The sequence below is a fragment of the Ochotona princeps genome, chromosome 3, assembly GCF_030435755.1.
Source record: "Ochotona princeps isolate mOchPri1 chromosome 3, mOchPri1.hap1, whole genome shotgun sequence".
NCBI classification, from domain to species: Eukaryota; Metazoa; Chordata; class Mammalia; order Lagomorpha; family Ochotonidae; genus Ochotona; species Ochotona princeps.
In genome coordinates this window covers 6,401,083-6,473,171 of record NC_080834.1, presented here as the reverse complement: position 1 = coordinate 6,473,171, position 72,089 = coordinate 6,401,083, and the positions used below count along the sequence as shown (strand labels likewise).

At 39.1% G+C, this 72,089-nt stretch overlaps 1 non-coding gene and 1 pseudogene across 1 annotated transcript; one reads left to right on the top strand and one right to left on the bottom strand.

Annotated features, from left to right (window-relative positions):
- The first annotated feature begins 48,961 nt into the window (after positions 1-48,961).
- On the top strand, positions 48,962-49,667 carry LOC101518429 (60S ribosomal protein L7-like; annotated as a pseudogene).
- Positions 49,668-59,954: 10,287 nt separating this feature from the next.
- LOC118758960 (U6 spliceosomal RNA) lies at positions 59,955-60,056 on the bottom strand. The gene has a single exon (XR_004995903.2). It is a non-coding gene; the product is annotated as a U6 spliceosomal RNA (small nuclear RNA).
- Between the last annotated feature and the right edge of the window lie 12,033 nt (positions 60,057-72,089).

The window sequence follows — 72,089 nt, the reverse complement described above, 5'->3', positions numbered from 1 at the left end:
GTGCTGTTTGGGCACGGTGGTCCTGGCTGGTATGGCCCGCCTCACCTCAGCATTTGCCAGTGGGTGCTGTAACCTGGCCCAGCCTGACCTAGCCACAGTTCCAGCTCATGCTGGTGGAGGCTATAGCCTAGTTAAGTCCAGCCAGCCCACAGTCCCAGCCCTAATGTGAACCAGCTGGTATTGCTGACTGACCTGGCATAACCCACGCCCCATTCTGGTTTGTGGGTTGCCCAGTGGGTGATGTGAACTGGCCCATCCTTGCTTGCCCCCGACAGGAGACAAAAATGAGCCTGTTGGTACCATTACCTGGCCTGGTCTGGGCTGTTCCTTTTCTTGGTTCTCACACTCACCTATAGGGACTGTGTCCCAATAGAGAAGTTGCCAAGCTCCTCCATCAGAATCTCTCCCAGTGCCAGATCTCATGCACACTGGTGTGTCCATAGGCCAGCCCTACTTAGCCCACCTCCTGTCATAGCAGGTATGGTGGCCTTTCCTGACCAGCTTGAAGTAAACAGCAACAGGACATTCACATATGGTACCCCATAGCATTATGGGGTACTTCTTTTGAAAGGGACACATAAAGGTATCGAGGTAGGTATTAGCCTATGTGTGTGAGTGGGCCTGAAGAAGGTGGGATAGTTGAATGAGGAAATGTGGGAATAAACTTTGGAAACTGACCAACATTTGCATAAATAAGTCTTGCTCTTGTTTGATAGCCTTCCTGTGAGGTGGGGGAAGGGGTCTAGGCTTTTCCTTTGGAGACCCTGGAGGAATATTTGGCACCCTGTAGCAAGGGGCCAAGTTCTAGGAGGAATTTCAGGGATTCGATACCCAGGAATACCTCCATATCGCCATATCCAAGAAAGGGCATGGTGAAGAGGAGCTATGGTACCCTATACGCAGATCCATAAAAACCTCAGTTCCGTGGGGACTAGGCTCTCAGTCCCTCACTAAGCTGCTTGTCTGGTCTGTTGGGTGCACTTTCTTTGTTAAAACTTTGCTAGCATGCTTGGCACTAGCAGAAGAAAAGTGAAAAATAAAAGTATAAGCTATAACGCTTTTTAAATTACTTTCCATATTTGTTTCAAGCAGTCTTCTAAAAACTGCCTTTTCATTTGTGAAACTGAAGGTATTCTGAAGAATCTCTGTGGCAAGACACCTCTGGATATTTGTATGTATAATAAAATAATATGACTCCAGAGTAGTGTTAGATTTCTATTTTTTCTGGACCTACAACTTATCCTTCTCACTGTTCACTCCCTTTGTCTAACTCTGACCTTGTAAAGCCCTCATGCATGCAGCTCCTTTATGCTTCTGACCATTTACAACTTTGTTGTTTTCAGGGAGTAGTTGATGCTGCGCAAATTAGATCGCAGTATTTTAAAAAGAAAACAAGCTCATTGATACGTCTTCATATACCTGGACCAGCTTTTCTATTCAGCACTATGTCAACACTTTGCAAATGTTTCATAGAAGGAAGAAATATGGATTCAAAACACTAGACTCAGCGTGGAGTAAAAATTACAGTTGTGTCGACTCCAATTCTTAGATCCTCCATAAAACATCAAAGTATTTTACTTTCTTTTCTGACTTGTTTCCCAAATGCAAGGAATATTTACTTGATGGTCCAGAGCAACACTGACCTTGGGGCTGGAGTTACTGGTAGGCCTTTTCAGCCAAGCTATTAAAAAGAGGGAAGGACACAGTTAAGGCCATTGCCAAAATCCATATAAATTTCAGTGGGAATCTGTGAGCAGATTGGACTCCTCCCAAGACAGGCAGACACTGAGCTGGGAACAAGAAAACTTGGTCTTAACATGACCTTGGCTCTACTAGCAACTCTGTGACCTTGGCCAAGTCCCTTCCTTTTCTGGGCCAGATTCCTCAGCCTTGAAATGTTACATGGGCTCACAGCTCTTGTAACCAACAGAAGTGATTTACTCATTTGCATAACACACCTCCCTCCATTCCTCCCTTTCCCTCTCTGTTCCCTCCACCCCCCCTTTGCCTGCCATCCTTCCCTCCCTCCCCCTTCCCCTCTCCCTCCCTCTCTCCCTCCCCTTTCCCTCCCTCTCTCCCTCCCATCCTTCTTTCCTTTTTTGTCTTCCTCCTTCCTTCCCTCCCTCCCTCCCTCTTTCTTTCCTTTCTTCATTCTTCCCCTGTGCCCTTCCTTCCATTTTTCTGCCTCCTAACCTTCCTTCTTCCTTCCTTCCTTCCTTCCTTCCTTCCTTCCTTCCTTCCTTCCTTCCTCCTTCCTTCCTTCCTTCCTTTTTCCCTTCTTTCCAGCATTTAGTCAAATACCTTTAACCAATGAAAAAGCTGGTTATTTTATATGTCATCTGTTTCCAGCTTTCCAGGAGAAATAAGACTGGCAATGGAAAGCCTGTGATAGAACTAGCTGGAACTAGACAGTGGCACTGCCCCTTTTACCTTGTGTGCCAGCTCTCTTCATTGCCACCGTGCCCACAGGCCACTCTGCAGCACTCATGCCCCTGACCTCAGTAAGCACTTAGGTTTGTAGGTTTGTGACATATGCATTTTAGCTTTGAACTCTCGCAGATCCCTCCTTTCATCTCAACAAGTCTGTAATTCTCAATGGACAAACTGAAAATTATGCTTTATTTATATTGCCGTGTCAGCAGCCTGGCAAATAAGCTGGAAAACCTTCGTACAAGACCAGACTTAATTAACCATGCTTCTTTCCTTCCCTAGATTTTCCTTGTAGGTGGCAGACTTCCTACACCACACATCCATCCACATCTTCCTTTGAAGGCACAGGCTTTCCCTTTTAATCATGATATCCTCATTCCCAGATGGTGCACTTTAAAAGAAAAATTGGGTCTCTGCCTTCCTTTGATACTGGTTCCTCTCAAATGGACAAAAGTGTAACTTTCAAATTTGAACTGCCATATCTTGCAAATTTAACCATGAGCTGAAATAAATCCTAAAATTATTGCTTAATCTTCCAGACAAAAAAAAGGAACAGAATTAGGCTCCCTCCTCCACTGCATCTTCTTTCTTCATTTATTCCTCTACTTGTCTGCTCCCCCAGCTTCCACTTCAGCGCACGGCCTTCTCTTCTCCATCTTCCTTCCTCTCAATGCTGAGGTTATTCTTCCTTCTCCGTGCCGTGTCTCCTCCCCGTGCCTTGCTCCTCTTCTGCCCATTTTGCCCTCTCATCTCCCTAAGCGGAGAGCAAAAAAGGCAATTATAGATGACCTGCCTCCAAAAATATTTCTTTCAAGTTTCAACATGCTAGGATTATTTAAGGTAGTATAGTATGTTTCTCACCGGATAACATACCCTGGAACATTTGAAATCTAATTGAATTAGAGTTTTGAACAGTATGATTGAAGGTGAGAGTTCTTTGTAATCCTTTTTCAAATATGCCTTAGGGAAGAAATCTGCACACATATGAAATAAAGCCTGCTTCAGGAGGTGGGGTTAGCATGTAAGACTTCAGACCTCCTTCGTGAGACATCCTCGTTTGGAGACTGTCTAAGGCTGCTACCCTGATTACTTGCATTCACTTTTGAATAATGATTCTTCGAAGCATTGTGAAGATTTGGCCATTTCTTCTTAAGTGAACTGTCAATTTTTTGGTGTTCTTTCTTAATGCATAACACTTATGCAGTAGGAAAAAAAACACATTTTGGGTGTCACGAAGAAGAATGTGATATGAAGTTTTCTTAGCTTATTTCTGTCTTGATCGTATTATAGACTGATTGTAGGGTGAAAGTATTGTTCTCACCGGACGGCATTGATCTCCACAGGTGCTGCCAGAGGCCCCACCTTGCTGGACACGGCAGGAGAAGACAGCCTATTTTGTTGCAGAATAGCTTTGGGTCCCTGGGAAGCAATTACTCAGGGACAAAGTAATGATTTTTGGAGCAGCCAGTTTTAGATTTGGAGTTAACCCTTCCGTGTTTCTCTCACATATCTGTCCACCGAAAACAAAGCCCCAAACAAACAAGACATCACATGGGGAGCTGTGTTTCTTAATCAGAAATGTATTCTTTCATTGGCTCCTTTCCTGACAAGTGCAAATCTAATTACATAGGTTTATAATACTAACTTACAGAGTGAGATGAATTTACCAGGTTTCCTAACTAGTCCAATGTAATTATTTGTGTCCATTCATGTGACATACTTAACAAACCATGCTTTATCATTCATTAAAACTCAACTTTTGAGATGGATTGTCAGCCCATTGATTGAGCTGCTCACAGCCCACACTGGAACACCTGAGTTCAAGTTCCAGTTCTGTTTCCTGACCCAGTCTCCTGTTAATGTATATTCAGGCAGGCAGTAAGTGATGGCCTGTGTGATCCAGGTCCTGCCACCGGATTAGAAGGCCCTTCTTACGTTGCCCTTGGATTTAGCTAAGTCCTTCTGCCCAGTCCTTACTGTTCTGGCATTTGAGAAGTGTAGTAAGAGATGCGAGATATGTCTTTCCTTCCCTCATTTATATTATGTAAAATAAATTCATAAATATATGAATTAACATGTATTTCAAACCATCTCACAAGTTGGCTGGCATTCTTTTTTTTCTTGAATATTATCTATCAAAGAAGGTTAATACTAAATATTTTGAATGTATTTATGATAAATCTGCATGCATCTTAACTGGTATTTTAACTTTTATCACTTTTACTTGAGGGTGCTGTTAGGCTTTCCTAAACGCATATGAAAAGAACACAAGAACACACGGTTCACATATGGAGGGTCATAGTGATTTGGAAGCTAAGGAGTAGTAACTCAAACTCAGCTTTGTATATTCCATGCCAGGAGTTACATATCCTGGCACATTAAGAACCTACTGGAAAAAGGGATTTGAAATGATTCCAATAGTGATACTGCATTAAAAAATATCTTTCATTTATTTAAAAGCAAGAATTACAGAGAAAAATGGAGAGATAGCAAGAGCTCCTCCATCCATTGGCTTATTCCCTAAATGGCCACAAGGGCAGGAGCATGGCTGTTCCAAAGCCAGGAGCCAACAGTTTCTTTTGACCATTCCTTAGGGTACAAGAGCCCAAGGACTTGTCTCATTCTCTGTTGGTTTCCAACGAGGAGTTTGGCTGGGGTGGAGCAGCCAGGACTCTAACTGTGTGGGATGCCAGTATTGCAGGGCACAGCTTTATGCACTATGCTATAGCCCCAGCCCCCTCTTTTTTTCTGGTACAGTATTTGTGAACGAGCCGGGCTAATCCTGTTTAATAATCAGTCACTATTGAAGCTATAGTTTTGCACCAACGTGTGGAACTGTGCTAAGGCTTTGTATCATTATGCCATAAACTATAATAATAATACTATTTTACAGAAGAAGAAACAAGGCGCAGAGAGGTTAATAAAACTTTATACCTAACTTACGTGTAATATGCTTTGCTGATTACGGGATATTCATTTCCTATGCTTTAATGAAGGCAACTGTTATTGATTCACTCTTTTTCCCACAAGTCTGCAAACACAGAATAAAATTCCTTAACAGGCTCATTTCAGCTTTTTTTCAAAAAAGGAAAGTGAAGTTCTGAAATGCTTCTCCTTTATTTTTTTTTTTGTTCTAAGAAAAAGATTAGCCAATTTTCTTTTTGCCTGATCTAATCTGACAAGCACCATTCTGAAAGTCAGCCGTTACTCGACTCTGCGTGACCAGTTGCTTTTCCCTTGCACGAGCCAGTCAAGGAACTCAAGTAAACGTACCGTCATTCTGCGGGTGCCGAATTGGCATCTTGGCTTTGAGACTGACAATGATTTTGATTCTTCTCTTAATTTCTTAGATGTTTCCCCTTTCTAACCTTACCATGCATCGCAGAAATCTATCAGCTTTTGTACATTTTGAAGTTAATTATCCAATGCAAAATGACCTTGGGTTGCCCCTTGAAGAATGGGCCAGATTCAATGCAAAAACTGCTGACTTGACCAGGCATTGGCAGTTTTGCTGTAAACATTGTCCAGTTGCAAGACAATTATGTAGTTTAAAGTGAATAACTCCATTCAGGGAAAAATTTATCAATGGGAGTCGTTCAAGTCAGAAATGTCCAATTTTCAGATGCTGGTGACAATTGTGTGTACTCTTATTCAGAGTTTGGAGAGCTAACTGTATCTTTCAAAACCTGTTTCATAGGAGCAGAGATTTGCTATCTTGTTTTTAAATATTGAAAATACTTTATGATGACTTTTAGTCCATAGGAGGGCAATGTTGAGCTGCAGGAAAATCCTTCCGGTAGTACTGAAAAAGAACATATAGAACTTGTTAATTTATCATTTAACGAACTGCAGGATATCGAAGCACAGCACAAGACAGTTATGTAATAATGTTGCACATTGAATAATGACTGACTTCATGGTTGTTACACTAATAGCTAAATTTGTAAACTGATGTTCATTATCCTTGTCATTCAAAGCCAAATCATGTCTATCTTTTTGGAGAAGGCTACATTCTTCTTCTTCTAGTTACCTTTTTTCTTTTTAGTTGCAGAAGGCAAAATTGTATAACTTCTTTTTTATGGAATTGTGACTTTTTTACATTTTTGGGGGGATGATTTTAGGGTCAAGGGCTAGAGGAAAGTGGGTGAGACCTTTGTTTCTACCTTCTGTTTTTTTCCTTCCTGTATCTGGGAGAAGGGGAGAAATAAGGGGAGCCTCCACGTACAACCTCCCAACCATGCCAAGGTCACCAATGTGGGGCACTGCTCAAGTGGTTTTAGTAGTTCAACAATTCTGAATTGCTGTTGATCCCACCACTCCAATTACGATGAAATCTCTCCAGAATACACTGGCTGAAATAGTCCACCATAGAAACTCCATTTGCCCAGATATTCCTTGTTCCATGATTGTGCCTAGCTCGGCCCATCCTTACCTCAACTCTTAGGCTAACCAGCAGGACTTGTAATTGCACAGGTCCCTTTGGGCTCCCCAGTTTGTGGGTCACCAGGGCAGGAATGGCGGGAGGTTGCTGCTCCCCAGTTGGTGGGTCATCATGGTTATGACTAAAAAACTGAGTAAATTCTTTACAAATAGAATATTCCTTTAAAAAAAAATATCTTTGTATTTGGAAGTCTGAGTTAAACTCACACACACACAGGTTGAATGTGGGGTGAAATAGAGAAGAAAGAGGGGGAAGAAGGGGAGAGAGCTCCCACATCTGCTCTCTCACTCTCCGTGTGACTGCAGCACCCTTGGTTGGGCCAGGCCCAGACTGGTGCCTTTGTGGGTTGCTGGAGTCACAGCAGTGTCCCTATCTGAAATGTTGCAGTACTAGAATATTCTTTAACATTTCTGTACGTTGTCTGCTAATGGTGGTACTGCTTCAAGAGATATGAATCGCCATTCAATGAACCACAGTCATAATATTTAATAAGTAAAAAATGGAAAGTTCATAGCTCTGTAGGAATATAAACTAGAGCTAAAAACAAATCATAATGTGCCCATTTCATTCCTACAGACTTTCTTTACTGTATTAGATACTACAAACCAGAGCAAACATCTGATGTTTGTCTTTTTGGAATTATCTGATTTGACTAGTCATAATAGTTTCCAATTGCATTTTTTTTTTTTTTTTTTTTGCTGAGTACTATTCTACAGTGTATGTGGAACAGTTGGAACAGTGTGTTTGGTACAGTGTATACCACATATTTTTCATCCAGTTTTCAGTTGATGGACATCTGGCTTGATTCTAACTCTCAACCATTGTGCAATCAACCTGGGGTAACAGTAGCTCTTTTATATTCAGATTTTATTTCCCTGAGGTAAACTCTAAGGAGTGGAATTTCTGAGTCATGTGGTAGATCTATTTTCATGTTTCTGAACAATCTACATGGTGACTTCTGTGATGGTTGTAATAGCTACAATCTCAACAACAGCGTATTAGAGTGCAATACCACCAGCCCCTCCAACACACATGCTCACCAACACTTACTATTTTTGAATTAAATAAATTATATTTACTTTAATTTGAATTTTTGAATTATATAACCTGTATTTTATACAAATGACAGCCATTTTATCTGGAGAGAATTATAATCTCGTTGTCATTTTTATTTGCATTTTCCTGAGCTTAAGTTGAGCATAAGTATTTTCATATGTGGTTTTAGGAATTTGTGTCTTACCTTTTGAAAAGTTTCTGTTGATGTCCTTTGCCAGTTTTTTAAACTGGATTGCTGTTTCTTTGCTAATTTCCTTGAACTCATTATGCATCCTTTTAATGAACCCTTTATCAGTGACATGGTTTGCAAATATTTTTTCCAGTTGTTTCAGTTGTCTTCATTTTGTGGAGGGTTTATTTTTCACTGCAGAAGCTTCTTAGCTGGATGTTTTCCATTTGCTTATTTTTATTTTTATTGCCTGTGCTGCTGGGGGCTTGTGCAAAAAGTCTTTGCTTATGATAATGTCATGCAGAATTCCTGTGATGATTTCTTCTAGGAAATTGATGGTATCAGGTAGTGCATTTTTATTCTTGGTCAATTGTAAGCTGATTTCTGTATAAAATGTTTATTTCATTTTCTCAACACCATTTGTTAAAGAGACTGTCCTCTTTCCAGGGACCGATTTGAACTCATTTGACAGATTAGTTTGCTGTTACTGTGTGGCTTTATATCCAGGATTTCTATTCAGTTCTATTGATCTACGTGTCTCCTTTTGTGACAGTACTACGTTGTTTTGATTACACCTGCCCTCTATGTATGTGTAAAAATCTGACATTGTGATGTTCTGGTTTTGTTCTTGCTGTATAAGATGTATAAGATAGTTTTTACTGTTCAGGTCTTTATTGTTTCTGTATGAATTTTAACATCGGTTTTCTCTATGTGAGAAGAATTTCCGTAATATTTTGATTGAGATCATATTAAATCTGTGAATTTCTTGGGTAACATGGACACTTTGATGCTGTTTTATTTTTCCAAACAACAAGAATGGGATAATTTTCCTATTTTTGTGTTTCCCAATTCCTGCTTTAATGTTTTATAGTTACAATCTGTTTCAAAATCCCGACGAATTTGTGACTGTATTTAAAATGCTTGGAATTATTAGGGAGGGTATTGACAGTACAAGTGCTTTGCTTTCTCAGTCATGGCATTGCTTGTGCATGCAGACGCTATTGCGTTTTGCTTGTTGATTTTATATCCTGAAACTTTACCAAATGCTTGGATGAGCTCTGACAGTCTTGATGGAGCCTCTCCGTTCTTCTATACACACGATCATATCATCTGTAAACACAGATAATTTCCTTCCTCCATTCTCCCTATGTCTGTTGCTTTTTCTTTCCTTAGGACTCTGGCTAAAACTTGTCAAGCACTACATTGAATAGCAATTGCTAACGTGGGCATCCTTGTCCAGTCCTAGATCTGCTAGAAATGTTTTAGTTTTTTCTCATTTAATATGATGCTGGCTTTGGGTTTATGTTGCCTTGACTGTTAGAAGGAATGTCCCTTTTATGCACAATGTGCTCAATGTTTTTGTTTTGTTTTGTTTTGTTTTTGTTTTTTTTTTTTGCTAATATGAAAGGATGTTGTATTCTCTACTTCTATTCAGATGATCATTTGTTTTTCATTCTTCAATTTGTTAATCTGGTATATTTATTTATTTGTGTGTATTGAACCGTCCCTGAAAACCCAAGTCTTGGTCCAGGTAGATGACTTTCTGACGTGCTGTTGGACTTGAATAGCTAGTTTCTTGTTTAGAATCTTTGCATTAACATTCACCAAGGTATTGGCCTGTAGTTATCTTTGTAGTAGTTTTTCCTGGTTTTGAAATCAGTGGGATGTTGGCTCTCCTTTTAGTTGTTTTGAATAGCATAAGGATTGGAATTATTTTTTTCTTTTAAGGTTTGGTCAAATTCAGCAGGGACGCATCTAATCCTGGCTTTTTTCTTTGGGAAGGTCTTTTTTTTTTTTTTTTTTTTTTTTTTTTTTTTTTTTTTTTTTACTGATTCAACCTCCATCTTGACTTTCTGGTCTATATAGGTTTTCTATGCCATCATGACTCAATTTTGCTATCCTTTTGTAATAAATTCCTGAAGATTATTTTTAGGTTTTTTTGGTAACATCTCCCTCTTCATCTCTGAATTTATTAATTTTGGTCTTTTCATTTATTATTTTGATTTCTTTCAATTTTGCTTATTTTTCCAAAAAATGCTCTTTGTTTTACTGATCTTTTGTCTCTGTGTTTTTGCTGCCAATTTTGTTTACTATTTCTTCTTTTAAAAAAGATTTATTTATTTTTATTTGAAAGACAGATATACAGAGAGAAGGAGAGACAAAGAGGAAGATCTTCTGTTTGCTGGTTCACTCCCCAAGTGGCTGCAATGGCTGGAGCTGAATCAAACTGAAGCCATGAGCTGGGGATGGCTCCAGGGTTTCCCACACAAGGTCCCAAAGCATTGGGCTGTCCTTGAATGGAGCTGGATGGGACTTGGAGCAGCTGAGACATGAGTTGGCACTTATATAGGATCCTGGCATGTGCAAAGAATTTAGTCACTGTGCCAGGGGCCCTGCTTATTACTTCTGTAAATCTATTTATTTCCTCCTATTACTTTTGGATTTGGTTTGTCCTTGTTTTTCTAGGTTGTTGATCTGCCATATTAAACTGTTTATGTGATGATTGGCCTATCTCTTGATGTACGTGCTAAATGCCACTCACTTTCCTCTTTCGCAGGCTTGGCCAGGCCAAAGGGAGGAAAGAGGAGATTCCTCCGGTCTCCCCCATTGGTGAGCTACTTCTCTCTGCTTTTCACAGACCACTGGCAAGAAGCAGCTTTGAAGTGGAACATCTGGGCAGGAATGAGAACCTGTACTGTGTGTGTGTGTGTGTGTGTGTGTGTGTGTGCTATTTTCACCCACTAACCAACCAAACAACGCTACATTTTCTCCTTCACATTGCTTTTGCTGAATACCATAAGTTTTGACATGTTGTGTTGTCATCTTCAGTAGTTCCTAAAAGTGTTTAAGGTACTCTTTTGATATGACCCACTGTTCATTCAGAGCACGTTGTTCAACCTCCACGCATTTGCATTGCTTTGTAGAGCTCTTTACTTATTAAACCCTGGCTTCATCCATTAGTAATCAGAAGATCTTTTCTGATCATATCTGTTAGGACTTGTTTGTGTTTCCTGTGCTTGCATGTGTATTTTTCCAAAACAGGGAAGTTCTTTGTTATTATTTCCCTTACTAGGTTTTGTAATCCATTTCATACTTCCATACATTCAGGAATTGCTAAAAATGTGTTTGTTTGACCATTTTGGCTCCATAAATCTTGGATATCATTCACACTTTTTCTAATTTATACATTTATTCTCTCTCTCCCTCTCTCTTTTCCTTCCTTCCTTCCTTCTTTCCTTTCTTCTTCTTTCTTTTAGTTATTTCCTGGAAATTGTTTCTCATGTCACACCGCAGTGTTATGATTTTGCACTGTAATTTTATTTGATATACTGATTTGTAGCATTTCAATTTTATGGTCCATTAATATTTCTGTCTCCTGACAAAATTTTCTTTCTTGTCATGTATGCATTTCTTTAAGTCATGTTTTTCTTCTTTGTGTTTTTGAGTATTATGATCATTTTTGAATTCCTTTTTTCTGGCATTTCACCAATCTGTTTGTTTTCATATTATGGTATTAAAATGTCATCATGTTTCATTAGAGGCATCATAATATCCCTTTTGCTCATGTTTCTTATATTTCAACATTGTCTTGGTGGACTGAATCATAGAAAACCCACAGTGCTTTGATGGCCTAATCCACAGGGGCAAATGAAATACACAAAGGATTAGTACATGCCTAAGTGTGAGGATTAACCCTGAGGATCTGGCACCAAAGTGATTGCCCGAATACTTACCCACCTGTTATTGCACACCCTGTTTTACACTCACAGATCTCCCACAGTTTCAAGAAGTAGGAAATCCACTCTCAGGCCCACAAACCTCTTAAGTCCAGGGAAAGAGCAGTGATATTGCTAGAGCCTGGTGTCAAATTGACAGAGACTGATGGATATTTCGCCTTGCAAAGTCAAGTTAGGGTGTCTTGGTAGAGCGGGGAGGAAGAGTTGGTACCTCATTCCCTGCCTAACCTGCAGACCAGACTCAAGGTCAGTGAGGTCACAGAACTATCCCAGAATTCCCCAGCCACAGGTGGGTGGCAGCAACTGCTATGCAACTTGTGAAGATGAGCTTTTCTCCCCGCTGGCGATGCTTGTCTCCTTCAGTGGCCAACTGCAGGAGTTGCTGGCAATGTCCTTTTTGCCACTCCACTGCTCTTGCTGATCCATAGCATGCTTTTTTGGTACAAATTCTACTGCAAACCTCTGTCCAACTGTCTCCTGGGAATGCAGTTCCTTACCTTTTTTCTCTGTTATGCCCCATGGTCATAGTCAGCACATCTTCTCCTGATTCAACTGCATTGGATCTCTTTTTGTTTTCTTTTCGTAACAATTTTTTTCAAACACATTTTTATTGGAGTTGGCATTTGTTTATTGGTTAAGATACTCTTTAAACATCCACCTGTAATATTCTTGTTCCTGAGTTTAATTTCCAGCTGCCTGTGCTGACTTCAGCTTCCTGATGCTGTGCGCTCCAGGTGAGAGCAGGGATGACTGGTGAATGAACCCCTGGCCACGACATGGGAGATTTGGATTGAGTTTCCCACTCCCTGCCTTCAACAGGCCTGGTTTTTGTGAGAGATTGGGGAGTTAATTGGTAGATGTGATCTCTGTCTGTCTGTTTCTTTCTCTGCCTCTTATAAAAAAAAAACTTAAAAAAATCAGCCAATTTTGTCATTAATTTATTTGGAACATATTCTTAGGTTTATTCTTAGGAAATTATTGAATATGCTTTCTCCTCTTTTTTACTAATGATTTTTTAGGATAATATTGCTTCTGCCACAAAGTTGTTATTTTTGTCATGAGCTAAAATACCATAAATATCTGAGCCATTCTTTCTATGATTTTCACTGGTGATTCTGTTTTACCAAACTGTAAAACCTTCTCACGACATCCCTCATTTCCCTTGTTCTTGTGCGCCATCTGCCAAAGGAGAGCAACACTGGCAAGCCCATAATGTATTATTAGAAAAGAGATTAAAATAGGTGCAAGGCAAATGGTGCAAGTTTATTGAAGAGACATTTGCCTGACCATGTTGATTGCTATTCTCAATAGCCAGAAATGGAAACCAGGTAAGGGTTCATAAAATAATGGATGGGTTAAAAAAATGTGAAACTTATACACACTGGGGTATTGTTCAACCACAGGAAAGAATAAAATCTTGTCTGTGTAAAAAGGGAGGGCATTATGTTAAGTGAAATCAGTCATGATGGAAAGATGATGCCACATGATCTCATTCTTCCGTCGAGCCATAAACATTGATCCCATATAAGTTGATAATAGAACAGATTATCAGAGGCAGAGAAGAGTGGCAGGGAGGCAGGGTTAGGGAAGGGGTTATTTATTTGGTATTATGCTGTAACTTGACAGAAGTACTAATCTTATGGCTATAGAGTGACTACAGATAATGAAACTTTGTAAATATATTTAAAAAGCTAGGAAAAATAATTTTGAATATTTTAATCATGAAGACATGATTTACATTTGATGATATAAATACCTATTTGCTTGGCTGCACATTACAAACTCTATGCATTACAACAGCATATGGTTCTCCTTAAAAATGCATAGTTTCTGTGTCAGTTAAAAATTTAAAAATAAGTTTGAAAAATTCTAAAGAAAGATAAAATCATTGCTACACATTGTTAGAGATCTTTGATCTCAGAAAGCTTGTTTTAAGTGAGTACTGAGCTCAATTAATTGATTTACACATCTAGTCTTCCGGCTCATTTCCATTTGGTTCTTATTCATGTTTCTTTTCTTCATCCATTTTAGAGATATTACTTTAATTCCAATGTGAAAATTTTTAATGGTTTTACTGATATGTAATTCACATGATACAAAATTGGTTCATTTAAAGCATACAACTAAAAATTTCTTAGTATATTTACAGAGCTGTGTAACTATAACAGAACTCTGCTTTTGGAAGAATTTCAGTTTCCGCCAAGTTAACACCTGTAGCCATATCAGTCTTGTCCAGACAGCTCGACCCAGGTGGTACTCTGGGAAACCACCCACTTTCAAACTACTTTCCTGATTTGCTTATTTATAATATTTCATAGAATGATAATTCCTCTGACATTACATATTTAACTTACCACTCTTCTCTCCAATTCTCTGCCAATTAATGCAATGTCAGATTCATTCATAACTTAGGAGGTTATTCTATCACTGAATATTGTTCTGATCTATGGATATACCATATTTTGCTTATCCATTTATTAATTCATAGCATTTTGGTGGGTTAATATGAATTTATTTGTGGGTTTATTATGAATCATGTCGCCATGCACATGCACATTTGTGTATATGCATTTTTGTGGACATATTCATGTATTTTCAGTTTTCTGAGTATATGCCTCAGGGTAGAATTGATGCATGTTTGGTAATTTCTCAGAAGCTGCCGAAGTATTTTCTAAAGCAATTTCAACAATTTTCCCCACTAACCAGAAGCCTATGGAAAATGGAAGTAATAGAGAAGCTTAGTTTGTTATAAAAGCATCTGAGGGTAGGTGTTTAAAAGGAAGGCATCATAATCTCGCGTCAGTTCATGAGCTTGATTTCCGGCTCTGGGTGATGACATCAGTTTCTCATAGAATAAAACTTGAGAGGCAGGAAAGCTGGCTCAAGGAGTTGAATCTCTGCCACCCACATGGCAGACCTGGATCGAGATTCCATCTCCAGCCTTTGACCCAAGCTCGATACCAACTGTTGCAGTTATTTTAGATGAGAACAAACATATGGGGGCCCTTTGGTAGTCTGTTTTTCTCTCAATGATTTTTTAATTTGAAGTCCACGCACAAGAAGTATTCAAAACAGGCCATGGGAATGAATATTGTGAAAAAACTATTTCAATTTCAAAATTAGTTTGCACCAAAGTTAGCAAAATTTTAATTCCATTTCCATAAATAATTTGAATTACCCCTCTATATAGGTAATATTCCATGTGCTCACCAACATTTATCATTTTACTAAGAAAAACCATAGCAACCCTAGTGAGTGGGAACCGCTTTGTTACCGTGGCATGAGTTTGCATATCTCTAATGAACACTCACGTTGAATACATGTCATGTGCTTGCTGGCCATTTGTACGTGTTAGTTATCAAGGCACCTGTTCAGATCTTAACTCATTTCAAAATGCATTTTTCCTTCTCACTGATGATTTATAAGAATGTATAGGAATTCTTGCATACATTCTTACTACTGGAGTGTGTTCAAACATATACCTGCAACTATTTACTTCCATTTTGTGAATTGGTTTTTCAATTCCCCAATATCATCCTTGAATTCAAATCATTATGTAATTATATTAAAGGTAGAATTAGAGAGAGGTCTATTCATTGATTTGCTCCCCAAGTGACCACAGCTGTTGGGGTTGAGATATGCCGAAACCTCATGGCTGGAACTCCATCAGTCTCCCGAGAGGGTGCAGGTGCTCAGTCACTCAGGCCAGCTTCGGATGCTGTCCAGGTACATTCCCGGGAAGCTAAATGGCAAATGCAGCAGCTAAAGCTTGAAGCAGTTCTCCTATGCTGTGCCGGCAGTATAGGGACATTGTAGGTAGCAGCTTCAGCCACTAAACAATGACAGTGGTCTGATGATCTGGTTAAGTTCACATGTTTGTAGTTTTGTCCCTGTGTTTTAAAATCTTGCAAGAGAAATTATCTCATCAGAGGTCACAGAGATTAACACTTTGAAGAGATTTTTATGATTTTAGTACTTAAACTGATGTGGCTATGTCATTTTTAGTTAATTTTTGTACAGAATAGTAGGTGGAAGTATAACTCCTTTGCTTTGCACGTGGCTACCACGCTGTTCTTTCTCTGCCTTTGGCTTGTTACTGTCGTGGAAAATAAATTGCCCAAAGTATAAAGAAAGAAGTTTATTTTCACTCTTAGGTTAGTCAATGAATTTATATAACTGTGTTTATGGTTTTATGTTTTACCGTTTTCCTTATTAAAGGTGTGAGGTGAGTGTAGAGTCGGGAAACATGTTTTTTTAGCATCCTCTAAGGTTGTTATTCTTTCTTAAGGTTGTTTTGGCTCTTTGGGATTGCTTGTAGTTCCATATTTATTTAAGGATCAATGTTAATTTTTCAACATTAAAACCAGCTGGGATTTAAAAAATATTGTGGCTAAGACTATAGGACATAAAATATATCACCTTAATCCTTTTAAGTGTAGAGTTTGATAGAGTAAGAAACAACCAAACCATTATAAAACACAACTTTTAGTGTTGTGGATCTAAAACCTTGTTCCCATTTTGCAAGAACTTCCTTTCTGCTGCCCCCACCAGCTCTTGATAATCACCATTCTACTTTTGGTTTCTATAAGTTTGTCAGCTTCAGATCTGAAGTCATGCAATACCAGTCTCCTTTTGTTTCCAGTAAACAACTTTGGGTCTTCTGAGTAGACCACATTTCTCTGAGAGTGATGTTTTGAAAGCACTCCAATGCTGTCCTGCCTGCTGGACTGTTGATTTACTAAGTTGCTGTTAAACTGGGGAATTAGATGCGAATAAAACGCATTAAAGTGTCACTAAGCTTGCTTTTTTCCTGCTCTTTTTCTTAAATAACTCCAGATTATGACAAGTCTTCGGCTCATTTTCAGATTTCTGGCAAAGTCGATTTTCATTATTCCATTATTGCTTTTATGGAAGAGACCATTTTCAGAAGTCCACTCTGTTAGTCTACCTCATTTTTAAATATATATTTTTTCTAATATAAATTTCATTATGTAATTTTCCTTGTCTGTAACACAGCAGTCAATATGGAAAACTTAAAGATAAAATCCCTTCAAAAGTGATCCTGGGTATTTAATGTGATCAGGATGGTTGCTTTGAAAAAGCTTGAATCTTCTGTTCTATATTACCAATTCACAAAATATTTTTCTGTTATTCTTCATCTATGACTGCATAATAATCTTCACAGCTTCTAGCACTCCTGGACCCAAGTGTATGTATGTGGATTAATACATGCGGCATCTGAGAATATCCACTGGGGAGGTCGGCCCACTAGTGGCATTCCTTGAGTTTTGACATTTTGAATAATTTTTCCAAGTTTGGTTACCAACCAGCAGAAACAAGAAATTGGGTATCTTACATTTCTCTATTATAGAAAATGTTCAGATCTAGTACATTATTTGAAGTATTTTTTATTTTATTATATTTTTTTAAGATTTATTTATTTTTATTATAAAGTCAGATATACAGAGAGGAGAGATACAGAGGAAGATCTTCCGTCTGATGATTCACTCCCCAAGTGACCTCAATGGCCTGTGCTGTGCTGATCCGAAGCCGGGAACCTGGAACTTCTTCCGGGTCTCCCACGCGTTTGCATGGTCCCAAAACCTTGGGCCGTCCTCGACTGCTTTCCCAGGCCACAAGAAGGGAGCTGGATGGGAAGTTGCACCGCCGGGATTAGAACCGGCGCCCATATGGGATCCCGGGGCGTTCAAGGCGAGAACTTTAGCCGCTAGGCCACGCTGCCAGGCCCTGAAGTATTTTTTAAACAATAAATATCAAAACTTCATACACACTCATGAAGTTAAAAATTATCTTCATTTCTGCAGATTAGTGTGTCCAAAACATCTGTTTAACAGAATAAAAAAATCAAATACATATCTATTTAAACATGCTATACATATATTATATGCAACAATGTCTTGAAGATTGTTATATTCATGTAATAGCTTCAAATATACAAAGGATTTATAATATATAATTTTAAAATTATTTGGTTTAGAAATTGTGTCATGATATTCAATAAATATATTACTAATTACACAGTTAAGGCCAATGTGAACTTTCTAAAGCACTCCCTGTGTTTTTCTATCATTTTTCCTTTTTTGCCAGGATTTGATTTGTTCATAGTTTTAGAGAACTGAACTCATCCAATTTAATCTTGATTAATAGTATTTTAAAATGTTGAAAATTTGGAGACTTTTCAAGAGTCCTTGAGAAGAAGTTCAACTGCTGCTTAGTTGAAAGGCTTGAGAATTAAGGTTGACTTTTTCCAGTAGCTTTTGATAATAGCTGGATTTATTTTCCAGTATCACGTCTGGCACATTATTGGAAAGCCTGACACAGGTTAAATTTACAAATGCTACCAGAGTGTTTCTCAAATATATATATGTATATACATACACACAATTTCTACATATAGTTTCTCAAATATATATGTATAAACATACACACTATATATATGTGTGAGTGTGTGTGTGTATATATACATATATATATGTATATATATATACACACACATTCTACCGTTTTAGGATTCCAAGATTTCTTTAGTAACCTCTAGGTCAGCTCAGGATAGGAATTAAGAAAAATAGAGGTTGCAAGACTGAACTGGCCTGGACAGAGAAAAATTTGAGAATAAACATGAAGTTTCTGTCATTGCATGCAAAGCAAACACACAGTGCTCAGTCTATTTTTCCAGACTTTCTCAACTGAACCGCAAACTTTTCTGGCCTTCAAGTTTATACTTTAGCACTTCCAGTCAAAGTACAGCGTATTTATTTTGAAAGCAGGAAAATGTGCTTCAGACTGTAGGAAAAAGACAGCAATTTAAATGGACTGAGTTTCACTACCAATTCAGGTACTTTCCTATTCTTACTCGAAATAGTCACCAGCTTGATGACTAAAAAAGATGAGCAGTTTCTGGGACATATTTATTTGCAGGAACGGTTATATAGGGCAGAGAAGAATAAGTTTTAGCAATAAAGACTACTGTCACTAACGAACTGAGTATTTCCTAGTGGAAAATTCTCCATCATTCTAGCATAAATGCATGGTATGTGTATAAAAATTTCATTTACATTTTTACCATTTTGATTGTAAACTTATATTGTATAAGTGTGCTGGTCAACCAGCTCTCTGGGAGAATAATAGCGAATTGGTTTATCAGTTTCAATGTTCTGGGTACAGGTTTGATAGATCAGTATCTCCATTAGAACTACAATACTACAACATAGTCATGTTAAAGTACACGACTCGTTGTGTGGTGCCAGTACGAGTGGGCTACCAACTGCTTCTCTGGTTTTTCTTGCATACTAGCTTTTTACTTTAGAACTCAATATTTTAACAATCTTTTTCTTGTGTGGGTCTCTGAAAGAACTTGGCACTTACCTAGATCCAGCAGCCTGAAACTAGAGGACCTGTAACCCTAGAGGTTTTGACAAGGCTGGTAATCAGAATTTGAAGTCCAGGGTGCAATTACCAGAGTGATTGCATGACAACAGGGATTTCACGATGTTTGTCTACGTCCACATCTTATGGATAAACAGTTTTCCTGCTATTCTCTACTATATGAAATCTTTGTGAATACATGCTTGCGAAATATTGATCTGCAAAAATAAAATATATAGAACTTCATGGCAGAGGACAATCCTCTACAAACTAGTGTTACCAGATAATGATGGTAACCTCTCAACTTCAGTCTATCCCTCTGGGATTGTTTATCAGTGGTTTCTTACATGGTTTTTGTGTTTCTGCCTACATTTGGAAATCTGCTTCCAAATTGTTCACAGATTGCAAAATCACTAATTGGTAATGTTCCTTTTCTGGTTCATTGACTCCCACATTCCCTGGCAATTGTTCGTATCAGTAAGTATCTAAAGTTACTGTGTTAAACAAATGTAATTCTTTTTTTTTGTTTGTTTTTAATTTGGGAGGTTATTTTAATCCGTGTTGTAACACCAGTGACTCCTGGTATGAAAGCAGGATAAATTATTGAATTCAAATCTGGAATTACACACATCTAACTAGAGGAACAGACGAAATTAAAGCTCTTAGATAATGCAACGAAAAAAGACATGCTTAGGAACTTAATTGTATGTCTTTGTTAGAGACATGTTCACCATATATATTCATAGTTGTGTGTATACCCAGGATATAAAATGATTTCTAAGATCAGCAAGTACATTAAATGTAACATTGGAAGCTATGTTTTACTTTCTGAATGTCCTTAGGAATGTTTACAGGTCTACACCCATGTAAGGGGTTCTCAGTGTGCAAAGAACACGTAGTTACAATAACTCCTGCATCATGAAGTGTCACAGAGCCTACAGGTGAACAGCAGGTATATGGGGGGAGAGGTACAGAGCTCCTTTACATTGGATGGGGAGTGATGCTCCTCGGGCACCTCCATGGCTTCAGCAACAGAGGAATCTTGTCCTTCAGTCTTGTAGAGGCTCCATTACAAAGGTGTGTTTGACCACATCACTAGCCATTGGCCATCAACTCAACTCTGTTGTTTTCTTGCAAGTCAGGTGTGGAACTGCAAGGTATAGAGGCTCTCTTGGGTCCTCTAGCCATCAGGAATCTCTAGTAAGCAAAATGGCATCATTCACTTTAGAGATTCCAAGTATTTTAAGGGCTGTTTGCAAGGAGACAAAGACAAAAGTTGAAAATGTCTTTCTGATTACTAATCCCAATACCACACGTTCACTGTGGGTAGCAACCGTAGTTACAACAAACTGAACCATGACTGACCTCTGAATACGTGAACACAACTGCAGGCCCCAAGGAAGGGAAGGCATGCTCATTTTTTATTATAGTAGTCATGTACCTCAGCCTACGCTGCCTTACACAGCAACAATGAGGATGCACACTAAATTTAAGGAGAAACTCACTCAGGAGGAAAACAATATAGTCATTGTTACAGATGGTACATGTATCCAAACCACCTCAGAGTTTAAGCAATCCAATATATATCTAATAATATATTATATAAACTTAGTAATATAGTAAAGACTCTAATTAAATGTTGGATGAGGTGCAAGATCAGATATGCACTTCCAGCAGGAAGATGGAAAAGGAGACAATGAAATGAGATGAAAATGCTGGTTGAAAGACATTCAGTGACAGGGATGAAGAATGCATTTTGAGGCTTCATTAAGTCGACTGAATTGAGACATGGAAAGAATCACTTCACTTGAAGATATACCAAGAGAAAATACTCTCAGTGAAATACAGACAGAGCAAGTCTTCAAGTTGTATGGCAGGAGGGCATTTTATCTCTACATTTATGAAAATCCATAGTTTTAATTTAGCAAAAGCTAAAACATTTTTTAAAATTAAACAATTGTTTAATTAAAAGGGAAATGAATCGTGATTCCTAGAAGTTTTGCTTTCTAATTATCATTATTTGAACATATTAAAATGTACTGTAACTATAGGAGAGACAGAGACAGAGAATTCCCATCTGATGGTTTGCTTCTCAAATGCTGGCAGAAGCTGAAGCTTGGCCAGGTTGGGAATGAGGAACACAGTAGATGTGAGTAGTAAGGCGCTTGGCACCTGAGCCATCACTGCGGCTGCCGGGGTAAATATCTGTACCAACAGAAAAGTGAAATTGGGAGCTGGAGCCAGTACCGAGCCCAGGCACTCCGTTACAAGATGCCAGTGTCTCATCTGGTGTCATAACTGTTGGGCCAGATACCTTTCCATGCCTAGAATTCTTAAATCAGTAGTTTTTCCCCCCCCGGGAATGGCATCCTCACATTAACCAGATTACTCTAATATGCAAATAATATGGAAAGACTCTGCTAAAGTTTTCATAGAGTAGTAGTTTTATTAGTTGTTCCAGCATTTGTTCCAAAAATTTTACTGTTCTTAGGGGAAAAATGAGATGATTTAAAATATTAATGCCTGTCTGCACTTATCTGCATTCAGATTTAACTTGTAATAGTTGATGTAGCTTTTGTGACATTCATTTTACATATATAGATATATGTGTGTGTGTGTGTGTGTGAGTGTGAGAGAGAGAGAGAGAGAGAGAGAGAGAGAGAGAGAGAGAGAAATTTAACCTTCATCAGAATCATCTTATTGATCTCTTAAAACTCAGATTGTTGGCCTCCATGGCCAGGGATTTGATTCCATAGCTCAGGACTGGTGGATGAGCATTTGTCTTTTTAACAAGATGCCAGATGATGCTCTTACTGTTGATCCTTTTATAGCTAATGGTGTTACAATTGTGCTTCTCGTGCATAATTCTTTGGGGTCAAATGATTCTGATTTGTTGATAGTGCGTAAGATTTTATCGTGTTCTTAGGTGATACTAACAGACTGAAAACAGCACCTGGCCTGGCCTGGGTTCCCCAATTCCTGCATGGATTATGCAGTTGCAGCACACTAGCAGAAGCCTATGGTGATCTCTGTGGACATTTAAAGTCCCTAGATCTTGATGATTGTTCCTTTACAAACTGACTCCTAACAGTCAGAAAGCTAAACTTTGATCTGTCTCTCCGAGGATTGACATACTTGTGTAGGGGTATGACAATTCGTTAATTCATAGTGTGATACAAAAGAAAGATCTGAACATTGCAGCCAAAAAATTCCTTTGTAATATGGAAAAAGCAAAAGAAACTCATCAGTTAGGCGATAGATTGAATGAGAAAAAAGCACAAAGAAATTAATTTTACAATGTGCTTCTCAGATAAAGCTAGCTAATTCAGTGTCACTCAATGAAGTACAACCTTGCAAAACTGCCAGAAAAAAATCATAATGTATGAATTCTCTTGTCAAGAGACTAGACAAATCTGCCAAGATTGCTCTCCTCCATTATGAAAACCAATATTTTGGCCACCAACAATCTCTGTTTTGCAATGTGTTACTTGCTCTAAATGTGTTACGTTATGTGGCAAAAGGGAAATGCAGATGAGGTGCAGACAATCAGCTGACCTTGTGATTGGGAGGATGATTCATAGTGATGTAAATGGGTCCAATTTAACCAAATTGATGTTTTTAAAACAGCAAAGATAGCTAGAGAGTAGCATAAGCAAAAGATTAAGGTACAAAGATAGAGTGTGTAGATTCAAACTGCCATTGCTGAATATGGAGATGAAAAAAGAACCTCACAATTGAAAAAATGTGGGAAGGTTCCTGAAGAATTTGAATTCCCATTAGCTCAAATCCATTCTGAAGTGGGCACTTTGGTTATAGAATCACAGTCTGCCCAAACACCAAATTTAGCCTGAGTTAATCTGTCCCAGATCTACAAGGCATAAGATAATAACTTCGTGTTGTTTGGTTAAGGATTTTGTCATTAATATATGTTGCCAACAATGGAAAATGAATGCATCCAACTTTTCCACTCCATGTTGCCAGACATCTCTGTGTAAGTTGATCAACCTCCTCCATTCTGAAGCATACTAGTATCATATTATGGTTGTTGCATATTTGTGCCCTATTCCATCACAAGTTGAATCAAAAGTATAATACCCAGCTAGGAATTGTTCTTTTGTCTTCAAATTCCTAGTATGTGTCAGGCTTAGGTACTAACCACAGCTTTGAAGATTTAAAACTTGAACATCTGAGACAGGATTGTGACTGCGGTATAATGAGTAAAGCCACGCAGTCTGTAATGCTGCCATCATATTTGATACTGATTAGAATTTCAGCTGCTCCATTTCTGCTCCATCTGCCTGCTAAGAAGTATGTGAAAGCGAGGGAGGCTGGTCCGAGATTTGGACTACTGCATCCACATATGAGAGGATTAAACGGTGCTTGGTTCTCCTAGCGTTAGCCTGGCCCCAATATGATTAATATAGCCATCTGGGGAGTGAACCGGTGGATAGAAAACCTCTCTGTCTCCTAGCCTTACACCTATAACTCTGCCTTTCAAATAAACATATAAAACACATCTTCAAAGAAATTGAACAAATATGTATGGTTGGATTTCTGTTCAGGAGTTTTATACCTATTGATTCAACAAATCATGGTTTGAAACCATTCAAGAGGGTCTGGTGCAATGGCTCAATAGGCTAATCCTCACATTGCAAGGACAGGGATCCCATATGAATGCCACTTAATGTCCTTCCTGCCCCACTTCCCAGCCAGTTTGATGCTTGTGGACCGGAATGCAGCAGAGGATAACTCCAAGCCTTGGGAACCTGCACTTCTGTGAGAGACCTACAGGAAGCTCCTGGCTCCTGGCTTCGGATTGGCTCAGCTCTAGCCACCTGGGGAGTGAATCATCAAGTAAGCCTGGCTCTTTAAGAAAAGAAAACATTCAGGAAATAACTGCATCTGTACTGAATATGCACTGACACTCTCTTGCTATTTCCCTAAGTATTACAATCTAAACACTATGTAGCATTATATTGTATTGGTCATTCTAAGACACCTAGAGATGATTAAAGCGTATGAGAAGACATGTGCAGGTCATGTACTCTATCATTTTAAATAACTGTCTTGAACATCTGTGGGTTTTGGTATGCACCGGTTCCTGGAGCCCATCTCCCACACATACAGAGAGCTGACTGTATTTAATATGCTGATCCTGCCACATATACACATGCACCTGAAAGGTAAACTTGTTCAGACTGAACATCTAAAGATGAACAAATTTAGAATAAAAGAGATAAAAAATGTAATCTTAAGCATAAATATAAAATGTAAACAAACTCTTCTTTAATAAGGGGCATTTGTCTAGATTTCTTTTCTTCTTCTATTTTTAAAGATTTAGTTAATTTTTGTGGGAAATTCAGATATACAGAGAAGAGCAGAGAAAGAAAGGAAGATCTTCCATCTGATGATTCACATCCCAAGTGGCCGCAATGGTCAGTGCTGAGCTGGCCCGAAACCAGGAGCCCACAGCCTCGAGGGTGCAGGGTCCCAAGGCCTTGGGCCGTCCTCAACTGCTTTCCCAGGCCACAAGCAGGGAGCTGGATGGGAAGTGGGGACACTGGGATTGTAACCGGTGCCCATATGGGATCCTGGAATGCGTGTGCAAGGACTTTAATGACTAGGCTATTATGCTTGGCCCTAGATTTCTTTTCTTAATAATATTTTCTCAGAGGCATTTTATCTTCTCTGCAATATCTTCCCCAATTCCCTCCAAAGGAAAGCTATTTCATTGATTGTTTCCTATACTATATTCAAACTTATGAAGGCAGGGAACACTTCCTTTTTGGTTATTATTATATCACCCTTATGCATGATGCATAGTGATTGAATGGGCAAATGTTAAATTTAAAATATGCACAGCAAATATATGTGTATACATACATACAACTGGATGCACTGAGGTGACAAGATGGCCTAAAAATAGCCACAAATAATTGATCCTGATGTTTCTCCCAAATAATAGAATTTGTGATAGTTAATTTTGTAAGTCACCTTTTTCTGCACCACAGAATAGCCAGATATTTGGTTAAACATTTCCTAAAAATTTATGTTAAGATCCATTTTTGATCCACATTTGAACTGGACTGAGTAACAAATGTCTTCCTCCACAATGTAGGAAGTTATCAAGGCGCACATTGGTGGTTTCCTCCACAGACTGATACAGAATTGGGTAGCTCAGCATCACAGAGCTCTCAATGGTACAAAACTCCCAGAGTCAATAAAAATATAATTTCAACAATGTTTGTGGTAAAGTTCTTCTTATAGCATAGTAAAGCCAAAAGTAAATGGAAGAGTGCATATTCTTAGTGCTTAAAATTAATTTTTAAATTTCTCATGACGTAAGTAGAAAAGAAAAAAAATGTCCTGTGGATCTTTATGCATTTTAAAATCCAAACGCACCTTTATGTGCTAAACAAAAAGAACAGATAAGAGCTTTGTTCAATATTCTTTGACCGGCCCTGAACTTCTATAATGAGGTACTTACTATGAAGCAGAAATTTTAGCTCCTTTCTTTTGATGGAGAAATTACTGTGAGATTGTCAGTGCTTTGGAATCATGAAGACATAGAGTGAGGTCAACATCAAAGATACAAAGGCCAAGTTCTCTTGAAAAAGTGTTTGAAGGCTTTTGAAGGTATTAGTAGGGGTCTTGCGTTGTTATAAAAATGTCTTAAACAGATTAATTTATAAAGAACAGAAACTTAACCTCTCACATCATGGTGGCTGGGAAGTTAAAGACAAAGGTGCTAACATTAGGTGTCCTGTGAGAAGGACACAGGGATGGGGGAATGATGCCTACTCACATTTGGATGGTAAGGTGACCAAACACCAGAGGAGGAGCAGGAAGACTCTCATTTATGAAGGTTTTCACCACATTCATGAAGAAGTCCCTCTTGCCCGAGTCACCACTTAAAACATCCCCTCCTAAGATTCTAACATATAAAATTTGAAGAGGTATATGGATACTACAATATTATAGCACAGAAATGTCTATGCTATTGGGTCAGGTCCACTAGAAAAATTGGTTTACGTATTTTGCAGGCACTGCCAAGTATTGTTTATCGAGAAGTCGAAAGTATTTCTGTTAATGTACACATTATAACAATGTATATGATGGTGCAGAATTTTATTTTACTTACTATCCTTTCTAAATAAATACAACTATGATAATTGAATCCCACATAGTAAGTTTTAAACTCTCTGAACCGTCTACAGAGTTTTTTTGGGACACAATTAAATGTGTTGTATATCTCTTCAAATCTCATTGAATGTTATTTTGGAAACAAAGTAGTAGCCTATATTTCGGTCAGAAATTTTGATAATGGATTCTCTACCTCAATACATAATTGAATTATCCACATTTTTTAAAAATGAGCATTTATTTATGTATTTATTTTAAAAGGCGCATTTGAAGAGAGAAAGAGACACAGAAAGGTCTATCTGTTGTTTCACTCCACGAATCACTGCACAGCGGATCTGAAGCCGGGAGCCAGGAACCTCTTCCAGAACTCCTACATAGTACAGGGTGCTAAGGCTTAGGACCGTCCTGTACTGCTTTCCTAGGTTACCATCAGGGAGTTGGATAGGGAGTGGGGCAATTGGACCATGAACTGACCATGAACTGACCATGAACTGACCATGCATGAATGCAGGTGCTTACACAGGATTATCCGCCCCAGTCATAGTACTGCATCCCTACATTTTTTTAACCTATCAAACCTACTTTCAACCCTGAGATCCACATTTCTTTGGTTTCCATAAATCCCAGATATTGTTATTATTAACATATTTTCCACTCACAGATTCAGATGCCTCAGTTTGAGTACCTTGTAATCTTAAAAGTTATTGTATATTAACTTGGATTTCTACTATGTAGGTTCTTGAGACTGGAGTGCAAATGGAATATAAATTGCTGGGTGTCAAATGAGTTCCCTGTTGACCCAATGATGCTGCTCTGTGGACCACATCTAAGAAGCATGTAGCTAGGTTAAGTGATTCCACTGAAGACAATGTCTATCATCTGATGTTTCAATACTTTCTTGAAAGCACCCCTAAAGCAATACTACAATTTTACATACCATATTCAAGTATCAATAAGTAAATGCTCCGAAAGTGGTATAAAAGATGAGCCTGAGAGAATCACTCTGTTTTATGTGTATGGTAATTGGTACACAGCTAAGATTTTTGTATTTTGCTTCCTTTTTCAGCTCACAGGTCATCGAAATAGTATGATCTGCATATCTTAACAAGCCCTTTAAGCTCTTTTATTCCAATTCATGACTCTTGTATTCTAAGATGCTACAGAACAGAGGTTTTTCCTCAAGGTTTCACTGGTTTCTTATACGTACTTGACGATGTAGCGAACAAAGCACATTTGTTTTACAGGATAAACTCAAGATAATACAATGTAAATCTAAGTATCAATAAATCATACATATAAGTGATAAACTATGTATCATACAAAAATGGATAATCTACAAAAGAGGCCAGTGTTGTTCAGGAGGTTAAGGTGCTACTGGCACACTAGTGTGAGATTTAAGTTCTGGCTACCCTGCTTCCTAAGCTCCCTGCTAAGGCTGCATGGAAATCACACGCAGATGGTCTGGGCACTGGGACCCATGCCACCCGCACTGCAGAGCTGAATGGTATTCTGATTTTGTTGTGTCCCATCTCTGGCTATTTTGACCCTTTGGGAAATAAACTGCTCAATATCATCTCTCTCTCTTTCCCTCTTTCTCTAAATTTTTTTCACATAAATCTTTTTTTTTTAAAAAAAGCTTTATTTTTATTGGAAAGTCGGATTTACAGAGAGAAGGACATACAGAAACATCTTCCATCTGCTGGTTCATTCCCCAAGTGACCACAATGGCTGGAGCTGGGTACACAAGGCTCTGCAGGGAAACAGTTAATATAATGATAACACACAGCCTCTCCCCTTTGCTCCCACCAACAAACTTGCAATTCCTCCTCCACCCCCAATACAAAGGTACTTCAGCATTCATGGAAAAATGAATCAAGAGACTTCAGTGAAAAATATTGCAACTCATACCTGATTATAGTACACATTTTCCACAGATTTTTGAGAACTCCTCTACAGGGTTTTCAAAATTATTTGCATTGAAATGGGCTTCCTTTTAAATTCCCTTTAAATTCCATTTTCCACTAATTCTTCAAAGAAGTGTGTGTAAAGAAATGCATTCTATGGAACAGGCTGACACAATCATCTTGATGAGGCCCAGATCTGCAGTCAGCATGTTGGGGACCCAGGAGAGCGGATGGTATAGTTCTGTTTAAGCCGGCAGAAGGCTTGAGACTCACAGAAAGCTGATGTTTCCATTTGAGCTCCAAGGTAGAAAGAACCTGACGTTTCAGCTTAGAGCAGTTGACAGCAGTTCCATCTTGTCAGAAGGATGGTCAGCACTTGTGCTGCACCGAGGCCCCCAACAGACAGGAGGGGGGTGTTTTCGGGGAAAAGGCACTTTTCTTTATCCAATCCGAGATGATGGGCAGCCTGTTCTAGTCAAGTTGATATGTAAGCTAACCATTACAGTAATAATTCCTACTGGGGAAAATAAAAGTCCTTGAACTATTTCCCATCTGCCCAATTCTTGAGACTGAGCATGCTTGTACATGGAGGAGGATGCGTTTTCTAGCTTGTGTATTCTTGAGCTTGGAGAAAGTGTGTAACATCAGCCAGTGTGGCAGCAACAAATGCTCTGTGAGGAGGCAATGATACATCAGGCCTGGATCATGTATCATATCATTGCCTACATGCTGGCTTTGAAGAAACACAAGTTTCAGTTGAGGACGATTCTCCTTCTCCTTAATTTCCTATGTTATGAGACCATTTTTTTTTTTTTTGTCTTTTATTCAGCAGTAAAAACCCTCTTCAGGGCCCATAGAATCTGAGTGTATAACCAGCTGAACCGGAGCCAGCAGTTACCCAGAAACAATCTTGCAATACCTTTCACTATAAATGAACTACTAATGTTTCCCGGGAGCAGATTTTGCAGATGTAAGATTGTTTCAGCAGAGTGAATGACAGTATCTGAGTGATAATAACTTGGAGAGAATGATGCTTTACCACGCAGTGGCAGCCCCCATCTGGTTCTGGGTTCCTTCAGTCTGATTCAAGCAAGAAGAAAACAGGTGTAGCTTCAATTTTAATATGTAACAGCTTGCAGATTAGGAATTATATTTTCCGTTGCAAGTATGTAGAATGCTTCACGGTGAATATCTTTAACACGTCAAAGACTATGGGGCGAGTGTCAGAACTTTAATGGAAACACCATTGGTGATTAGATATTTTTCTCCTGAATACAAAGAATTCAAAGAGTAGTAATGGAAAACACTTGTATACCTGGATAGTTATGCCTGCCCTTGATTTTGTGTGAAATGGAATTCTTGGCTTCAGGGGCAGTATCGCATTGTGAGAAGCTCAGCAGGGCCAGGTATTACCTGAGGACTTGAAAATCACCAGAAAGGAAAACCAAGAAAATCAAACAGCAGCTAAACTAATGGAAGGCTGGTAGGGCAGACAACAGAACTGCAGCATAATGGAAATTAAGGAACTCCCTCGACTGATATATCATGCATGGAAAAAAGTGCTTGAAATATTAGTGAGAAACTCCTGATAAGTGACAGAAAAGGACCAGCAAGTAAATAATAATTACAATTGTGGTAATGATAGTAATATCAAATAGCTGTTTCGAACTCATGTAACGGGCCTGGTGCAGCATCCTAGTGACTGAGATCCTTGCCTTGCATGTGCCAAGATCCCATGTGGACACCGGTTAACGTTGGCAGCCTTGCTACTCATCCAGCTCTCTGCTTGTGGCCTGGGAAAGCAGTCGAGGACAGCTCAAAACCTTGGGACCCTAAACCTGCGTGGGAGACCCGGAAGAAGCTCCTGGCTCCTGGCTTTGGATTGGCTCAGCTCAGGCCATTATAGCCACTTGAGGAGTGCATCAACTTAAGGAAGATCTTCTTTGTCTCTCCTCCTCTCTGTACATCTGACTTTCCAATAAAAAGAAATAAATATTTAAAAGAATAACTCATGCAATGAGTATTGCTCTAAATGTTTTGTCTGTTATCTTATTCTTCCGAAACATTCTGCGTCATAGATGTTAATATTTTTGTTTTGCCAGCTAGGAAACTGATGCAAAGGAAGGCTAAACAATTTCCCCAGGGCGAACTACATAGGTAGGAACTGCCCAACACTTAATCTGTATGTCTGTGTGATTTGATCTATACTTACTAAGAGGTACATGAAAAGAACTCATTTCCAATATTCTCTGTATTGAACATATGCTTGATAGCCTACAGTGTGACGTAAAAATCCTCGAAGACATCTAGTAGGTATTTTCTGCTGTTTCTGCTTTTACTGTTTATATTTATATTTTCTACTGTTTCCGTGTATTCAGTTTCTTTGACTAGTCAAAAGAGATGCATTAGACTGACTATTCTATCCTTTATTGAAGTCATTTTAGATTTTACATGTTTCTAAACTCTAAGGCATAATGGGGAATGACAGATGACTCCAGTCCGTGTTTTTCCAATCATTACAGTAAACCTGACCTATTTAAAGTTCCCTGGTAAGTTCTCCCTCCTTTTGCAGTAAGACTTCTTTTACTAAATTGGATTAGATTTGTTTGTGGAAGCAGTGATAATGTTAGTATTCAGCCCAATGGTCATAAAAATGCTTTTTGTTAACCTTGGACAGGAAGTCTGTTGAGTGTAAAATGTGCCTGAAAATATTTGTGATTTATTTGAAGCACCTGCACACTCTTCTTCTTCACTCCCTCGCATTCTTATGCTTTTTGGTGTAATGTTGAAAGGTTTTTGGAATTCAAGAGTTGGGTTTTGCTCTTAGGAGAATGTAGGCTTTTTTTTCTTTGAACTTATTTTAATTTTCAGGGTGACACATTGGATTAAAAGTCACAGTGCAATTTAATATCTAGACAATATTATCAGGGAACAACTTCACTAGTAGATCTGTCATAGGACTACAGATATTAAATAAAATTATATTACCTATCATCATAATTCTGGAGACTTCAAGGTAAAAATAGATGAAGTGGTTGAGATGTAGTGGTTATGAGCACATTAGAATGGCAAGCTTTATGCTTTTTACTACAAAAGCTAACAGAAAAAGGCATTAAGAAGGAATTCAAACTCAGAGATCAGTGTTGCCTGCCTTTTGGCCACCTCCCATTGATTTGGTCTTTGGACTATCGACTCTACAGTCCAACTGTCCCTGGGGGCTGGCGGCTTCACATGACTATGCTGGGACAATAGCAGGGTTTCTTTTCCTGACCTTAGCATGGACAGAAGACATTAGTTAGCTAATTTCTGTTTCCCCATCACTTTAAAATCAAACCATTATTTTAAGTTGGGAGTGACAGAATCTCTTGACTCCTTTTCTTCGGCGCTTTCAGTTCTGGTGTGCTGACAGGGGGAACAGAAAGCAATTTTGATTCCCTGACAGCGGGATGAAGCCTACTGACAAGGTGGGAACCACTAGCGATGAGAAATGGCCTTGCTGGAAATAGCAGCAAAAAATAGTTGGGTGTTACTATTTACAGCATTGCTCTTACATAGTTTCTGAAAGGCTGTACCCATTGAAAAATATAATCTCTGGAATTCTATTTGTTTATTTTCAATATTTCAATACTGAAAATATTTCAATCTGTTTCACTATTTTCAGTATTGGAACAATATTGTGAGTTTGGTATTCTAATTTTATTCATTGCATTGATGGAAAAATTGACCCCCAGTATACCTGAACAAGTTTAAAAGAAACTGAATTAGTCAGTTAACAGTGTAGCAGTAAGGTCTATATCTTAACACAGTTGTCTACAGTCTTTGCTATTGTGCTGTGATATAACTCAAGCATATAGGTTGCAAGCAAGTTGTTGAAGGATGACTAGACTAAGAAAATTAAACAAGAAGAATCCCAGTAACCTGAATATAAATATGACTTTCCACTGGTTAGCCCTTAAGAAGAATTCAACCAATATGTTCTGAATTAAATTAATGAAGAGTTTATATACATGGAGTGCAATAGACTTAACAATGTCCACTCAAAAAGAAGTCATAGGTGCTTAAATATTTCTCATCAAATATCCTCAATAATACTAGACTTCAGGGTTTTACACACATATTTTTCCTATTGTCTCCATCTCTTTTGGGCACATATTGCTTTAAAGTCTGGCAAAGCTTTGATGAATTTGCTTTGACTAACTAAATTTTAGCAAACATTTGGGAAGAAAAAATGTTTTAGCCCTGGTGTCCAATCCAGGTGGTGCCTTCCCTGCCATCCCCATGTGGGCAGGGGAAGTGTACACAAAGACGCCACAAGCCAGGCACAGCTTCTGGTGCCCAGTAGCCATCTAGGGAACAAAGGCCTTGGGCAGTTGCTTGAAACCCAAGCTGACTTCAAACAAATGAGAAAGGAGCTTTGATTGCACTGCTTACTGAGATGTTAAGGTTGCTTGTTACCACTCCAGGATTCCACTCTTCTATATAACATAACACTGGGAATGCAACTGTGCAAAAATTATTACAGAATGATTGTACATTCCTTTTGTCCTGAGGGGTTTCAAAAACCTCATGGAAAAACCAGATGGAAATGTAAATACATCCTTGTGCAAAATGACTTTTACATTAAATATGCAAGGTTTCTTCAAAAAGTTCATAATGAATACCTACTATGAGAAAACTATTCATGGATTTCCACATTTTTTGGCACCCAGGTAAACTTATTTTGAATTTGATTTTTCCATGAGTTTTTTAAACTTACCCCACTGTTTTGCTTAAATCATCACTACACATAATTTTCACACAGATTTTACAAAAATATAAGCTTTTGTTTTTGTAAACTTATGATCTATTGATTTAAAAAGTTAATTTTTTATTAATTACATTGTATTATGTGACACAGTTTCATAGGTTCTGGGATTCCCCCAACCCCTCCTCATACCCTCCCGTGGTGGATTCCTCCAGTTTGTTGCAGTATTACAGTTCAAATTCAGTTGAGATTCTTTCATTGAAAGTATATACCAAGCACAGAGTCCAGCATTTAATTGTCCAGATATATTCAACGGTTTCTTGGGGAGATTATCTCTGGTTTGAAGGTAGAGCTGGCAGAATATCATCCTGATCAATTAAAAGCCCCAACACAACATCAACGACTAGGGAGAGGAGCTTTCTCTGGTCTTTACGTAGTTCCAACTTTGGATCCCCATCCTCTCTGGCAATGACCATCAGGGTCGTTCCGGAGGAACCCCCAAACAAACACCCAAACAAACAAATTAATTTTTATTGTTATAAGTAAAGCTCAGTGGGTTTTTTCCTCAGGTGAAGCCAAAATTGTAGTGGGCTTGATGGGCTCAGTTATTTGCCAGGCAGAAAGAGCGTGTACGGGAAAGGGAAAGAGTAAAAGCAAAAGCAGGAACAAGAGGAAGAGACAGAGATTGATCTTCCATACCTTGGTTCACTCTCACATTCCTGCAACAGCCCTGGCTGAGCCAGACCACAACACTCAATCCTTGTTTCTTACCTGTGGCAGGGATCGTCAACTGCTGGCTGCCATGGTGTACCACATCATGAAGACAGAACTGGAACAGCTGGAGCTGGATTTTAAGTCCAGACAGTCAGAGATGGCTTGCGAGTGTCCCAGTAAGCAGCAGAACATGAAACAACATGCCTGCCCAACTTAGCTTTTTTTTTTTTTTTTTTAATAGCCAATGCTGTGTATTTCCTCAGTGTCTCATTCTTTTCTTGACGAACAGCTCTAACAATGTGTTCCTAACACAGAAGAAAGCTTGTGTTTCGAAAATTCTTTTCAAATCAACAGCTTGTTACATTAGCACAAATATCTTGTAAGGAGTATCTTTTTTTTTCCTTCTCAGAGAGAAAGAAGATGGATCTTTCATATGCAGTGTGGGAGATTTTTAAGAAGCTCCTGGCTTTGGATCAGCTCAGCTCTGGCTGTTGCAGCCACTTGGGAAGTGAACCAGTGGATGGAAGCTCTTTCTGCTCTCCTTCTGTCTATAAATATGACGTTCCAAACAAAAATTAAAAAAATTAAAGTGTGTAGGTAATTAGAAAATAGATTATGCACTTCATTCGTTTTAGTTCCAGAAGTCAGCAAGGTCACATGGGAAATAGTTACCCAAATGTCATTCGTATACATAGCTAGAATTTTATGGGTTAGGAACAGGAAACTGATAAATGAAGTGATGTTGAATGAAGAGAAATGGGTGGGTACATATATAATACTCTCCAGGATCTGACCTTCGACAAGGTCCATGTCCATGATGTGGAAAGGAGTCCCAGGAGCTGGAGGGGATTGGGATGTTCACATGAGACAATTACCTTTCCTGCTACTGAGGTCTGTGTTTGCAGGAATATTCACTGCATATTGCTGGGGACATTTAAGGCATTTAATGCATATCCATTGACTAGATGAAATGATAGCTACTGTTCTTGCTGGGTTCATATGGATTTTAAGCTGTTGGGGTTCAATTATTCACAGAAATCTTTAAGATTCTTTACTTATTTCATGTTAATATTTATTTTACTCAAGGTATTTTCCAGTTGCTCTGGAGGAAATGTTTGCAAAGTCAAAGGTACACATCTTTGTTCACTGCTTCTAGTTTGTAAGAATAGCTGGAAAGACAGATTTTTCTCTAAAGATTCTTTGGAAGGTAAACACAAAGACAACGTGTGCACATGCTTAGCTGTGTCTGATTGGACGGGGCAGACTACGTCATGGGCTGTAGCTACCTTAGAGTTCCCAAGAGAAAAGGGTGGTGATGTGCATCGAAGAGGGGCTGATCAGTAAGAGGGGGAGGTGCTTAGTGCATCTCCAGAAATGTCCCGTTCTCTGGTACCTCAATGATTTGAAGTTTTATCTTTGTGTAACTGTAATATCACAGCATATTTTACTCATTGTAGGAAAGAAAAATGATTTCAAAATTTGCATACTACTTTGGAAGTCAATCAACTGCTCTGTAAGCAAAGAGATAAAGTGAGAAAGTAATTAAGAAATTTCCTTTCCAAATTATGAGAAAACGCTTTGCACATATTTCTTCTGTAAGAAAAGAAATAAGATTATTTCATGCATATCCTACCTTGTTCCAGAAAGTACAAAGGCAATTTAAAATTACTTTAAATTTAGACTGAATTTAAAGAATCCTTTCTACCACATCTTCAGTATTAGCTATTGTAGGCTATTAATGCTATTATTGATGGTTGCCAATGTAACAGACAAATTTTGGAATTTTTTTTTTTAGAATGGAAGCCTGGGGTTCCAATTGCTCCACATGATCCATTGAGTTAGGACTCTAAACAGTACTCTGTTAAATATGACTATTGCATTTAATTTGAATAATACTATTCATACTTTATAGTATGTGGTATTCTACATTTGGAGTAGAAGAAGTGATACTTACCTGGAAGGGGAGATACCATGATCACGAAGTAAAAGAAGTGAAATAAATATCAAATAGACTTAACAAATTCTATGAATCATGCAGTTGAAATGAGGACAGCCAAATGGAATGAACTATTTAGAGTATTATATAGGTCTTTTTCATTAAGAATATCTTGTGTACTAAATCTACCAGTGTCTATTCACTTAATAATCTTTATTATCTATATTCATATATGCATATATAAATATATGTTGCACATATGCTCCTGAAATTATTGAAAAACAAAATATTCAAACCAATAAGTGCAAATTGTGACATTTTAAAAAAGATTTATTTATTTTTATTGGAAAGTCAGATATAGAGAGAAGAGGAGAGACAGAAAGGAAAATCTTCCATCTGTTGATTAATTCCCCGAGTGGCTGCAACAGCTGGAGCTGAGCCGATCTGAAGACAGGAGCCAGGAGTCTCTTCCAGATCTCCCATGCGGGTGCAGGGTACCAAGGCTTTGAGTCGTCCTCGCCTGCTTTCCCAGGCCACAAGCAGAAAGCTGGATGGGAAGGTTGGTGGACAAGATTAGAACTGGTGCCCATATGATATCCTGGTGTGTTCAAGGTGAGAACTTCAGCTGCTAGGCAACCACACCGGGCCCGTGGCTTGTTTTTATATGCCTCTTTTTCTCTCCTCTCCTCTCCTCTCCTCTCCTCTCCTCTCCTCTCCTCTCCTCTCCTCTCCTCTCCTCTCCTCTCCTCTCCTCTCTTTTCCTCTCCTTCCCTCCCCTCTCCTCTGCCCTCCTCTTCCCTCCCCTCCCCTCCCCTCCCTTCCCCTCCTCTCCTCTTCTCTCCTCTCCTCTCCCCTCCTCTCCTCTCCTCTTTTCTTCTTTTCCCTCCCTCTCTATTTCATCCTTGTTCTTTTCTGTCCATTTGTCTCCATCCCTCACTCTCCCCTCCCTCCCTCCCTCCTTCTCTCCCATCATCCTTTATTTTCTTCTTTCCTTCCTTTCCTTTTTATTAATTTAAATGCCAAAGAGAGAAAGAGAGAGAGAGAGAGAGAGAGTGTGTGTGTGTGTGAGAGAGAGAGAGAGAGAGAAAGAGAAAGAAAGAAAGTAAATATGCTCACATGTGTCAGTTCATTTTCCAAGTCTTGTAACAATCGGGGCTGGAATGGGCTAAAACACTGAGCTGGGAATTGACTCATGGCTGTCACATTTGCGGCAGGGACTCAGTAACTCAGGTCATGGTGCCTCCCGGGATTTGAGTCAAAGGACAACTGGAGCATGGAACAGAATCATTGCCCAAACTCAGGTACTTTGCCATGGTATGCAAGCATCCCAAGTGGTGTCTTAATTTATAGGCCAACTGCTTGCTGGCCTTCCACACCTGTCATTTTTTCCCGTTAGTTTATCACATACACTCAATACATTTTTGACAAATTGGACAATTCAGAATATTTATAGAATATACATCGATAGCACTATGAGCACTACAAAATTTTCCAAAAATTACACCCTAATCAGAAATACTTACACAAATGTTAATCAAATATAAAAAAAGGTTATAATAAAAAGCCACGTCCAATTAGAGCTAGAAAGAGCAACACTAGCTGTCAGGAAGAAAGCTGACAGGTGCCTGAGAGGACGCCATGTGGAGACAGGAGGAATTGCATCCCAGCTGCAGAAGGGGAGGAGGGAGGAGCAAATATGGGAAAACAACTGTCATCTTCTGTAAGCAACAGATCAGGTTCCAGGAGTCTCTGAGAAGCTGGATGGGAGGCAGATCTGAAAGCACTGTTGGGCTTTGTAAGGTGGGTATAATTGGTACTTTTCAAAAAAGTGGGTGTTTGGTGGCTCCAGTTCAGTGAATCAAGACTATTTATTTAAGAGAATGTATTAGTAAGTTAGTTTTAGAGTCAGAGTACTTATATTATAACTACTAAAACACAAGTCTCATTCTCATGTTAATGTGATTATAACATAAATACAACAGGTTCAATGTGGTTCATAAATACAATTATAACAATGTAATACTTGCCTTCGTCCTTCATTCTTCCCTCCCTCCATTTCTTCTTTCTTTTTCCCTCTCTTTTTCTATTTTCTTTCTTTATTTTTCTTTCTTTCATGACATATATTTATTTTTCATTGTAGTCAGACGCTTACTGTTGAATTGAGTAAAGAATTCACTAAAAAAATAATAAAGAGAATCTAGTTCAATGGGAACATGGGAAAGGACTACAAATGATAATCAAATAAAAGAGTATTTCCCTAATATACGGTAAATTTAAAATAATGAGTGTTTTGGAGGATGAAACCTAGTGTGACGTTCAGGACACACTGAACAAGTGGAAAATGGAGGCAGGTAAAGCAAGGAGGATGGGTTGGTCATGGACTCGGTGGGGCAGTAGTTAGACTTACAGCACCAGCCACTGGGTGTTGTGAATGCACAAAGAGAATTGACAGCATGTGGCACACAGAGATCACCAAGGAAGCATGAGTGAGACATGATCCTGTGTTTCTTGTCGCCCTGTTTATTGTCTTTAAGGGCTTTTCAGAAATAGTGCAGAACAGTGCACATGATAAAACAATGATTATTCAAAGCTATGAACTCAAAGCAGCCATGACAAACACAATGTAAACAGCATCATTTTGACTTCAGTTTAAGCAAGCCTTCTTTGAGGGTAGGATTCATCTTCACACATATGAGCAAGAGTTATGACAAAAGTTATGTTATTGTTCTATGTTCACAAGAGCACATTTATTTCAGGAAGTTTGCTTTTAGAAGTGAAAGATTTATGAAGACACATGTCTATTTTATCCAGAGAAAACATCTGTTCCACTTTAGAAAATTAAAGACGGCAAGAACAAACAGCTCCAACGTCTCATTTCCCAAGAAACCAAGCCTGTGACAAAGGCTAACTTTTGATTCCTGAAACCAATCAGTTCACGGAATGTCAGTTTTGAACTTAAAAAGATACAGTTGCCAAAAATAGCAGATAAAAAGAAAGATGACACCAAAGGAGTGTTTTCTGCAACCACTTCTCATTTCATTTTCATTGAGAAAGCTTATGCATTTTAAAGGGAACCATTTGATGTTAAGATGTCTATCAATTAATTCAATTAATTTAATTTGCTGTGACATGATAAATTAACTGAGAAAAGTGTTAAATGTTCACATCAATTCAGCACCACCAGAAAAGTAAATATATATCTATATTTTAAGCAAAATTGGCTTGAATAATGTAATCAGATAATAGTGCATTTGGGTAATAAATGTCATTTTATTCAAATCATTCATGGTGGAACTAAAGCAGGTTTGTCCCAAACTTTTGTTAGTTTCCCATTTTTTTCTGTTGCCTATTGCTAGATTTTAAACCCTCAGAATACTGAAGACAGGCAGGCTAATTGTTTTAGGGTAAGGGTGCTGAGAGTCTATAAGCATGTCAGTCCTGCTCTGTGTATTAAAGCAATATTGGCAACATTGTTCCAGAGTAGTACAAACAGGCTTCTACAGACCAGCCCTTTCAGGATTCAGATCTTAGCTTTGGGCCACTCTTCTGTTGGCTCTGCTTTTCCATCACATCACCCTGTTTTCACTGGGGGAGGGGGTGATGTTTTCTTCATGTATCCAGGAATATGACTGTGAAGAGTACTAGTGTATATTGTTCTTACAGATTCCAATTGGAAGAGAAGAGAGCTCATTTCTGAAATACTCCAGAAAAAAAAAGTCCTAGGAGGTTTCTGATAAGTTTACTTAGTGTTGGGAGAATGTTGGTTTGAGTCAGGTTTGAGAAATGGAGATGGGAGGATTAGAGACATCCTTGTCTTTCCAATAGAAAGGGAGGAAGTAGCGTGTGTCAGTCCTTTTTTATTGTTTTTCCCCATGGCTATAGCACAGTACCTAAGGATGGGCAGTGAAAAATAAGACATATATGGCTCACATTTTGGGAGCTTGAAAGTCCAAGAACCACAGCACTGGTTGGGATAAGGGCCCAGCTGCTCAATTTACATCATGGTGGGAGGAAGGCAAGAAAGACTCATTGCACCTGTGACAGGAAGCCAGTGTGAAGTGAAGGGAGGGATAAGGCTCTCCTCCACTAAGAAATATTTTTCTCTTGAGAACTGACTAGGGTCTCAAAAGAGCCAGATGGATTCTTTCTTGAAGGCAGCCTTTGTTTTTTTTTTTTTTCCCAGACTCTCACCTTAATTCTTTTTTTTTCATGAAACAGTTCCATAGGCATAGGGATCCCCCTCAATCCCTCTATTTCCCCAGCCCCCACTGTTTTCCCCTATATTATTATAATAGTATAGTCCTTTAACCAGTCACAAGTCCATCACTTTGTTATTTAAGTGTATCATGATGTTGTAGGTATAGACAATGGTCTATACCGATGGTCCAGCATCCTATTGCCAAGATATACTTAACAGTTTCATTGGGAATCCTCCTTTTATTTAGGAGTAGAGATGCATAGTGTGACATATCTTCACTTCCTTTACTTCCTTTTACACTAGTCTCCGTTTTATATATATAGATTACACCCAACTCCAATGAGATTGGTCTGTATTCCTAATTCATGCAGGTATGGGGAGAAAGGTACCTTACTCCACTGTTGCTGGAAGCGTAGGTTAGTGCACTGCTATGGAAGTCAGTATGGAAAGTGCTAAGATAACTGAGAAGTGATCTAGTGTGTGAACTAGCTATCTAATTCCTGGGAATACATACAAAGGAAGTGAAAGGCAGCACTCCTTATGGCCTCATTTCTTCGGAAGCTCATAGCTCTAAAATGGTCCCCTTTACCTTCTTACACCAGCAAAGTGAGGACTACACTCCACACACAGAGACACTTGCTGGAATGCTGGGATCCTTCCCATGGAGCTAATACACAAACAATGCATATGCACAGAGTTTATATTTATTTCCCAAAGGAAAGAGGATTCCTAATAGGAAAATAATTGGGAAACATTTTTACAGGCAGTTTACACTTCTTAGTGTGTTAGTAAAATGAATACATTGGATGTTTTTGGTCTCTACCTATTATATATATATGTTTATATATATCATTTGTATTATGTATATAAATATATATACATATAGCTGAAATATTCTTTAACTTCCCCAAGTAAAATCCTTCTATTCTGTGGAGTACTTTACATATGTATGTCCTGAGGAAAAGTGGATGGAGTGAATTATTGTAAGACACTATATTCATTAGATCTCATTATTTAATCATATTACATAAAAATTTCATATCCCTGAATACTTGTATATCTTCTAGCTTTAGCAGCAAATTAAAGAAGATTGAACTTATGTCTTACCTTAAGCAATGGGGTTCACTTTTTCTGTTTGGGACATATACTGACAGTGAAAATAAGAATGCCAACAACGCGTGCACTCCCTAAGTGAAGGCTGTTTGAAATCTCTTTATTCAAGTTACCTCCAATTTAACAGAAATACTGTGTCAGCTCAAGATAAAACACCTGAATGCACCCTGAACATCTCACATTTGTGCTAACATTGAGAAAAATCAGTTTGGTTTTTTTTTTTCAAGTAAGGGAGCATTTGACTACAGCGCTTCCCCGGGTATTGCATCCAGCTTGTGCAGCGGGCCGGCTCTGCGGAAGAGTTGGACGGTTCCAGCAGCTTCGGTCTTCTGCCCCAGGTCTGCATGTGCATTTTTGGTTGAATTGCCACAAGAGAAATCTGGAACTGATCATGGAAACAGGGAATCAATGGCGTGGGCTCAAGTTTCCATTTGAATCCCACAATTGAATTTTCTGTTTAATTCAAATTTCTTAAGAAATAATTCACACTTATTGTCAATTGTTTCAAAAGCCAATATTTTTGGCAGTTTGACATAACTCTGAAGGTTATGATAGAGAAAGGTAATTCATTGTGAAGATGAATGCATTCAAAGACATGAGAAAGACAGAGTTGGCATTTCAATTTCTGCCTGCATTTGTGCTTATGTGTGTGGTATAACTATATAAGATATACTGTCGATGTTTGAGCAGTTTGGTATTATATCAAAAACATTCCGAATGCATTATTTCAAGAAAGCAAAATTTGTTTCTGCCGAAGACTAAGTGTACACTAATATGGATAATATTTTGAAGTTAATAACAGTAGATAAATAACAACGTATGATATTTTAATATAAGTTACATTATCAGAATGTTTCTTTTTTTGTTAATATTTTCTACTTCTCCATTGTTCAGATTTTGTGTGAGGTGTCTAAATTGATCAATATTTTTCCTTTGCCAAGAAGAGAGTGCCTGCATGTTTTAAGTGACATTTGTTAACTCATTGCTGATAAAAATTAGAATTTTCCTGGGACTCAGTAATTTTGGTCCATCCGATATCCACATATCACTGCTGGTAGGCACTATGCTTTTATCTTAAATCTCCAAGTGTTTATTTATTTATGTTAAAATATTTCTTCTAGTTTATTTTTATATTTATAAAAATAAGATTTTTTGTATTTTCATACATTTTAAAGAACATAGCAGTGGTTCCCAAGCTTCTCCAAACTTCCTCCTATCTTATTTTTCCTTTTACTTTTGTGACAGCCTACCTTCGATTTACTTTATAATCATAGTGTTAATCCTCCGTTAATTAAGGAATTCCACAAACCGAAAATGGCAAAACCACAGTTTGTAAAAGGTTTGATCAAAATTATTTATTTTGTTTTCATTGAAAGGCAAGGGAGAGGAAAAGGGGTGGAATAGAGAAAGGGAAGAAATGTCTTCTAGTGTCAGATATGACCTGGATGCAGGTACCTACGTTATATGAGCTGTTGTCACTGCCTGTCAGAATGCACACTAGCCGGAAGTTGAACAGAAAACAGTTAGTGCTAGAATCATTCATTCCCATATGGGATCCATTTGGCTCTGTGGAAGCTTAAGAACAAAAAGCTTTGAGGCTACACATGGAAATGCATTCCTTGATATCATCACTTCATTAGAACTAAGTTAAGTTTCCTGGCAAAAACTGGAAACAAAAACCACCACTAATTCTGCAGCTGACTTGGTCCCAAACAGCTGCCCTTTCTCCTCAATCTATGTGCCATGAAGTCCCTAATAAGCACAGTTCTGCTAGCACCTTCTAGTTGGCTCACATCTCCCTATTACTCAGAACTGAATCTGTGGGATTAAGGTAGGGAACTCTTTCTTTTTCTATCTTTTTAATTACATCCTTGCCGCTTTAAGATGAGTAAAATAGAAACAAAATCAAATTATGAAATAAACAAAACACTGCACAAACCTGACTATTGACAAGCACCCTTATTTCAGTGAGTGAATGGATGGATGGTTAGATAGATAGATAGATAGATAGCTGTAAGTATGAGCTTTCCACCACTTTGTTTTTTTAAAGATTTATTTATTTTTATTGAAAGGCAGATATACAGCGAGGAGGACAGACAGGAAGATCTTCCATCCAATGATTCACTCCCCAAGTGACCGCAATGGCTGGAACTGAGCCAATCCAAAGCCAGGAGCCAGGAGCTTCTTCCCTGGGTGCAGGGTCCCAAGGCTTTGGGCTGTCCTCGACTGCTTTCCTGGGCCACAACCAGGGAGCTGGATGGGAACCAGGGCTCATCGGTGACCTGGAGTCATTTTCTCTTCCTCACAGCTCATGAAATTTGCCACTGGTCCACCTGTTCAACAATTAGACAATCCAGCATTTCACCTGAAATCCCACCTCCCCATCTCCCAGCCTCTTCCCCAAACACGCCCACTAACCAATCATCCTTAGGCATTCACTTGCAGGCACCAATCCTCTGGGGCCTGCCCTCAATCCCTCCCAGTTCCATGCTCCCCCCACGCCTTGTGGGCTCACCTGAACATAACGAGCCCCAGGTGCCTCCATCTGCCCTTCCCCTTACCATCCTCCCACCACCTCCGACCTGTCCCTGCTCCGCTGGAATAAATCTCCTAAAGTGCCTCCTTGAGCCTGATGTTTTTAGCTCATGATGAAAGAACCAGGCTGCGGGAATTAGCTGCACATAACAACATAAAAACTAGAACTTTAACTGTTTTAAATATCTAATAGTAGCCATTGGGGAAATGCAAGAAAAAAAAAACACAGTAAAATTTCACTATATTCCAAGTAGAGCAACTATCAACCAAAAAACAAAGACTAACCAATCAAGGCAGGATGTGAAGAAATAGTACCTTGGTCCACTGTTGGAAAGTACGAGAGGACACGTGGAAAAAGGTAGCCCATTATGAAAGACAGTATAGAGATTCCTCAAAGGATTGGAAATAAATCTACTGTATGAACCTGATGTCTCACTCCTGGAAATTTAATCAAGGAAATAAAAGCAGCTTATTTGAAGAGCTGTCATTATCCCCCACTTTTACAACAGCTCAGTTCAGAACACCTAAGATATGGGATCAACCCAGTTATCCATCAACTGATGACTGGATAAAGAAAATACGACGATATTTATGCCCGGTGCAATACTACTTAGCTATAAAAAGAGTAGAATTTTGTATGTTGCAACAAAATTAATGCATCTGGAGATCATGGTGCTCAATTAAGTAAGTGTGCTCTTAAAAATTTTTTTCTGGTATGTGGTAGTCAATGTAGATTACAGAAACTTATAAGAATGAAACCGACGTCTTATGATTTGATTTCTGAATACAGTCATTTTCCATATTCTCGTAGAACAATTGGTCTTTCTACTTTTAATTCTTAAACACTATGGTTAATGATGCATTAAGCCTCTGGTTATAAAATTATGTTATAAAAAATTAAATGAAAAATTTACAGGAAGGAGGGGTAATAGAGAAAGGGCAGGAAATAGGAAGTATGGTTAACTTATTATTATAAATATTTTATTTCTTCAAATTAATTGTTATCAGGAGTTACTGCAGTAAAAATTATTATTGAGTCTTATCATCAGTATCATCATCATTATCATCTTGGAAATGGTTGTAAGAGAAGAATATTACTTTGTTTTCAACCAGTACATAATTGTCTTTTCTAAGAACAGACAGAAATCTGTGATGAGTACTCAAGATCATATGTTACAACATGCCTGTGCACAGGGGAACAAACCTAGGGCTAACTTAACGTAAACTTCCTGATTTCATCATATAATATCAGTACCACTCATGCCTCTGAGGCCATTGAGCCACACCTTTGAATGAAGCTTGGCTTCCTTCATCAAGAGCAGTCTTTCTCTAACAGTCATGTTCATTTTGTACAAAGTGAGTTTCTTTACATATTTGCAGCATCATCATGCGTGATCAAAGTGTCAGAAAGACAGGAAGTCCAAGTGGCAGCAGCAGCGATAGGCTGTTCAAGCATTCAGCTGATGAAGATGTGTGCTTTCTCGGTATCTGTAGTTATTCCTTTTCGCAGTAGGCAGTTCAGCAAATAGTAATTCCCTTCACAGTCACATTAAAGTATTTGTATACACCCTTAATCCCATCTTCTCTTTAGATCTTAGCAAGGTAACACGGAGGCTTTTGAATTTCCCTTCAGCTCCAACTTTACCCAGGTGGGCAGCTAGACAGGTGTGAACAAAATCAAGGGGGTACACAAAACACTAGGGTGTCTCCCGTGGCATCATCTGAGCCAGATTTCCCGAAATGAAGCATCCAAACTATGCTCTTGCCCATGCCACACAGAAAGATCTGCTTGCGATTATCTTCTCCTCTCTCTTTTTAAAGGTTTTATTTATTTCTGTTCGAAAGGCAGATTTATAAAGAGATGGAGAGACAGAGAGAAAGATCTTCCATCCATTGTTCTGCTCCCCAAGTGAGTGATGGCTTGAGTCAGGCTTATCCAAAGCCAGGAGCCAGGATTCAGGATTTTCTACCTGGTCTCTTATGCGGGAGCTGGGTCCCAAGGCCATCTTTGACTGCTTTCCCAGGGCAGAAGCAGGGAGATGGAAGAGCAGTGGAGCAGCCTGGATACAAATTGGCACCCATATGGGATCCTGATGCGTGAAATGCAAGGACTGAGCCATTGAGCCGGGCCTGTATTTATCTTTATATAAACTTCACCTAACTGCAGCATCAAAAGTTGACGTTTCTGTATTTTAATAGGAGAATTTGGAAACGAATGAGATGTGGAGTCATCTAAACTAATGTTATCCTTGAGCAGTAAAGTCAGAGCATCGTTGAGCCCGAAGGGGAGCCACAACTGAAGTTGCTAAAACATATTTTTGCTAATATCTTTACATATTTTTGTGATTCTGTGAAGTTGGGTACTGTGGAAAGGAATGAGAAAAAATTAGCAAATTGCCATTCTACTGTGTTTAATGTAAAGCAATGCCTTTGAGAGAGGCAGTGATCTGTTAACCTAACCTATCAACCTAAGAGGTTTTCCGAGTGAACAGATTTGGTGTTGTATTCAAGGCCCACTTCGTCTTCCCTTCCTTCTCACTGTTTTTCCTTCTTCCTTCTCTTCCTCCTTTTTGTTCCTTCTCTTGGTCCTAATATAACTAAGTCAGAAACTTAAACAATATATGTGCATTCAGTGTGGTTTTAACACTGGGTCAAGCACCTGGGGACTAGGACTTTTGTTGTTTTCATTCTCCTTTGTAATCTCTTTAACTATTTGGCTTTTTTTTTCTTTTGTCTAAATGAAATTTTATTCTATTTGTTTTACTTTTTGTTTTGTTAGTGGTAGATGCCACATAAAGTTTTCAGCAGCATAGATAATTTGCTTAATTATTACATATTAAAATATTATATGAACCTTGAATAGGTAATACTGCTTATACCCTAAAGAGCTTTTTGAAATGAACTTTTTTTAAATTGTCTTTTAAACATTCGATTTAGAGTAAATTCAGTGGATTAGTCTAGAATGGATAAACAATGTTTGACTTGAAATGCCAGGTTACAGATTTAATCAGCTCTTAAAATAAAACCATTTTACATGTTTTTCTGTTCTGGACCACACATTTCACGCTTCTGTTTTGTGTGAAAAATTGCATTGCCTGCAAGCATTTAAATTTCTTCAAGATGTTTGTTTTTTGTTTCTGTTTGGATTTCAACCTTACTTTCTACATCCTAGAATATACTCTTAATAGTAAGCCTTGATTTTCCACTATGAATTTCGGGCAAACCGCTTTTCCTGGACACAGGGCTTAGCCCCCATCTTTTGCCGGAATGTTATGTAGTCAGTTATTTTGCATCCCCTTGCACTCTGTTAAACTAATTCCGTATTTCGTGGTATTTCTACCCCACCCTTCGTTCTCTCTAAGGAAATTAGCACACTGGGGAAATGTTTTATTCAGTGGTAAATCAATCACTATAGCAATGCTCACTGGGTAATTTCATGTGTCCCTTTTCCATAGTTACAGGCTCTGTTTTTGACACAACTTTACATGTTCATTCAATTACTGAGTTACAAGAACAGAAAGTCATTCAGAAAACTGGCTTACAACAAAAGGGCATTTGCTAGTTGATGTGACTGACCGTCTTTCCAGGGATTACACTGGTACAGCTATTCAAGCACAGGCATACGAGATACTCCAATATCTGTCTGGATCTGGTTTCATAGCATAATTGATAAACCTGCAACCCGTGATGTCACCATCCCATGTGGGTGTCACTTAATATCCCAGCTACTGCCTTTCTGATTCAGTTCACTGGTAATTGTCTGGAAAAAAAAAAGACCTGGAAAATGGTCCAAATGTCTGGGCTCTAGCTACCCACTTGTGGGATATGAATGAAGATGTTGGCTCTGCCAGGCACAGTATCGCCATCTTGGCTGTCTTGGAAATGAACCAGCGGATGGAATATATTCTCCCCCTCCCATATATCTGTCTTTCAATCAATGAATTAATTAATTAGAAAAACAGATGCCTTCGTGCTACTTTCATCTCTCAGCTTTGCTCTTCACTGTATTGTTTTCATTCTCAGGTGGGTTCTGTTGGTGACCCCTGGTATTTTTCATTTTATAATCTCATGACTTTAAAAGACCTACCAAAATAAGACCATAGTTAATCAACCCTTCCAGTAGATCTTCTCTTATGCTGTTATGCTGGTCTTACTTATTTCTGGAGTTTATTACTGGCTAAGAAGTTGTGTTACATTAATTGCTCAAAAACAACATCTGGAACCTGGAGGATGAGATGAACACCATATTGGGAAGGGTGATTTTCAAAAAAGATTTCACTATTGCTATTATAAAGAGAGGGGATATATATATATTATATACATATAAAATATAATATATATGTGTATATGTGTGTGTGCGTGTATAAATATGTATATTTTATATACATATAAAATATAATATATATGTATATATGTGTGCGCGTATATGTATGGATATTTTTATACATATAAAATATAATATATATGTTTATATGTGTGTGCGTATATGTATGTATATTTTTATACATATGAAATATAATATATATGTATATATGTGTGTGTGTGTGCGTATCCTCACAAAAGTGTTAGTTCTTTCAGAGTACTCATTCCTCCAAGATAAAATCTGATTACTATATTTAGGTACTCAAAGCTTTGTTCACTATAATTACTGAAATTTTGGTCTAGTTACTGTATCTTTCAGGCAACCCCATATTTGCTTACTTTAGACTGCGCTCCTCATTTCTAACCCAGTCATGTGTTTTCCAGCTCATCTCTCCATGACATGCTGACATCTCACCATTTCTAAAATTTTTTCATTGGTCGACGAAGCTCAGGCTGTCTAGCTTGCCTTTCGCTTCCGAACACTTTGTCATTCATGCTGTTTCTAATGTTCTCATTTTTAAAACTTTTTTTGCACACATATATATGTCTCATAAACATTTGCTGGTTGTATTTTGCATATCAATCCATTGAGAAAGAAGTTAAAATAAAGAAGACCTAATATAAATTACCGAAGGAGTTAAATGAGGCTGAATATTGTAACTTAAAAAAATCCAAACACAAATGTAGCTCAAAAGATCTTAGAAAACAGAATTAAAAATAAGTTTATATCACTACAAAATCAACATTCATACAGTTTACTTTTCATCATACATGTTTCCATGAGCTTTTTGAGGCGCTCTTATATTCTTTGAAAAGCATTGTGTATATTTGTGTGAATCATTCTTTGCAGGTGTTGTGTAGACTCATATTCTCATTCACTGCACCCCACATTTGTTATTTTTTAAAATGAAAGATTGTTCCTTTTATGATTATTTTTTGGACCAGATATACTAGTAATATGTCTAATGTTTGTGCATGAAATACTTGGATATTGAAGAACATTTTTTTCTACTTTTATCATAGAACTCTAACCTTATTCTGTATATCCACATAAAAATATTTTTGATAGCTTTTTACCTCTGGGACCCTGGAGGATGCCAAAGCGATGAAGAAGGTTCCTGCTGTGCCAGAAAGGCTGAAGAGAAAGTGGAGGAATTTCACAGAACTCAAGATCAAGTGCCTGCTAAAGAAGTTTGCTCAGAAGATGCTTTGAAAGGCAAGAAGGAAGCTGATCTATGAAAAAGCGAGGGAGTATCACAAGGAATCCAGGCAGAGGCACAGACCTGAAAATCAGATAGTGAGCATGGCAAGCGAAGCTGGCGACTACCAACCTGCAGAGGCCAGATTGGCATTTGTCATCAGCTTCAGAGGTATCAACGGTGTGAGCCCCACAAAGTCCGCGCAGTGGTGCGACTTCTTTGCCTTCACCAGATCTTCAATGCAGCATTTGTTCAACTCAACAAGGCTTCTATTATTGTGGTGAAGATTGTGGAATCATATATTGGATGAGGCTACTCGAATCTGAAGTGAGTGATCTACAAGCGGGGCTCTCGCAAAATCAGTAAGAAGCTAATTGCCCTGACGGATAACATCCCGATAGCCCATTCTCTTGGTCTATACAGCATCATCTGCATGGAGAATCTGATTCACCAAGTCTATACTGCTGGAAGCCACTTCAAAAAGCAAATGACTTCCTATGACTTTTCAAATTATCTGTTCCCCGAGGTGGGATGAAGAAACTGACATCTATTTTAGAGGGTGGAGATGTTGGCAACAGGGCTGACTTACTAGAAGGATGAACTAAGGAGTCTCTTACGGTATTTTTATAATCTGGTAAGATAACAAACAACAACTCCACTGAAATTGGAATAACTATTGTATTGGTGACGTCTGTTAGCCTTCCTTGCTTTCCCTTTACTAATGTGGCAAATATTAATGCTTGATAGAATTGAACCAAAACAGTCTCATATGAAAAAAAAACATATGCATTAGAAATTTCCTTTTTAGATTTTCAAGCCTCATTCTTAACATAAATCCCCAAGCACCCAAATAGTTAGGGTTAAGCCAGGTTGAAACCAGAACTCCAGAACTCTATGTAGGTCTCCCACTTAAGTGGAAGGAATTAAAGCACTCAAACTACCACCTGTTGCTTTCAAAGAACATCGTTAAGAAACTTGAGCCTGACCGAGGTGGTCAGGACCCAAAGCAGACAGCCACTATGGAATGTAGTTATCCCAAGAGCCAGCCTAACCTAAGGCACTACAATGCCGGCCCCCAAATGGGTATGATAATGTATCGTCTGCCATTTTATTGTGTAAAGATAGTTATTGACCTAGCTTCATACATGACTGCAATTGGAGGCAGGGTCTTTAAAGAGTTCATGAAGATGTTGAGAGCTCAAAAGAAGACCTTCTTCCAATAGAACTGATGTCTTTATATGAAGAGGAAGAAAAATTAGATGTGTGCACATACAGAAGAAAGGGCATTTGAAGTGACGCAGCAAGAAGACAAGCTGCGCTGTCTTTCAAGCCAAGAAAACAGAGCTCAGGAGAATCCAATCCTGTTAACCTTTGCTCTCGGACTTTCAACTTTCAGAAGCAAGAAAAAATTATGTTGTTTAAATGACCAAGTCTGAGCTAATCTTTTATGAAAGTGCTCTGGCACACAGAAAGTGCAGTTGGCATGTAGAATGGAGTATGTCTGTCCTATTTTTTTCAAATCGTATTAGTCTACACCCACTTTTTAAAACTTTCAATAAGATTATGTAAGTTAAAATTGAATGTGTGCTATATTTCACTTGAGGCTTCACTATTTTTTCACTGAATCTAACTTCCTAGAAAAGATTTATTTATGTTTATTGGAAAGTTATATATACAGAGAGGAGGAGAGAAAGAGAAGAAAGATCTTCCATCCGATGATTCACTCCCTAAGTAGCCACAACGGCCAGAGCTCTGCTGATTCAAAGCCAGGAACTTCCTCTGGGTCTCCAACACGAGTGCAGAGTTCCAAAGCTTGGGCCGTCCATGACTGCTTTCCCAGGCCACAAGCAGGGAGCTGGATTGGAAGCGGGGTTGCCGGGATTAGAACTGGCATCCATAAGTAATCCCAGTGCTTGTAAGGTGAGGATTTTAGCCACTTTGGTCTGCTGTGCCGGACCCTGAAGCTAATGTTTATGGTAAAATGTTATTGAATTCACCTTGTATTTTGTATACCCCTGGTTCGAATTCTGAAAATGATGAAATCTGTGTCAAAATCTTGCTTTAGATTTCCAAGAATATGTTTGGAAACTAGGAAATGATGTTGTAGATCTTGGCTATATTGTGATCCATCTCATTGGGTTGAGTTAGGTTGAGAAAATAGGCATATTGAAGTCACAACAAAGTAGCATAATTCTTAGGAAGGCATAAACAACATTTGGGGCTTGATAGGGTCTATCTCCACTTTGCTGTCTCTCTCTCTTTCTCTCTCTCTGGCTATCTCTATCTCTCAATCTCCCATCTTTCCTGAACAACATATCTAAGTCAGCAGAAGTACTTTTCTGTCCATCAATGTGTTAATGTTTATTGTTTAGAATAGCTAGATGGGGAGATCTTACGGAGTTTTCAGAAATGGCTGTTATTAAAGGGATTGTAAAGACCTTGTATGTGGTTAAATAATGATATGAGTGACCAATACATGAGCTTGTGACTTGGCTACTCAAAGCAATATTTAAGGATTAGAAAATTAATTAGCAAAAGATCTGTTCAATTCCATCATGCAAGTTTAAAAATAGCAACTTAGTGGCAAAATATAGGTTCTGTTATTTGATGACATAGAAATCAAGAGTAGTTGGTTCACTGTTTTATTTTCTTTTTCACATTTATTTTTCTAAATGAACCTATTTAAATCAATAATGTGTATGATTTATAAACTGAGAGTATACAAACAAGAACGTATATAGGCGACATATATATTATGCATATATGTTAATATGTTCTGATTTGAGTGCTTACTGTTCCTCCACACACATAAACAATGCTGCATTGCCTACTCACTTGATGACTGGCATACATTTTAGGAAATCTTTGGTTAAGTTGTTTCATCATTGTGTGAGTATCATAGATTGTGGTCAAACTAAGGCCACTACAGTGACACTAAGTAATGCAGTCTGATGACAAAACCATTATACTCAATATGTGGCTGAATGAAACACCATTACTTTGCATACAGGCACAATTGCAAGAGGGATTCAACACAATACAATCTTTGTATGAAATTGTGAGCCTCCCCCATCCCATCTTGCAAAGCAACGCACAGGGCACCGTCAAACTTACAAATATTTTGGCAGATATTCCACTGAATATAATATATATAATATATATAATATATTCCACTGAATCTAATATAAACAGAGGGAGGGTGGGTAGGATGAGAAGTGTTATGATGTTCCTAAATCACAATGTGAAATATATGAATTTTTTTCACTTATATTAATATAACAATTTAAAATAAAAAGTCAAATGAGATGAACTATAGCATTAACTTAATACTGGCAAAGGTGGATTGTACTGTAATAGGAAACCAGAGAGCAAACCAGAGCTTCTTTCTCTTTTAAGGCAACAAGGACTTATAGGGGGGTGGACTGACCTCCTCATAGGAGAGAAGACACAGGAGGGAGAGGGAGAGGGAGGGAGAGAAAGGAGAGAGAGACAGGGCAAAGACTTTGATGAATCTGTGGTGCATTTTGTTTGCTCATGGCACGGGGACTGCAAAAGCAACTTCCACTGGGCATTAGTTACAAAGGTCACAGGTAGGGGAGAGGCTCTGAATAGACACTGCTACTTCTGCAGAACTCATGGATAGCATGGACCAATCATGACTTGTTTCTTTGGACGGAGATCACATAACAGAATGGCAAATAGATGCAGACACTCCTTGTGAGAGATGTGGAGTTATTTGGAAATAGTTTCTTTTTAAGGATGCAGAGAGAATGAAGGAGGGAGAGTCTAGTGCTGCCTCTATAATGGTATATTCACTCATATTGTTGTCACACAGGGTCTGAGTCCTACATATTCTGGTTTTCGCATCTCATTTGCTTAACCACGCTCTTCTGAACAGATTACCGGAGATTGCACAAACAGCCCGTGACGACAGAGACAACACAGACAATACAATGTTGCAAACATAAAATAAATGTAAATGTCCTAACCTTTAGAACATTTCTGGGTATACATTAAAACCCCAAAATAAAATACTCAAATTATACCAAAAATAATACATATTCAAATATTTTGCAAAACTCTTGCTTTGATAGTTTTATATAGTATAATTTAACTCATGGGCCCAGCACGGTAGCCTAGCAGTTTAAGTCCTCAACTTGCACATGCCAGGATCATATATGGGCGCCGGTTCTAATCCCTGCAGCCCTGTCTTCCTTCTGGTTTCCTGCTTATGGCCTGGGAAAGCAGTGGAGAACGAGTAAGAGCCATGGGGCCCTGCACCCATGGGGGAGACCTGGAAGAGGCTCCTGGCCCCTGGCTCCTGGCTCCTGGCTTTGGATTGGCACAGCTCTGGCCATTGTGGCTGTTTGGGGAGTGAGTTGGCAGATGGAAGATCTTATTCTCTGTATCTCCTCCTCTCTATATATCTGACTTTACAATAAAATTAAATAAATCTTTAAAAAATTTTAATTCAATGATGGAAGCCTGGTATACTGATTAAGCAGGAGTCTCGCATACATTTGCTGTTACAAATGGATTCACTCTCCTCACCACCCACAGGAATTCCTACAATTACTTATTCTTTTTTAAGTAACAAAGCAATCTAAATTAAATGAGATAAGGAATTTTTAAAAATACACATTCATAGTTCATTTCATGTAATTTAAAGAGAATGTTAGGAAGCAAGGCCCAGGCTCCAGGAACATTGAAGACCTTGTAAATCGCTGAAGGACCAGGATATTATAGTCATGTATAAAAATTGTTTTCATAGCTCTGGTCATACTTCACAACTTAATAATCTTAGTTATAAATTTAAATTGCTTCTGAAATTAACAGGTTGCATTTGCTTTGTTTAAAGTTTTAACTTGAACCTCAAAATGTATTTTAAAATTTCCCATCATTCTGGGCCCAGGGACATAGCACAATAGTTACATTCCTCACTGTGAACATGCCAGGATCCCATATGGATGCCAGTTCTAAGCCTGGCAGCTCCATTTCCCCTCCAGTTCCCTGCTTGTGGCCTGGGAAAACAGTCGAGGACGGCCCATAGCTTTAGGACCCTGCACCCATGTGGGAGACCCGGAAAGAAGTTCCTGGCTCCTGGCTTCAGATTGGCACAATACTGGCCGTTGTGGTCACTTGGGGAGTGAATCATTGAACAGAAGATCTTCCTCTCTGTCTATCTTCCTCTCTGTACATCTGCTTTTTCAATAAAATAAAGAAATCTTTAAAAAAGTTCCCATCATTCAGCTTTTTAAAAAGATTAATTTATTTGATGGAAAGAGTGACAAGGAGAGAGATGCTTTGAGATGGAGATCTTCCATCTGTTGGTTCACTCCCCAAAAGCCTTGACATCTGAGACTGGTTCAGCCCAAAGCCAGGAGCCCAGAATTTGATTAAAGTCTCCCATGTGCATGGCAGGGCCCAAGTACCATCCACTGTTGGGTCAGAAGAAAAGCTGCTGGATATCTAGCTGATCTTCTGCTATGAGGTAAGAGCATAGCAAACACCCACTTCACCTCATGTGTCAGAGCACTGGCTCCTATCACTGCATGTTTGTACAGATTATGGTTCCAGGCACTTGATCTAGGCTCACATCACCCTGCGGGTTTTTGGGCATTATCTGCTTCCTTTTACATATGTAAGTTCATTTTACATCATCTGCCTCCCCATTCTGGGAATCTTGATGATGTCACTGTAGGAGCCTGCTAAGGAGGCTAAGTGTGTATGTGGTCACTAAGTGCTTTCTGAATGTTGTTTGATGTTGTTCCATAGCTCTACTTAGGTTTCCAGCAGTTCAGCACTTACATGGTGATAGGTCATGATGTAGTACCATCTCTTCACTGATAATATGTTATCATCTATGATCAAATGTTTGTGTTTGATAACACAGTAAGCCTCTGTAAAATACCTTCATTCCTGATGAATGGGATAAAATGGTTGTCTGTGCAGCTGGCAGAAATTAGTGTTTTGTTCTCAAAGCTTCTAAGTCAACAGATTGTAGTGAATGCCAGAGCTGATAGCATTCTCCAAACTGTTTCTGGCATGATGAAAATTAAGAGGACGGTCACCACACTGACACTAGGTTGCTCAGGAAAGAAACCAGTTCTGTACAGCAGAGGAACTATTTGCACCTTATCGAGATTATCCAGGAGAAAGAAACAGTGTGCATTCTCTACTGCCAGTCACAGATGATGGAACAAGTATAATTGTTCAGCTCTGCTTTTAAATTTTGTCCACTTGAAATGCCAAGAGAACTGGAGAACACTAGGAGAAGAAGCAGGAGGAGAGGCATGAGATATCTTTCCTCTGCAGGGGGACTGGGCCCAGTTGATTCCAGGAGCATGGAACTCCCCAGTATGCATGGGAGAGACCCAGGTGACTGAACCATCACCTGCTGCAACCAGAGTGCACATGAGCAGGAAACTGTAATTGCGAACCATGCCAGAGCTCAAATCCAGACACTGTTATGAGATGCAACAATCCCAAGAACATCCTAACTGCTGTGTCAAATACCCATTACTCATTTGTTATTTTGTTTTTCCAGATCATGGCTCTTTGGAGTGTGAGTTTCAAGTTCCTGCCGATAATTGGTAGTGTCTATTTCACTTCTCCTCAAATCTGGGCTGAAGATGACTTAGGCAGGCAATAGAAAAAAAATGTTATGCCAGCTCCAATTCAAAGTCTTAAAGAAGTCCTGCATGTTTCAAGTCAGTCGTTTTGAGCCTGCCTCTGCCCATGGGCCACAGCAGGCTAACCTACGTGAGTGAGGCACCTCCTCAGCCAAGGTAATGCCAGTTCAGTTTTCCCAGCAATGGCACAGTCATGAAATGGACCCCAGATAATAAGAAATCCACCTCATGCAGTTAATGCCTGAGAAGGGAAAGAAAGCTAAGAATTCCAAAGTCAAGCTGAGACTAAATTTCTAACCTAGGGAATCGTGGCTAAATTGGTATCTGTTGTTGTAAGCCAACTTCTAAATGGATTGTTAAACAGATTAGTTAATGCTGTTCTATTGTGGTATTCCTGAGAGCTTGGCATGTTTGATTACATACCTGTCTTAGAATGTGTTTTGCTTTATACCCAGGGACAGCTATGTCCTCTCATACTTACTTTGCAAATTGAATGTAAAAGATTTATTTTATTTATTTGAGTGATGGAATTACACACACAGAGAGATAGAGAGAATCCTCCATCCACGGTTCATTCCTTAAATTATTGCAAAGCTCAGGGCTGGGACAAGATACACAAGCTGCTGCTTGGTCTCCCATGTGCTGACTGGGCTGAAGCCCTTGGGCCGTGCTCTGCTTACTTTCCCAAGCGTATTAGCAGGGAGCTGGATAGGAAGTAGAGCCTTTAAATGGTGCCCACATGGGATGCCGGTGTCACAAATGACTTTCCTGCTACATCACAATGATGGCCCCTGAAATTGAATTTTTTAGAGATTTTTATTTCATATTTCAGCTATATTCTCCACAAGGATAGTTAAAGAAAAGAAAGAAGGATGATGAATTAATTTCTCTCTAAAATCCTCTTACTGATGCCTTATACTTCTGTAGCTTAGTTCTCTTACTTCTGAAGCCACTTTCCGAATAAATGTTGTGCTTGCATGTTTCATTTTTTTATAAGCGCAACATCAAATATTCAAGATATGTAGTACACAAACAAACATCATAGCTGCAGTGACAAAATATCTGAAGATTTAGGGAAGCATAAAGTCAGCAACATTGCCAGCCTGGAATTTCAGATGAATTCCCACGCTGTAATCTTACCACGAATTATAACATTAATTGTTTAGAAGGAGGAGGAAGGAAAAGAGAAGTAGGAGTTAAAAATACAAAGCAGGTAAATGTAAGATCCTTGGGATGCTGGTGAGCTGGTTCCCACTGGCCCATTCCTTATGGGGTTGAGAATCTCTAGTTTCTAAGAAGAGAGCTAACGTTTTCTGCCAGTTGTCTCTCTGGTATTGGCACATTATGTAGCCACTGTAAGAGAGAATTTCATTATATTGCTATAAGCAACTTGATCGTCTACGTTCTGTTTGATTACGTGACATGGATCTTAGAACAGGGATTTGATAGCCCATGTAGAACATTTTGAATTTGCAAAAAATATAATATCCATACCTCTGACAGTTTTGAACTATATGCTACTTGGACCTATGTTGTCTTCTGACTAATGGTTTGAGTTAAATGATTGGTTATTTTAAAAACTGTGCAGGCCTGGTGTGGTAGCCTAGTGACTAAAGCCCTCGCCTTGCATGCACCAGGATCCCACATGGGCTTCGGTTCCTGTCTAGGTTGCTCTGCCTCCCATCTGGCTCCCTCTATGTGGTCCAGTAGAGGACGGCTCAAAACCTGTGTGATGGACCCAGAAGAAGCTCCTGGCTTCAGATCAGCTCAGCTCTGGCTGTTGCGACCACCTGGGGAGTGAATTTATGGATAGAAATTCTTTCTGTCTCTCCTTCTCTCTGTATATCTGACTTTCCAATAAAAACAAACAAACAAACTGTGCTAGTTGATTGTAGCCCCTTGGTTATTCGTGCTAATAAACCTGATAAATCTGGTGAGGAAATTTGCCCAGTAGTTTGACACCTATTTTCTCTAATAAGAAACATGTATCATTTCTTATTAGGGTTGCAGATAAATTCTTCACACTCTTTTTTTAGCACACCATTCTCAGATTGGCTTTACATATATATGCATATATAATCTTCTGGTTTAGGAAAAGGAGGTCTATTATGATTAAATAGACTATTACATTACGATTAAAATAGACTGTAGGGTTACTGACATTAACCCTACAATGATAATGCTTATAGTGATGACATTAGCTAACTACCCATTTCCTACCTTGTGTGTACAAAAAAGGTGATGAATTTAGTTTTAAGATGGGAAACAATGGAAAATTTCAAGAATGGTATGAAAAAGAGATAGCATTTGGCTTGAGCTTTGAGGAATAATATTTTGCCAGAGAATGGAGAAATAGCATTTTACAGAGAGTTAACAAGATATGCATAACTTCAAAGAAATGAAAAATGCATGATTTTGCCACAGAAATCTAAGTAACTTTGGCATCTGCAGGACTGACAGATGGTGGAGGACGAAGGGCATTGTTGCTGAATAGGATGGTATAGCCAATCTGGACAATTTGCTGAGAACTGTGGGCCTTAGAGAAATGAGGACTCTCCCAGGTCTGTTGCCATGGAGCAAGGCAGTGAGGCAAACTGAGCGGCAAGACAGAAGATGAGTTAAGGCACAGTGAGGAGTATTAAAAGCTCAGAGAATCATGTGTGTCTTTACTTTTTAGAAGTTTGTGTTTTGAATTTATTTGAGAAGAAGGAATGGGGGGAAGGAGGAGGAGGAAGATGGTGAGGAGGAGATAAAAGTGCTTCTATCCAACCCATACTGTATTTTTGTTTGTTTGTTTTGCCTGCATCCTATGTGTTTTGATGTTTTTTTAATTTCAGTTTTGTTTATTACAAACAATTTATTTTCTCTTGTCAAATTCATCACTGGCTCATGGATTACATGGTGGCATCATTTTTCCCAAGAGACTTTTGTGATTCCTTTTTTGTCATTCATGTGTTGGTTACTCAGTGGCATGTTTTTCATGGTGCTGTAATTTGTTCTTGATGTTGTTGCCTGTTCTAAGTCATACCATTTGTTGACCTGGTTTCATGACTTCTCAATTATAGAAATGTATAGGGATGGAGTACTAGGGTCTACCATATCCAGATGTGGGGGAATAATGGAACATGCATCCTTGCTTCCCGCCAAAAGATGGATTCCCAATGAAACTGTTGGACACATGTAGACAATGGGATACTGGACTGTCTGATATTGTCTGTACCAACAATGTGGGGGTGCACTTAAATAAGAGACTGATAGAATTATGATTCCTTATGAAGGACTACACCATTATAATAAAATGGGGGAAATCTGTTGGGGGTGGGAGTTTGGGGGGGAAATTGTGCGACATAATTCAATGTTCAAAATAAAAATATATTAAAAAACAAAGTGCTTCTAACCACTAGCTTGCTTTCAAAATGCCTGGAATGACCAGAATTGGGCCAGTTTGAGTGCAAGAGCCCAGAACTCATTCCAGGTCTCAGTGTAGCAACAGAGAGACAATTACTGCGCCAACTCCACTGCCTCCCAGGAAATGGGCATAGGGAGAACCCTGGAAGACGATGTTGGTGTTCCAAATGGTTGCTTATTGGCGAAGCATGCTCATGTCTATTTTTACTTTTATAAGTGAGTAGAAAAAAAGAATATCACAAGAATATACTGTGCTATGAATTTTGACTATTTACACAAAACCAAACATATTGACATTGTAGTCAGTGACTGGTAGGTGAATATTAATAGTCACTGTTAATTATTAATACTAGCTGTTTGCATAGACACCATTTGGGATGTTTAAATCTCATAGCACAGTACTTGGTTCAAGTCCTGACTACTCCGTCCTTGCAGTACAGCTTCCTGCTGATATACCTGGCAGCTAGCGGCTGGTGACTCAAACCCTGGAGCTCCTGTCACTATGTCTTTCCTTCTCTCTGTGCCTTTGCATCTCCAGTATTGCAAATAACCTTTAAATATTTGCTTTCTTAAGTCCCCCTTTTTCCATGGCTTATTTTTATCTGCTGTATGCTGCAAGGTAGTACAGTTTATCATATCACATCATTTTATCATATAAAACAACTGTGATTTGATATTTAATGACTATACAATTATATAACATCAGATAACAAAAACTGTACAACAATAATATATTTTACAACTTTTATAAATCATCTCAAAATATGTGGGACTGATGAATGGCAATATTGAGTAGACAACTCAGTCACACAGCACTAGGCTGTCACTATGTTCTATTTGTGCACTTTTAAATACGAAACACTTCATGAAATTACATGTTAGCCTTGCACAGGGACTAATCTTCTCCATACCTTTCCAATTTTAGTTTATGTGCTGCCAAAGTGAGCGCTATTATTTAATTTTTTAAACTTATTTGAAAGTCAAAGTAAAAGACACAGAGAAAGAGAAGGTCAGTGGCTTTTCCATTTGCTGGCTCACTCATCAAATGGTTGCAATGACTGGGCTTGGGTAAGGCTGAGGTGGTAAGTTTCTCCCAGGGCTCCTACATGGGTAGGAAGAACTCAAGCACCCAGGCCATCTTTACAGTTTTTCCCAATCATTAATGGGGAGCTGGATTGGGAAATAGAGGAGCCGAGATAAGAATCAGTGTCACTATGAAATTCTGACATTTTAGTTGGAAGCGTTACTTGCTATACCATACCACTGGTCTAATTGTATAACTCTCGATGCTCCCTTTTATATGACATCATTTATATTTATTTTTATTAGAAAGGGAGACTTTACACAGAGAAGGAGAGACAGAGAGATCTTCCATCCTCTCGTTCACTCCCCAAATGGCTGCTACAACCGGAGATGAGCTGATCTGAAGCCAGGAGCCAGAAACTTCCTCTGGGTCCCCCCCATGGGTGCAGGGTCCCAAAGTTTTGAGCTATCCTCGACTACTTTCTGAGGCCACAAGCAGGGAGCTGGACGGGAAGTGGTGCAGCCAAAACATGAATCAGCATCTATATAGGATCCTTGTGCATGCAAAGCGAGAGGATTTAGCCATTAGGCTATTGTGCCAAGCCCCGTTATTTATTACCTTGAAACCCTGTATTTGTTTCCAGGTATAACCTCATTACTGAAAATTCCAGAGAAGAAAAATCTGTGGTGAAATACCACACTGGAATGACCTTATTTTTTGGAAGATATTTAAGGATTACAGAGAATATAGGTCCATTCATCAAATGTTGAATGTAAGCATAACGATGAAATATAGTGTGTTATAGCAAACCTCCTGTGGATTTATGCCGGTCCAATTACAGCAGCCTAATCAGGTCTTTGGAAGGTAACATACTTTCATTGATTCTCTCTGCTGGAAGTATAATATCTTAGATTCTTATCAACCAAGGCTTGACAGCTAATTACTATCTATTTTGTTCAACTGCACCATATTTTTCTATTCCTTTTAATGATGCAAACTCAACCCAAATATTGGTTACAGTAGAAGGCCGTTAAAATTGATTTTGACACATTCAGGGTTGCTCCATGGAAGCGTCTTAATATGATGATCTGAAGTACAAGCACAAATCTCAGATAAAAGGAAATGTTGTGAATGCTGCTAGAGCATTGTCAGATGTCAAATTTCACATGCCTCGGTGAAGCCACATCTGTCTTGAAGATAATGTCAGGACAATGGAGAACGGAAGACAAAGCTGGCTATAAAATGAACTGTTGGTGCCAAACTTTTCAGTTAATAAAATCAATAGGTTTCAGTTTTCTTAAATGTTATTTTTTTTTACCCTGACTAAACAGAGTGTGCTAATGGAGTCAAAGCAGGACTCATATGAGTTACAAAGAAATGGATTGACTTAAGTAGTTATGGAAAAAAACCGAACTCTCTCCATTCTAGATGCAGTGAGCAGTCCTGATGGTTGTCATTTCCCTTCCACTGTATTCCTCTAACAATCCCATGAACTGGGCCATGTTCCTGGCCCCCCACTTTGTGCCAGTGTGCCAGTAGTTTTGCTATCATAGTTCAGCTGTCCCTAAATAGTCACATACATCACCATTGCAGGGACTGTATTGTGAGCTGCGACTATCTTATTGTAGAACTATGCAGCAGTTAGAAGTTATGTGATGAATCTGCATATTATAACATCAATAAATCTCCGAACTTTATATCAAGGCACTAAAAGAGAACAATCATTTCACATAAAAGATAAAGTTAATATTACGTAAGTATCACAGATCATATAGATAAAACATACAAAATAGCTGGAAAGGGCATCCATTAAATGCATCAGTGTAGGTGCTGTGAGGGAAGAGAGATAATATCTGAAACAGTGGAAAGAAGAAAGTTGTTGCAACAAACATCTATGAAGAGATGGATGATAATGAAGTGCCAAGATGGAAGATGACAGTGTGAAGCACTGAGGGGGAAAGAAAAGGAAAAACCATGAGACAAAGTCTGAAATACATGCTTTTTCTCCCCTGTAGTTCCACTAATCAGCAAATGTATTTAACTGAAAGTAGTTTCAGTTGGTAAATTTTCAATCTATCCAGTGTGAGTATCAAGGGGGAATTCAGCAAGCACCTTGCATTTGAGATAAGTTTAATGTTGTCTGTGGAGATTGCTTCTTAAAGTATCGTTGGTTAGTCAATGAGATGATAACCTGGTCTTGCCTATGATAACTGCAAATGACTCACAGGAGAACTGGTCTACTGTTCACAGCTATATATCCACAGCCTCTTTGTCTCCTCTTCTGATTTCCTGCTTGGCACATGGAGAGGAAGAGCAGCAAAATGGAAGAAAATATGAATCATGACTCTATGGGGAAAGACATATTATGGTATTAAACCACTGACCATAAATTGACATTGTGTTATTAATGGACACTGTGCAAAGGGTTTGATATTCTCTTCTTCAAGGTTGTACGTGGCTAAGTACGGTGTGGTCATACTTTCAAACGATGATATTGAACGACAATAAAGCGTAAATATTTACATCAAGTTTCTGTATGAGAACACATTTTCATCGTAGTAAATATGCTAATGCTTTAGTTCATTATAGTAGTGGAATTTATTTATCCGTATGTTACTTTTGAGTACACGAAATGTGAAACTGCGAATTTGCATTTAAAGACTAAGCTAAATACATCTCTTTTAAAAATAGCTTGTTTTAAAAAATTCCATAATTATTGCAATATTTAGATAAGTACAACTTTATACACGTATTGACAAAGCTTTGAAGAGCCATATTTATGATATCAGATAGGTGTTGGCATTAAGAGGGACAGAAATACTAACATCATTTTTGCTTGTTCCCATATTTTTAAAAACAATATGCTTACTGACCGAAAGTACTTAAAAATCTTAAAAAGATATCATATTTAAAAGGAGCATTCAGAATTGCAGCTTCCTAAAATCTAATACTCAGTCTAAACGATATTATATGGAGGCTCTTCAAACTGTAGAAAGTACAGATTATGACAATTTATGCACATATTTCAAAGTCATTTGTACCAAAACAAACGTGTTTTAATCTACTTTTTCACAGACCTTTTTAAGACTTTTTAAGTACTTTTGGTCAATAAGCATATTTTTTAGTTCAGATAGACAGAGACTAACAAAAGTCAGCTAGTTGATAATCATGCAGTTTGTACCTTTGATCAGTCTTCGCATTTGGCTATTCAGACAGACAGAGACATAGATATAGATACAGAAAGTCTGCAACAGTCAAGGAAAAGGCCAACTAGCCTATAATTGCTCAGCCTGTACTTACTGGTCAGGCTCCCTATTTGCTTCTCCTGAACTTGACTAGGTAAGGATGTACAGTTAAATTCTTCTTCACTCACTGGGTTGTTGGGGATTTCCCTGCTCACCTGCCTAAAACTTTTATTCTTCAATTGTTAAAATCAAAGTTCTGTAAAACCATGCTTAATCACTATTATACCGCAAAATTTAAATTGTGGCTTAATTTTCTCCCCCCCAAAAGCTTTATTAATTTATGACTGGTAATGCTAAACAAGATGCAACTGCATAGAAACTTTGATGTTAAGTTTGTACTCAGCTGTTATATATGATGCATGTTAACGTTGATCCTTCCACTGTTCCTGTGCCACTCCGATTTAGGTTGAACTCAAAAACATGTTAGCTTGGGAGAAAAAAAAAGGTTGATAGCAGCTGGTTGTGTATATACTAAAATTGAGATGTCAAGGAAGTAGTCACAGGATGTGGTTAAGAACTTGCATTTTCTAACATATTGGTCATTCAATACCATGTTAAAAAACACAATAGATGTTTGAAGACCACTGAATTACTGGATTGTTTTCCCAATTCTAACATGCTGTAAGTCTTGCACTGTGGGACAAGTGGCGTGATAGAAAACGCCATTAATATCCATCCTTGGCTTGACATATGTAAGCACTGAGTCCTATTATGTAGTGCTAGGAATGAGAAGAGGATACCAAAAATGTCTGCTTGCAAACAAACTGAAACGATAGAATGGAGAATGTATCCAAGTTGTCACCAGTTCCTTGTATTGTCCTTGAATGTATGTGCGACAGGAAAACGTTTTTCTTGATTTCCTCTATTATATTCAAAATGTCAGTGATTATAGCTAAAAATCAGTGACTTCCAAATTTGTAGCAGGCATTATTTTCTGATTTCTATGCATGTAACTTAATTCTACAAGTTCAATGCTGTTATAGACCCCACTTTACCTACTACGAAAATAGTTTATTTTCATAGCACAGAAAGTTTATTGCCCTAGCTTAATGATATAATGATGGAGCCACTATTAAAACAGATATACTCACTCAAATGCGCAATACTTAACTTTTGCACTAATGGCCTGCTCTTAAAATGTTTAGAGAGAAAGAGAGACCACAGCCTTAGTCACCCAAGGCTCATTATTTAGAAGAAAACAGGAGAGTACAGTTGCCAAACATAGATGCTTGTGTTCACTAAATTAAGAGCCCTTGTTAGATTTTTCTCCTTCCCAAACACCCATGATTGACATGATGGGTTTGGCCCATAGCCAGGATCTAGGAGCTCAATCCCAGGCTCACACACAGGTGACAGGGACCTAAGAGCCTTAGCTGTTACCTGCTGTGTCCCAGGTCTGCTCAGGCAGGAAGCTTGAAATGGGAAATGGGGGGTGGGCACTGAATTGAAACATTCTAGGATGGTATTCAACCATCTTGGATCGTAATTAGCACCTTATTGTTGTGTCAAGTGCCTGCCACATTTGCTTGCTATTAAAATGCTATAACAAGAAAAAAAGTAATGAACTAAGCAAAATGTTAATAGAAAACAAAGGTGGGGGTGTCTTCTACCTGATAGTTCGCTTTTCAAATCAGTCCACCAGCCAGCCTAGGCCAGGCAGAAGCAGAGCTAGGCGCTCCCATCGGCTCACTATAACGGTTGCAGGGCTGCTTCCACTGCATTTCCCAGGCCAATGTCAGACACCTGGTTCTGAGGGAGCAGTTGGGACAACAACTGGTGCCCATATGGGATGCTGGAATCACAGATGGTGGCCTTAACCTCTGTGCTACAGTGTCGGCTCCAAGAATGCTCTAATAGCATATAACAAAGTCACTTTTTATTGTACTTAAACTGTCAAATGATATTTTAGAGTAGATTAGTTCATTATTTATGTAGCTCTCTAAATAAATGCCTTGTTGGTTGCGGCCCTGAATATGAAACCTCACAAACTTGACTTTCTACTTACTTTTAGTTGAGTCCATCTGAAGCCATGTGCTTTGAACACATACTCCTTTGAGAGTCACACTTCCATTGTGACATGCTGTTATCATGAGCAGCCTTTCCTGGGATGATCCCTACACTAAATCTTAAACATTATGTCCTGTTTTCTTTAAGTGCCAACTCAAAATCAGATTTTTTTTGCTCTGATTACCTTTTTAACAGTTACAGTCCTCAGCTTTTATCAATTGCCTTAGAAGAAAATACATTGAACCACTGGTGGCTCTATTTATGAAAAGTTTGTAGAAGCGTGAAGTAATTTTGACACAGAGAGCTCTCAAATATCACAGATTAACACTCTTCATCTCAAAACCTTCTTTGTTATATAGTTAATATGTGACATCTCTATTCTGGTCTGACATCTAAACATGAAATAACCTATATTAACCTCAATAATTCAAAATTTCTAGTGTTGTTTCCAATTGTACTTGCAAATTCCACAGAGCTCCTTCTGGTATTTCTGTAGCCTGAGAGAAGTGTCCTGTAGGGATTTGCCATTTGGTATTATCAGTGACACCAAATAGTAACCAACAGTCCTTTCCCTTCCTGTTCTGCCTTATCTGGTGCTAGTTCTTGACGTGTCCTGTGAATGTGGGTGGTATCAACCTCTCGGGAAGAACTGCGTGAGAGCCTCCGTGTGCACACCCATGGTACTGTCCAGAGATGGATCCAGAGCTGGGCGACTGAAGAGGCACTGAATTCTTCTCTCCAGCACTGTGTCGGTCTAAGGATTACTTCAGTCCAGAAGCAGCAATATTTAAGACCCAAGTCTCCTAGAAATAGTTGTTTTTCTTCTGGACTTACCTATTTTTCATATTGAGCTCAAGGGTAGCCCAGGTTATTGGACAAGGAACAGCTAATCTGTAAGGTGGCATGTTTTCCCATCATTCCTTTCCTCCTGCTCCCTTTATAAAAATAAATGTCAAACCTCCTTTTTTCAATCTTCAGATAATCCTTAGCAGTTAGCCTTGCCCGGGAGTGCTTGAGGTTGGAGTGGCAGCTTTACAAGGCCATTCATGAAGCATTTATTCCAGAATTTACTTCTATTTACTTTTCCATGGCTGAACGCACGTCAATTCCACCAATTCATGACTCATCTCTGCCAGTGAATAATGAGAAAAAGAGGGTACAGGGAATTGAAAATAGAAATAAAACATATGACAAAATACAAACTGAGGATCTAGTAATAAAGCCCAGGAGTTAGAAAGTCAACCAGTAAGTTCAGGCTGTACTCCTGAGATGGTTGGAAAAGATGAACTCAGGACATGCTGTGGAAAAAAAAAAAAAAAAAAAAAAAAAACCAGACTGGGACTAATGCCTCCATCTGGCGCCATTATTAGCTGAGCTAAAATTCTATTAACTTCAGTTGTTGGGGATAGCTATTGAAAATTATATATTTAGCAGAGCTGAGTATAAGCTCTCCTGTAAGGATCTTATGCTTCTCGATTGATAAGATTGGGTCTGCTTCTTCCCTTCAAAATTTATCTTCATACCATAATGTAAAATTTCACAGCGTCTTAAAGAATTTGCTCTCTTTGGTCGGGGCTGAGAATAGAACCAACCCAGCAGTTGCAACCACCAGCTGATTGGGGTGATGGATTGTGCCGGGCACTGTGCTTGCTAGTACATGTAGGAACCTGGTCTGGGAACACCTCACAGTTTCTTTGGGAACTCCCTTAATCATAATGGAGGAATCAGAACATTAACCAAGAAAAGACGGAAGATGGAATAGATCAATCAACCAAATCAGTTATATGTTGGCAGCGAAATACTGGACAAGGGGAGACGCTATGATGGTCTAAATCAGTCAGTGGACTCTGCACCAGCCTGATCATACCTGGATTGTTGCTGATGATATGTTGGTGCTTCTAGTTGATCGGGATGACACTCTGTTGGCTCTGCCTTCGGACCTGAGAGGGCCTCCCTAAGAGGTCATTGAATCTGGACAATGGGATGCTGGACTCTATGTATGGTATATGCTTGCAATGAGGGAATCCCAGCGGAACTTGAGCTGTGGCTATGCATCAGGATGGAGGAATCCACCGGGGGGGGGAGGGTTTGGGGTGAAGGGGGAAGAATCCCAGTACCTATGAAATTGTGTCACGTAATACATTGTAATTAATGGGAAAAAATAATAAAATTTAAAAAAAGAATGCAATTTGCAAGAAAGACAACTAATACACTATCATCTATATTTTATTTCATGATTTTTATTGATAGAAATAGATCATTTGATTTCTTGGAATCAGAAAGCCAAAGCATTGCCTGTATTATGTGACTTGATTATTGAGAAAGATAGAGAATGGCTTTAATACGATAGAAGGGTGTTCCAAATAGTAATTGGATCTTTTTTTCTTTGGTTTCTAAAGTTAATTGATTTTTTTCAAGATTCCCTCATGTTCAATAAATTTTTAAGTTCTATTTCTTTAAAAAAAAAGAATTTGCTCTCCTTTTGTTCAACAAAAAATATGATTCTGTTAGTTTAGTGAAAATCCCATTATTATTAGGAAGTGTTTTATTTTTTTGTGCAGGTTCTACCTGTGACTGGAAAAATCTGGAATAGCACTCTCTGCTATGTTAGAGTGTGTCAAAGAACAATGGGTGATGGACATATTATAACCACGTCATGTATCACAGAATTAGTGGAAACTTTCCCAAAGGCTTGTAAAAGATAAGATTCTAGAAATGAGTAAATTCAGCTGAATGCCTCCCATGCAATTCGTAGCTGGGAAGGAGAATGCCAGTGAGGCTTAAGGTTTTATTTTTATGTTTTTTTTTTTTTAAGTACAATTAATGCTAAATAGAATCAAACATGTGCGAAAGAAAGATGTCTTTTCCTGGAACTTCATTGGCCTCCAGAGAAAGAAACTGGAATTTTTTGACAAAAGAGAAAGCAACCATGTGTAGAGATGTTTCCTTGGCCTAGCCGAGTGAGGACATTCCTGTCACCTACGCTAAGACTTGGCCTACAAAGTACATAGCTTCCAATAGGTCAAGGGAACATCGCTACGTTGACAGCCCAAAAGGATCTGCCTTTGAAGACTGCATGTTGGCAAGGGTTAGAGCTGTTGTCTGGTCTCTGCTCAAGTCTGCCACTTCCCATTCTTCCCGTGAAACACCCCAGTATCTCTACTCAATTGGAGTGGGATTCAATTCTTCCCAGGAATCAACCACTACTAAGTAAAACCTGCGCTCATACTTTCAGGAATATCCTGCTGTGTTTGTGTTTGACTCCATGGAAAATTTCACAAGGAGAGGACTGACAGAACATGCGGGCTGGTGTGTCCAGCTCGAAGTATTGACATCCATTTTGGGTGCAGTTCAAGACTTTGCTGTTCCATGTTCAATCCATCTCCCAGCTCACCACTCAGGGAAACAGCAGGGGGCTATTGTGGCCATGTGGGGACTGGACCAGAGAATGAAAGATCTCTTTCCGTCACTCCTTCTCTCTGTCAATATGCTTTCCAAATGAAAGAAAATACATAAAGCTCTTTTTTTAAAAAAAGGAATTGGCATGAAAATTCTGGTTTCTTTTATTTATTTATTTGAAATAGTTGTATTTGAAGAACACAAGCTTCTTCCTTTTGAAATAATTTATTTCTACCCTAAGAAAGAGCATTTTTAAAATAATAAATTTATTTTATTTTTGATGACATTGAGAATAAGAATTGAGAAGGATGCATGCCTGTGTGGGCTAACGATTAGGTGTGGAAGGTCGAGGAATGGGGATAAATAGATGAGACAACTGTTTCCCATCTTCTTCTTTGTTCCTGTATGTGGTGAAAGTGGGGATAGAAGGGACATGGGCCGATCCCAGCCCCCCAATAGCATCAGTACCTGGGAATGGGGGATGGCTACTCAGTGTCATCCTTGTGTCGCTAATGTGCAGCGGGTTCTAAGGGTATTACTTAAGTGAATTTGATGGTTCTGCAATGCTATTGATTTCATTGCTCTAAGATAGAGGAAATACTTCCAAGGTCCACTGGCTGACATACACATCACAGAGTTTCCTTTCGCCCAGACATTCATTGTCAAAGCTTGGTTAGGAGAGCTGTCCAGTATGTTTGGCTGTCCATGATACTAGACATCCTCTGCAGGTTTCGAGGAACTGATTGTCATGTCCTCCAAACATATCTGGGCATGCCATCCACTACAGAGGCTTCAGCAACTGAAGACACCCTGTTCTAAAACATACACTCCGTGGTCAAACCACAGATCCTGTGATTCTCCCTGTAGTTGGAATTCTGAGGGCAGTGGCCCAGTTGTGGGAGCATTCCCAAAACAAATCTTACCAGAGGTGACCCCAGATCTGACTCCAGTGTGTGCTAACCAGTCCAGCAGAGTCCATCACTCATATCAGCCTACACACACTGGTGGTTGCAGTAGCCTGTTCAGTTCTGTCCCCAGTACCATTTCGTATGCAAACCGATGGATGCTTGGCCCTGCCCATCCCAGCCCACTACACACTTGGCCCTCATGAACACCAGTGGGAGCTGTAGTCTAGTTGGAGCAACCCCTAGTAACCCCCACAAGGCCCGCCCCCAGTCCTGCTTCCTGCACATGCCTGTGTGTGCAGATGAGTGTTCCACTTGGTCCTGCATCCCAATCAACTCTCAAGTTTCACGACTAAGTCTACTCCCAGTCCTGGGTCTTGCGTATTCCAGGTGGTTCTGTGGTGTATCCTGAGAGAATTTCCCCCCTCCCCCTCCCAGTCTCAGCATCTGTTGGCTAATGCTATGGCATCAACCTGTCCAGGCCAAGTCTACTCTGGCTCATGCATCCACCACTGGATATGTTTCCTAGTCCAGCCTGGTTCTCCCCGAGACCCAGCTCACATGCAGCTCACTGGATGCTGCAGCCCTGCCCAGCCTCATCTGCCCTGATCTCAGTATTTTTTACTTACCAAAGGGAGCAGTGACCAAACAGGATTACCCTTGTAGCCCTGGTACTGGGCTTACCTTCTATCCCAGGTCTTATATGTGCTGGTGGTTGCTGAGACCCAGTCTGGAACGACCTGCCTCACCATGGTATTCACCAGTGAGTGCTGCAGGCTGATTCAGTCTGGTCTGCCCCTGATTCCAGCTCATGCTGGCAGGTGCTACAGCCTAGCCATCCTCCACTCCCCTGTCTGGATCCTAAGGTGAAATGGCTGGTGCTGCATTCCAACCTGGCCTGTACTGCATTGCACCCCATCCTGTTTCTCACATCTGCCAGTAGATGTTATGAACTGGCCCAGCCTGACCCACCCCGAGACTTGACCCACATGTATGCCAGCAGGTACTGTAACTTGGCTTGGTCTGGGCTGCTTCTAGCCATGGTTTGTATATTCACCTCCAGGGACTGCGTCCTGACAGAATAATTCCCCAAACTCCTCTACCAGATCAACTCCCAGTCAGAAATTTTCCTATACCAGGAGCCCTTGACCCAGCCTGACTTGGCTACCTCCTGTCCCAGCAGGTACAGTGGCTTTGCCTGACTGTCCCTCACTCTTTCTGGTTCTTTCCATTAGGTGCTACAGACCAGACTGAAATCTCGCATGATTCAATGGATGCCATTACCTAGCCCAGTAAGTCTTACCTCAACTCTGGCTCTTGTGAGCATCAACAGGTGCTGGAGCTTAGCACAATCTGGCATACCCCAAACCCAGTCTACATCCATGTCCAACCCAGTGTTCCACCTCCTGTTCCAGATCTTGGACTCACTAGTGGGAAGTAGCCAGAGAATGAGCCCAATGAGGATGTCCCCTTAGCTCCTGAACAGGCCCACTCCCTGTCACAGAACTAGCACATGCTGGTGGTTGCTCCAGTCCAGTCCGGCAAGGCCTTAACCCCATCTTGGCCTTTGTATTTGGATGTTGCATCTTGGCCTGGTCTGGCCTGACCCCTGTTCTAACTCTTGCTGATGGGTGCTGCATTCTAGCCATGCCAAGCCTGCCCTCATCTCTGGTTTTTATGCAAACCAGTTGGTGTGATAGCCTAGCTTACCTGGCATGACTCACACCCAATCCTGGATCCTGCACATGCCAGTGTGCTATGGTTGTCTGGCCCTGCCTGGTCTGTCAACCCATGCTCCCCGCCAACACAGCCAACTCACATAATGCACAAATGAAGCAATTCTGCCTGACCTGACCGATATTTAGTCCTGACTGATGTGATCATCAGTGGGAGCTATGGCCCATCAGGGATCATCAGTGGGAACTATGGCCCATCAGGGAGTTCCCCAAGCTCCCCCACCAGGCCCACTCCCAGACCCAGATCTCATGCATGTCGGCAGATGGTAGGTCCTTAATCAGCACAGTCTGCCCCCAAGTCTCACCCATTGTGTGTGCTGGTGAATGTTGTGTCCCCTGATTTTCCACATCCAACGCTTGGGGTGCACTGTGAGTGCTTTAGTCTGGATGAGGCTAGACTGTTCCCAACCCCCATACCCATGAGTGTTGGTGAGTTCCATGATCATGACTAGCTTTAGCCCATCACCACTCCCACTCTTTATGCAAACCAGCTGGTATGGCAGTCCCACTGGGATGAACCCATCAATCCCCCACAGAGTCGGCTCCCAGACCCAGTGAGCTGGTTAGTGTTGTAGCCAGCTTGATGTGGTCTACACCATGCCCCAACACAAACATGGCTTTTGTGTGTGCCAGTAGACAGTGGTTGATACTAACTAGCTAGCTCAA